The sequence below is a fragment of the Syngnathoides biaculeatus genome, chromosome 9, assembly GCF_019802595.1.
Source record: "Syngnathoides biaculeatus isolate LvHL_M chromosome 9, ASM1980259v1, whole genome shotgun sequence".
Lineage (NCBI taxonomy): Eukaryota > Metazoa > Chordata > Actinopteri > Syngnathiformes > Syngnathidae > Syngnathoides > Syngnathoides biaculeatus.
In genome coordinates, this window is record NC_084648.1 from 27,731,099 (window position 1) to 27,803,187 (window position 72,089).

The 72,089-nt window shown below is 44.0% G+C and overlaps 1 protein-coding gene and 1 long non-coding RNA gene across 5 annotated transcripts; one reads left to right on the forward strand and one right to left on the reverse strand.

Annotated features, from left to right (window-relative positions):
• Positions 1–2,021: 2,021 nt before the first annotated feature.
• On the reverse strand, positions 2,022–17,666 carry LOC133505746 (uncharacterized). Its single transcript, XR_009796328.1, has 3 exons — positions 17,529–17,666; positions 10,009–10,090; positions 2,022–2,387 (listed from the first exon to the last, which is right to left on the reverse strand). It is a non-coding gene; the product is annotated as an uncharacterized LOC133505746 (long non-coding RNA).
• On the forward strand, positions 17,298–48,959 carry ugt8 (UDP glycosyltransferase 8). Of its 4 annotated transcripts, XR_009796327.1 has the most exons (7): positions 17,298–17,819; positions 24,800–25,632; positions 30,309–30,451; positions 38,793–38,869; positions 40,075–40,294; positions 45,407–46,049; positions 47,498–48,959. XR_009796327.1 is itself a non-coding variant. In XM_061829167.1 (6 exons), exons 2-6 carry the CDS (start codon positions 24,802–24,804, stop codon positions 45,780–45,782), a joined length of 1,647 nt encoding a protein of 548 aa, XP_061685151.1. In that variant the 5' UTR covers positions 17,298–17,819; positions 24,800–24,801; the 3' UTR covers positions 45,783–46,537. The 4 variants fall into 4 exon arrangements, 3 of the variants coding, with proteins under 3 accessions (XP_061685151.1, XP_061685152.1, XP_061685153.1); XM_061829167.1 differs by lacking the exon at positions 47,498–48,959 and having other exon boundaries at positions 45,407–46,537; XM_061829168.1 differs by lacking the exons at positions 17,298–17,819; positions 47,498–48,959 and adding an exon at positions 17,827–17,990 and having other exon boundaries at positions 45,407–46,537.
• The last annotated feature ends 23,130 nt before the right edge of the window (positions 48,960–72,089 follow it).

A 72,089-nucleotide genomic window follows, 5' to 3' on the forward strand; every position in this document is an offset into this window, starting at 1 on the left:
AGCCACTCCACATGTAGTCGTCACCAATAATTATACAGTATAGTGAAGTTGAGTCTGAATTGATCAGAGGGTGATCATGCTCATGGCGGCAAGATAACGCTCGAGAGCAGGATTTTGATTTGATCGGATTTTCATTGTTGTTTTAATGCTGAATTTGAATCTGAAATCCGTGATGAAGGAAAATAAAAAAATATATAAGATTAATTTTACACACACACGCGTGTGTATATATATACATAAGGATTTTTTTGATAAATATAGCAATATTTGAAAACTCAAATTTTTCATGTTCAATATTTTCTCAATGGCACAAGATATTTCAAACGTTCTTTCCATTTGGGAATTAAGTACTTGAAATTAATTCCTACCTGAAATGAAATGATAATTACATTGGCGTATATTTCGTTGGGCACCATTTAGTTGCTGAAATACATTGATCTTTTCAGCTGGTGTTCTATAGAATGGTATCTTTGAAGAACTGTCTCGTCTATTGTAACAACCAACAGCACAACAGGTTTCACAACATTGTGAAAATCTGTTACGGTCCAGCCCGGACAACCGAGCAGCTTTGTTTGACTTGAAAAAAGGCATCGTAAACAAAAAGGAACGTCGTGTGCACCATCTCTATACTTTAGTATTTTCAAAAATGCCTCTTTTCTGTCAATGGTAGCATGTGCAAAAGTAGCAACACTGCTTGTTGGGTTGACCCTTAAAATTTAAAAACACTAACCTGCCACTGAAGTATTCAGCCGACTGCGAACGGTTGCAGTAGCGCCATGGCAAATTCATTTTCACCGGAGTCAGCTCTCCCACGTAAGAGGTTGAAAATTGTCAAATTCTCTGTCTTATCATTCAGTTTTCTTGACATTGTTGAAATATGTTCGGCCGACGTCATATGACTTCGCAACGCACCTTCTCCCATGTTAGGTAGGTTAATGAGTTTACCGCATGGAGAGCATTTCGCTGTATGAATGTTGCAAGGTGCAAGCCTCCCCCGGTACAACTCATTTTCATTTTAATTTTGACGTGTCGTCAAATCGGCACTTTCCCGGCATATCCGTAACTGGAAGCTTTGTTTATTTCGTCGAGCACAGGTGCGCACTACCTCCAAGCTTGGATGAACTGAACAAAATGATGTCACTTTGAGAAATTGAGAAACTTCATTGTGTAGCCCAGTGATTCTTAACCAGTGTGCCATTAGCGCACTTCAGGTATACTGTGGGAAATTGTAAAATTTTCCATAAATGGGACAAAATGTTATTCATTTACAAGAAATTTATTTTTTTTTTCTCATCAATTTATGCCAGTGTGGCATTGTGGCAGACAAATCAAATACTCTTCTATTAGATGGCAGTAAGTAGATAAAATAATAAATGTATCCACTTTTGTGAGATTTTTTGTAAATGTGTGTCTTGGCTCTATAAAGGTCAGAAATTACTGTAGCTTTTCAAATGTATTCTGATATAGTTCCCACAGCTCTGATCACCACTGTTGTTCTTAAGAATGGGCACAACACACTGTTCCCCAGGCGTATTCTCACTTGCTAGAATTCTATAATTAAACAACGGTCAAAAACTCCACAGCAAACCTCTCCAATATGCCTCCATACTCCCACAGGTATGTCATCAGCATCACTTACCTTTGCATTTTCATCCTCATAACTGCTTTATAACATCTCCTGTACAGATCATTCCTACTTCCTGGTCCACCAAACTTGCCTTTTCTACTGTTCCTTCGCTTTCATTTTCCTCATTCATCAACCCCTCAAAGTATTTGTTTTATCTATCCAGCAAACTACTGGGATGAGTCAATATGTTATCATCTCTAGTCTTAGTCATCCTAACGTGCGGCACATTCTAATTATCCCTATCCCTTTGTCTCCTCAATCCATGCAGACCTTTTTCCCCTCTTTTCGTATTCTGGTATAACGTTATTTCTTGAGTATAATGCATCCTGAAGTTGTCCTGGTCCCTGCAATTGTCAGAACATAATCCCTCAGCCAACTCATATAAATGCTCAACGATGGCACAACATTTTATTGATACTGTTGATAACACACATTAAAGTCTTAAATAAATAAACTATTTAACAGTGTTTAACTTGAATATTTTTTAAATAAAATATTTGTGCATAAAACGTTTGTGCATAGTACAGTATCCACTACATTAGACATCCTTGGCCAAGACTTCAAAAGAAGCATCTGATTGGCATCCTCTGTGCCATCCATGGCATTTGTGAGGAAACATCTTTTGAATCTCAAGAGTCTTGGTTCCCTTTGTTTCTTCATTATTGTCAGCGCTTTGAGGGGAAGGTCCACCGTGCTAATGGCGCAGACTCTTGCCTCCATTCGGGTACAATCTGTAGCAGCTCTTGATAGCTTCAGGTCGCTATCAAAATGAGAGGTCAAACTATGTACAAATGAGCGTAATGGGTACTTTTAAAAAGGCGAGCATTTTAATTGTGTGCGCTATCCTGTTTCTTTATATGATCGAACTGTGTAGTTTCAGCTCATGTTGTTTTGGTTCCAGTTTGGCCGCGTCATCGGCCCAAGTGATGACACATTTCTTTTAAATGCGGCTGCACAACTAGCCCTTGTCGTCGACATTTTTTGTCTTTAAGTTAAAACAAACTCACGGGCAAGAAGGTCTTGTAAATATGACAGAGAGCAGAGAAGGGTGTTGTTAACGTCAGCAAAATTTGAATTAATTTAAAAGAGCAAGTATTTGTCACCAGGCTTCAAAATGGTGAAGAAATTATGTATTGTCTCCATCCATCCATTTTCTACCACTTTTCCGGGTCAGGTCGCAGGGGAAGTAGCTTCTGTAGGGATACTCAGACTTCCCTTCCCCCAGCCACTTCTTACAGCTCTTCCTGAGGGATCCCGAGGCATTCCCAAGCCAGCCGAGAGACGTAGTGTCTCCAGCGTGTCCCGAATAGTCACCGGGGTCTCTTTCCGGTGGGACATGCCCGGAACACCTCACCAGGGAGGAGTACAGGAGGCATCCGAATCAGATGCCCCAGCCACCTCATCTGGTGCCTCTCAATACGGAGGAGCAGCAGCTTGACACAACCCCACCTTATCTCTAAGGGACAGCCTAGACACCCTGCGGAGGAAACTCATTTCGGCCGCTTGTATCCGGGATCTTGTTCTTTCGGTCACAACTGACAGCTTGTGCCCATAGGTGAGGGTAGGAACGTAGATCGACTGGTAATATGAGAGCTTTCTCTTTTTACCACAACAGACAGATACGTCTGTGCGCATCATTGCAGACGCTGTACCGATCCGTCTGTCAATCTCCCGCTCCATTCTTCCTTCACTCATGAACAAGACCCCAAGATAGGTTAACTCCTCCACCTGGGGCAGGATCTCATTCCTGACCTGGAGGTGCTGATTCTTATCCCAGTAGCTTCACACTTGGCTCCGAACTGCTCCCGTGAGAGTTGGAGATCATGGCTTGATGAAGCCAACAGAACCACATCATCTGCAAAGAGCAGAGATGCAATGCTAAGGCCACCAAACCGGACACACGCTACGCCTCAGGTGTGCCTCGATATTCTGTCGATAAAAGTTATGAACAAAATCGTGATAAAGGGCAACCTTGGCAGAGTCCATCTCTCACCGGAAACAAGTCCGACTTATTGCCGACAATGCGGACCAAACTCTTTCAACGGTCCTTCAGGGATCGAACAACTCATATCAGTTAGTTTGGTACCCCATACACCCGAAGAACCTCCCACAGGACTCCCCAAGGGACAGGGTCGAATGCCTTCTCCAAGTCCACAAAACACATGTAGACTGCTTGGGCGAACTCCCATGAACCCTCGAGAAATCCTGCCAAGGGTGTAGAGCTGGTCCACTGGTTCCACGGCCTGGACGAAAACCACATTGCTCCTCCTGAATCCGAGATTTGACTTCCTCCTCCCCAGTACTCCTGAAGAGACGTTACAAGGGAGGCTGAGGAGTGTGATCCCCCTATAGTTGGAACACACCCTCCGTTCCCCCTTCTTAAAAAGGTGGACCACCACCCCAGTCTGCCAATACAGAGGCACTGTCCCCGATGTTCACGCAATGTTGCAGAGGCGTGTCAACCAGGACAGCCCCAAAACATACAGAGCCTTTAAAAACTCCGGCTGAATCTCTTCCACCCACGAGGCCCTGCCAGCAAGGAGCTTTTTAACCACCTCAATCCCAGAGATAGAAGAGCCCACCTCAGATCACTCAGACTCAGCGTCTTCATGGGAAGGGATGTTGGTGGAATTAAGGAGGTCTTTGAAGTATTCTCCCCACCGACTCACAACATCCTGAATTGAGGTCAGCAGTGCCCCATTTCCACTGTACGGTGCACTGCTCCCCTTCCCAAGACGCCAGACGAGAATGTCCTTGAAGCCGTCTTGAAGTTATTCTCCATGGCCTCACTGAACTCTTCCCATCCCCGAGTGTTTGCCTCAGTGACCACCGAAGCTGCTTTCCTCTTAGCCAGCCGGTACCTATCAGCTGCCTCGGGAGTCCCACAGGCCAAAAATGCCCAATAGGACTCCTTCTTCAGCTTGACAGCATCCCTAGCTGTTGGTGTCCACCAACGAGTTCGCAGGCTGCCGCCACAACAGGCACCAACCACCTTACAGCCACAGCTCCGGTCGGCCGCCTCAGCAATGGAGGCGTGGAACGTTGTCCACTCGGACTCAATGTCCCCCTCTGGGACGTGAGCAAACTTCTTTCGGAGGTGGGAGTTGAAATTCCTTCTGACAGGGGAATCTGCCAGCCGACCCTTACAACGTTTGCCATGTCGGAATGGCATCTTCCCCCGCCATCGGAGACAACTCACCACCAGGTGGTGATCAGTTGACAGCTCTGCCCCTCTCTTCACCAGAGTGTCCAAGACATGTGGTCGCAAGTCCGATGACACGACCACAAAGTCGATCATCAAACTGCGACCTAGGGTGTGTCCTGGTTCCAGGTGCACATTGACACCTTTATGCCTGAACACGGTGTTCATTATGGACAATCCGTGATGAGCAAAGAAGTCCAGTAACAGAACACCACCCGGGTTCTAATCAGGGTGGCCGTATTTCCCAATCACGGCCTTCCAGATCTCACTGTCATTGCCCATATGGGTTTTGAAGTCCCCTAGAAGAATGATGGAATCCCCAGAGGGGGCGCTCTCCACCACTCCCTATAAGGACTCCAAAAAGGGTGGGTTGTCTGAAGCAAAAAACAGTCAGGTCCAGTCCCCCTACCTGAAGGTGGAAGGAGGCTACCCCTGAAGGCGGAAGAAGGCTACCCTCTCATTCACCGGGGTAAACCCCACTGTACAGGCCCTGAGCTGTGGGGCAATAAGTATACCCACACGTGATCAGAGTCTCTCACCGTGGGCAACTGCAGAGTGGAATAGAGTCCAACCCCTCTCAAGAGGAGTGGTGCCAGAGCCCAAGCGGTGCGTAGAAGCAACTTCTCGACCTCGGACACAAACCCAAGCTCCTTCCCTGTCAAAGAGGTAACATTTCATGTCCCTAGAGCTAGTTTCTGTTGCCGGGGGTCGGCTCACCTTTGGCCACTACCCATCTCACATCGCACCCAACCCCTATGGCCCCTCTCACAGATGGTGAGCCCATGGGAGGGGGAACCATGTTACCCTTTTGGTCTGTGCCTGGTCGAGCCCCATGGGTGCAGGTCCGGCCACAAGGGGATCGCCTTTGAGCCCCACCTACAGGCCTGGCTCCAGGAGGTGGGCCCTGGTGACCCACGTCATCATCACAGGGAAACGAAGATCCAATTTTTGTACTCATCATAGGGGTTTTGGAGTTGTACTTTGTCTGGTCCCACATCTAGGAGCTTTTTGCATGGGCGACCCTACCAAGCGCATGAACCCAAAGAAATCTTAGCCCTTAGGATCATTGGGACACACAAACCCCTCGACCACGATAAGGTGACTGCTCAAGGAGGGGATTTATTGTCTCAGATTTAGGAAAACTCTTTATCGGTTACCCTTCCTTGAGCCGTCACCTTATCGTGGTCGAGGGGTTTGTGTGTTCCTATGATCCTAGGAGCTAAGTTGTCTGGGGATTCATACCCTGGTAGGGTCACCCATGGCACAAAAGTCCTAGGTGAGGGACCAGACAAAGTATGACTCCAAAACCCCTATGACGAATACAAAAATTGGATCATGGTTTCCCTTGCCCAGACACGGGTCACCGGGGCCCCCCTCTGGAGCCAGGCCTGGAGGTGGGGCTCGAAGGAGAGCACCCTGCACCCATGGGGCTTGGCGGGACACAGTCCGAAAGGGTAACATGGTTCCTCCTCCCATGGGCTCACCACCTGTGAGAGGGGCTATACGGGTTGGGTGCGATGTGAGCTGGGCGATGGCGAAAGGCGGGGACCTTGGCGATCCAATCCTCCAAACTAGGTCTATGGACATGGAATGTCACCTCTTTGGCAGGGAAGGAGCCCGAGTTGGTGCGTGTGTGGCAAATTGTGTTTGGAGTGGAATTGTTACAACATTAATAACATGTACAGTTAGAAACATTATTATTTTTGGCCCACCCAATACACAACACACACATTTTTAAAAATACTTTACCCCTCAAATTCAACTCTTGTGTGACTGGACATGTATAACATTTGCTTCGTTTAAGTGTGTTCGTTTATATAGTAACAGCAATTCGCCAGATGAGAGGGCGCTGTGTTGCAGCCGCCGGCCGACGCTGCCCAGCTCATTCGCAGAAGCTGCTGCAGTATATTGAAATCTATCGCGTGTGAGAACTGTTAGCGGATGCTGATTTATGTGCTGTGAGCTAAACGTGTATTCTGTGCTCTTTACAGGTAAGATACACAGGAGTGGGTGGGGTCATTGCTGCGTTTGAGATGCATTGCTGTCGAACTTGTATAGCATTTCTAAGTTTCGACACGTTAATTGAACATGATAAAGCCCAGTTAAAAAGAACTGATGAACAGGAAAAGAGTGTGCAACTTCCTGTTCCTTCACAATAACAGCGACAGATCGTCATGAGTGTTTGAGTGATTTTGATTGAGTCTAATCCGGCTGTATTATTGTCAATGTTTAATGTGTCATATTTGATTTCCCAATGTTTTGAACATTGAAATTTGGACAGAACTCACTTATTTAAAAAATCGTCTCAAAGCGTTTTGTTCAATACATTCGTTAGCTTACATGCTGTCTGATTCAGATTCTCAGAAGAAGCTGCAGTCCAGTGAAAAGTATCGTGTTTGAGAACTGTTAGCGGATGCTATTTTTTGACCTGTGAGCTAAACGTGTATTCTGTGTGGTTTACAGAAATAAAATAAACAACTTTAATATGCTGCACAAAGAATTGGGTGACTCCATTCTTTAAAGTCTAACACGTGAGGTCGAGAAGTTCCAACTAGATATAGTCGGACTCACCTCTATGCACCGCTTGGGCTCTGGTACCACTCCTCTTGAGAGGGGTTGGACTCTATTTCACTCTGGATTTGCCCACGGTGAGAGACGCAGAGCAGGTGTGGGTATACTCATTGCTCTCTGGCTCGGGGCCTGTACATTAGGGTTTACCCCGGTGGATGAGAGGGTAGCCTCCCTCTGCCTTCAGGTGGGGGATGGGTCCTGACTGTTGTTTGTGCTGATGCACCAAACAGTAGTTCAGAGTACCCACCCTTTTGGAGTCCTTAAAGAAAGTGCTAGAGAGCGCTCCCTCTGGGGAAACCATCATTCTGCTGGGGGACTTCAATGCTCACATGGGAAATTACAGTGAGACCTGGAAGGGCATTATTTGGAACAACGGCCCCCCCAATCAGAACCTGAGTGGTGTTCTGTTATTGGACTTCTGTACTCATCACAGATTGTCCATAATGACCACCATATTCAGGCATAGGGATGTCCAGATGTGCACCTGGCACCAGGACACCTTAGGCTGCAGTCCGATTATCGACTCTATTAGTGTCATCGGACTTGCGACCGCATGTCTTGGACACTCGGATGACGAGAGGGACGAAGCTGTCAACTAATCGCCACCTGGTAGTGGGGGACGATGCCGGAGTTCCTGAAGGCTCTGGAAGTTGTGGGGCTGTCGTGGTTGACGTCTCTGCAACATTGCATGGACATCGGAGACAGTGCCTCTGGATTGTCAGACTGGTGTGGTGGTCCAACTTTTTAAGAAGGGGGACAGGAGGATGTGTTCCAACAAAAGGGGAAATCACACTCCACAGCCTCCCCGATAAGGTCAATTCAGGGGTGGTGGGGAGGAGGGTCCATCGGGAAGTCGAATCTTAGATTCAGGACGAGCAATGTGGTTTTCGTCCTGGCCGTGGAACAGTGGACCAGCTCTACACCCACGGCAGGATCTGCAAGGGTGCATGGGAGTTCACCCAAGCAGTCTACATGTGTTTTGTGGACTTGGAGAATGCATTTGACCGCGTCCTTCGAGGAGGCTTGTGGGGAGTTCTCCGGGAGTATGGGGTACCGAGCTCCCTGATACGGGCTGTTCGGTCCCTGTATGACCACTGTCAGAGTTTAGTCTGCTTTGCCAGCAATAAGTCAGACTTGTTTCCGGTGCGAGTTGGACTCCGCCAAGACTGCCTGTTGTCACTGATTTTGTTCAAAACCTTTCTGGACAGAATTTCTAGGTGCAGCCGAAGCATAGAGGGTGTCCGGTTTGGTGGCCTCAGCATCACATCTCTCACCACAGATGCTGTGGTTCTGTTGGCTTCATCAAGCAGTGCTCTCCAACGCTCACTGGAGAGGTTTGCATCAGAGTGTGAAGTGGCTGGGATGAGAATCAGCACCTCCTAATCTGATACCTCAGTCGGAAAAGGGTCGCGTGCACTCTCTGGGGGCGGGGGATGACATCCTGCCCCAAGTGGAGGAGTTCAAGTATCTTGGGGTATTGTTCACGAGTGAGGGAAGAATGGAGCGGGAGATCGACAGACGGATCGGTGCAGCGTCTGCAGTGATGCGGACTTTGTATTGGTCTGTTGTGGGAAAGAAGGAGGTCACTCGAAAGGCAAGCTCTTATCAGTCAATCTACGTTCCTACCCTGACCTATGGGCATGAGCTGTGGGTCGTGACCGAAAGAACAAGATCCCAAATACAAGCGGCCAAAATGAGTTTCCTCCGCAGGGTGTCCAGGCTCTCCCTTAGATATAGGGTAAGAAGCTCAGTCATCCGGGAAGGGCTCAATGTCAAGGCACTGCTCCTCTGCATTGAGAGGAGCCAGATGAGGTGGCTGGTGCATCTGATCCAGATACTCCTGGAAGCCTCCCTGGTGAGGTGTTCTGGGCATGTCCCACCGGAAAGAGACCCAGAGGTCGACCCAGGACACGCTGGAGAGACTATGTCACTCAGCTGGCCTGGGAACGCCTCGGGATCCATCTGGAAGAGCTGAAAGAAGTGGCCAGGGAAAGAGAAGTCTGGGTATTCCTGTAGAAGCTACTTCCCCCGAGACCGGTAGAAGAATGGATGGATGGATTTTATCGGTTAGTCAAATGCCTGTCTTCTTTCCCAGATGCGCTCAGGCAGCAGAGGGGCGCTTTGTGGCAGCCAAACACCCTCTTAGCCCCGATGCAGCTGCTGGTGTTTGCTTCAGGGGTCAGAGCCCATTTTCCTCTCCTTTGGCCCAGTTATGATTTAACAGGTCATTGGATGATTTGTGGCTGCCCATGGTACACTCTGAAGCAGCCACAAACTGGTCACATACACATTCTGGACTATTATTTTTTTTAACTCTTCCTTGCCACGTGACATTGTAGATGCACTCTGAGGCTGACGACCCATACGCTGGGTGATGATCCGCAGCCATTCTGGCAGCTACTGTCTGCTTGGGCTGGTGGGCAGGCGTGTGGTTGAGGAAGCAAATGTCAGCGAGCCCAAATATAAAAAAAAACATCACTTCAGGGAAGATGTTTTTTGGGGGGCAGAGGGGTAGGCATAGCTTGTTGTCTTCATTGCACACTGCCGTGGTACAGATGGATCTACTTATATTATCAATAAGGATTTAGCAATTTCGCTGAATACTCACTGAAGGTGCTTCATGCTTATATAGTGGGGGAGGGCCAACTCATGCTCTGTACTGGTTGTGTCATGGTGTCCTCGTTTTAGCCCTGCACCCAAAATTGGGACAATTTTAGAAGGTGAAAGAGTTTTACGCTATGTCTTAGCAAGTTAGCTCTGAATTGCTCTCAGACTTTGCAAGTTTATAACACTTATCTTCCAACATGGAAAACATATTGTGGAAAAACAAAAACAAACAAAAAAAAAACACCAATATGATTTTAGGATCATCTTCGTAGCAATGTGACAATAATTGAAAAAAAATGGAAGGCCATTTCAAATTGACAATGCACCAAGAATAAACATAAAAAAAAAAAAAAAGGCCTGGGGCTGATTTGTCTAAAATGGAATGATTTATGAATTTTTGTTTGGGTAATTTTTTGTGTGATATCCCTTATAGGAAATCTGATCAAAAACACATTCACATCAGAGTAATACAGTATAACTTCATGATTTCACAACATATCTCAACTGTTTTGTTTCATCTGCTTGTCAGGGAACCCGTTCTCTACTTGGCTGACAATTTTCCTACAGCCTGGAATTCTACGAGGTTCTCCAAGTTGATGTGTTAAATTTACCCCACTGATTCAACTGGTGTCTCTTGCCCTAAAAAAGTTGATTTGGTCACAAAAGGAACATTATTTGCGACAAGAGCAGCGTGGGCTATAGAATATGATGGTCACATACTTTTAGTAAGCAATTTTTGGGGATGTTGAATTTATTTGTTTGTTAAGTAGGATTTTGATGATAGCCCCAAACGTAATAACAGGTTGGGCCACCCTTAACAGCAACAATTGCAGTTAAGGTTTTGCAATACTTGCAATGAGTCCCTTACAATGCTGTGAAGGAATTTAGACCCATTCATCTTTGCAGAATTGTTGTAACTCTGACACATTACAGGGGTTTTGAGTATAATCTACATTTTTAAGGTCATTCAAAAGTATCTTAAAAGGACTCAGGTCAGAACTTTGAATAGGCCACTCTAAAATCTTATATTGTTTTTCTTCAGCGATCCAGAGGTGGACTTGCAGGTGTGTTTTGTCAAAACAGGAGACCTTCAGGATGTATGGAAGAATGAAGGAAGTTCCTGTGATGTGGCCTGAGTGCATACAGAAATGGATGACTGCGATCAAAGAAACATCCATTTGTGCTTAAGAACACGCACACAATAAGGGCCCCAACTCACTAGATATTCTCAAGCCCCTCAGTGTGAATGCCTGGGTGTGTACTATGCCAACAGATGTGTTTTTTTGTGTGTTGTGACTCTCGAGTCCCGGTGTCAGCATAAAAACAATGAACTGAAGTTCTTCACTCTTTTCTGTCCGATAAGCATCTGTTTACAGGGCTGGAGGTCTTGAGGACCTACCCTGAGATTTCTGCTCATAAACTGCAAAGTGTTGTAATTACAGTGTACATTTACTGGCCACAAGATAAGCTATAACTGCACAATCTAATTTGACAAGAATTAATCTAAAACAGGGTTGGGAGCTTTTTGGGCTAAGAAGCTATGAAAGCCACATACAGTGGTACCTCTACTTCCAAAAGTCTCTACTAACGAAAGATTCAGGTTTGATCCATCCATCTGTTTGCTTTGCTGCTTATCCTCATGAGGGTCACAGGGAGTGCTGGAACTTGTCCCAGCTGTCAACGGGCAGGAGGCAGGGGACACACTGAAATAGTTGCTAGCCAATCTCAAGGCACATGGAGAGAAACAGCCGCACTCACAATCACACCTATGGACAATTTAGAGTGTCCAATTCATATTGCATGTTTTTGGGATGTTGGAGGAAACCGAAGTTCCCGGAGAAAACCCACGCAGGCACGGGGAGAACATGAAAACTCCACACAGGCAGGGATGGGATTGAACCTGGGCCCTCAGAACTGTGAGGCCAACACTTTACCAGCGGCTCCACCTTGCCGCCAGATTCAAGTTTCCTCCCCGGAAAATTTTTGTCTGTAGCTACAAAAGAAATTCGATACGAAAGGAAAAAAAAATGCGCTGGATTCAACCGAACGTAAACATCCTGTACTGTATCTTGGTTTGAAAGCAGCGTGATAGAGCTGCTCTCCCATTTATCACTGCTGTAGGATTTTCCTGGCATCACATTGGCTAGAAGAGATGTCAGTCTTTAGACATGATGCACTTCCTGTCTCTTGACATGTGTGGCACAATAGAGCAGCTCTTCCTATTGGCTTTCAGATAGCATCTTCCTGGCATCACATCCCGTCATTGACGCACTTCCTGTAACTTCGTCATTGAAGTCATTGTCATACACTCATGTGCACTCGTACTGTACAACATCTTCACAGACTTATTCACCTTTTTTCAACATGGGCCCCAAGAAATCGATGGCCACTGCCAGTGAGGAGAAGACTAGAGTTGTTTTCTCTATCAAAACAAAACAAGAAATTGTTGAGAAATATGAAAAAGACATGCGTGCGTGTGGCCTCATGCTGCTGCTTGACGGGATTTTGAGAGGTTCGAAATGGAGGTTGAACATGAAGTTGGCCGGAGGAACCAGTGGAAATGGACGGGTCGGACGCAGTCTGCTGATGTGGAAAGTCGGGTGCACCCTCATCGACATAGGTAATTTGAGCGACACGGCAACAGGGTTAACAATCTTGGTGATCGGAAACGGACCGACGAATCTGCGAGCGAGTTTGCACGATTATATCTGCAGCGGTAGGTCCTTGGTGGAGAGCCCCACCCACTGTCCCACCTTGAGTTCTATTGCAACTCTCCTCTTGTGGTCCGCTGCGGACTTGTAGACGCTGAGCTGCCTCCCAGGTCTGTTTGGAGCGTCGTACCACCGCGAGGGCCGACGGCCACGGAGTCCGTGGCCAATGAAGGGAACAGAGAGGGAGGGTATCCGTGTACGACGTGGAGTGGAGCCATACCTGTTGAAGCGGAGGGTAGAGAATTGTGGGCGAACTCTGCCCACTTGAGGTACCGGCTCCACGTGCTGTGGTCCCTGGATGCCAAGCATTGAAGTCCGGTTTCCAAGTCTTGATTGACCCTCTCTGTCTGGCCGTTGGACTCCGGGTGATGGCCCAATGGTAGACTTGCCGAGGTGCCAATGAGGGTGCAAAATTCCTTCAAAAAACGGGCGACAAATTGCGGACCTCTGTCCGAGACTATGTCCCGGGGGAACCCGTGGTAGCGAACCACCTCATCTAATAACAGTTGGCCTGTCTGCTTGGCCGAAGGGATCTTTGGGACCGGCACGAAGTGGACCATCTTAGAGAAACGGTCCACTATAGACAGCACCACAGTGTTCCCTTGTGAGGGTGGTAGGCCGGTGACGAAGTCCAGTGCTATGTGCGACCACGGGCGGGACGGGATGGACAGATGGCACAACTCTCCAACCGGCCGTAGGAGAGACCTTTTATTGGCCGCATATGCCGGGCAGGCGTTGATGAATTCCCTCACGTCCTTGCTAAGGTTGGGCCACCAGAACCTCTGTTCGACTACCGAACGAGTCTTTGCCATGCCCGGGTGGCAAACTGTTTTGTTGGTATGGGCCCAGGTGATGACGTCCCCCCCCGCAGCGACGGTGCGACGAAGAGGCGGTCAGACGGACAACCCGCGGGAGGCGGCTTCTCCCTCAGACCCTCCTTGACCCACGACTCAACCGCCCAGGTGAAGCCAAACATGAAGCACGCCTCTGGTAGGATGGAGGCGGCTGCCGATTTCGTGTGCTCCCCCTTGTGGATCCATGAGAGGGCGTCCAGCTTGGCGTTCTTGGAGCCTGGGCGGAAGGACAGAGTGGAATGGAGAATGGAAGCGGGTGAAGAATAAGGCCCACCTGGCCTGGCGGGCGTTCATCTGCTTCGCGGTCCTCAGGCACTTGAGGTTCTTGAAGCCCTCCAGCCAGTGACGCCACTCCTCCATTGCCGTCTTGACCAACAACAGCTCTCGGACTCCAATGTCGTAGTTTCGTTCGGCTGAGGACAACTTCTTTGACAAGAAGGTGCACGGGTGGATCCTTCCATCCTTGGGACTCCTCTGTGATAGGATGGCTCCGATCCCCGAGTCTGACACGTCGACCTCCACCATAAACTGGCGCTCTGGGTCCGGCACGAGGAGGATGGTTGCGTAGGTGAAACTAGCCTTGAGTCTGTTAAAAGCCTCCTGGCAGGTCCTCGACCACTCAAAGGTGCTGTGCGGGGACGTAAGAGCATGCAGAGGGGCGGCAACAGAGCTAAAGTTTCAAATAAACTTTGCGAAGCAGATGAACCTCTGCACGTCCTTCCTACAGGTGGGAGTGGGCCACCGCAGCACTGCGTCGACCTTCCCGGGATCCATATGTAACCCCCCCTCTGCCAGGATGAAGCCCAGGTCACGGATGATCGGTGAAATTCACATTTCTCCATTTTTACAAACAGTTGATGTTGTAAGAAACGCTTGAGTACCGCTCTGACCTGACAGACGTGGGAGGCCAGGTCTGACGAGAAAATCAGAATGTCATCCAAATACACAAAAATATTCTTATTCAGAAATTCCGGGAGAACCTCATTAATCAAGTTCTGAAAAACTGCCTTTGTCAGCCCGAACGGCATCACCAAGTATTCATAGTGTCCCGTCGGGGTGTTGAACGCCGTCTTTCATTAGTCGCCCTCCCGGATCCGCACCAGGTGGTAGGCACTGCGCAGGTCCAACGTGGTGAAGATCCGGGCTCCCTGGAGAAGTTCAAAGGCCATGGCGATCAGTGGCAGAGGATACCTGTTCTTTACTGTGACCTTGTTGAGTCCTCGGTAGTTGATGCAGGGTCGTAGCGTGGTGTCCTTCTTCTTGGCAAAGAAGAACCCTGCACCGGCTGGTGAGGACAACGGACAGATGAGGCCGGGGACTCCTCCACGTATTTCCTCATGGCCTGGTACTCTGGTCCTGTTAAGGAAAACAATTTCCCTAAGGAGGTGAGGTGCCGGGGAGGAGTTCAATGGCACAGTCATACGTCCAATGCGGAGGCAGAGATGTCACTTTTGTCACTGAAAACACCTCCTTTAGGTCGTGATAGCAGGAGGGCACCGCGGTCAGCTCCGAAGCGGTACTCGATTCCTCAAGTCGTACCAGCGCGACTTGAACCCTCCCGTCTTCCTGAACAGCGAAACAACTTTTACAGCAGTCCTCACCCCATGCCTTGATCTGACCCATGGCCCAATCTACGTGTGGATTGTGCTCCTTGAGCCATGGGCTCCCCAAGATAACGTCGCTGCTACGTGCGTCGAAAACGTGGAAGCTAATGCGCTCCGCGTGAGTCAAGAAAGACCATACGAAAAGTCTGAGCGTGGTGCGTTACCCGGCAGAGGAACGTGCTGTTAGCGGCGTAGGCGTTACGAATCCGCTGGGTAGGGAAGGTCGCTGCACCCAACGCCTCGACCACGCGGGGATTTATCAGGTTAGCATCCGACCCGGAGTTGACGAACACAGTCACAGTACATGAACGAGAGTCCGTTCCCAGGGTGAGGTACAGAAGCGCCCGTCCTGACTCTGCTGCGGTATACCGCACACTCACCGGATTTCTTGATGTCGGAGCGCTTTGGTCGAACCGGGTAGAGTGCGATCAAGTGTCCCAGACGAACGCAGTAGAAACAGCGCCCCTCCCGTCGACGGCGCAGGCGCTCCTCCGCAGATCTCCCGAGAACCTCCACCTGCATGGGTTCGACCGTGGAAGGCAGCGTGGACGGGCGGGCAGCAACCGGACTCGACACCTCCGTCTCCCCCTCGGGCATAGCGTCTATTTGCCCCTGCATGACCAATCGCTGGTCGACCTTGAGGGCCAATGCTATGAGAGCGTCCAGCGAAGGAGGGAGATCCACGGCGATGAGAAGACCGCGGATCTGCGGAGAGAGCCCCTGGAAAAATGAGTCATGCAGGGCGTCCTCGTTCCAACGACTCTCGGCGGCGCGGATCCGGAACTCGATGGCGTATTCCGAGACGCGGCGACGACCCTGGCGGAGCATCATGAGTGAAACCACCGCCCTACGTTCCGGCGCCGCATACTGGAAGACCTGGGTGAGTGCGCAGACGAATGACGTCCAGGAATGGCAGGTCTCTGAGTTGCGACTCCATTCCGCCGTGGCCCATGCCTCCGCCCTTCCCGTCATGTAGGAAATGACGAAGGGGATTCTGGAGCGGTCTGTGGGGAAGGCGGACGCCTGCTATTCGAAATGGAGGTTGCACTGGGCTGAGGAAACGCTTGATGTTCCCTGAGTCGCCTGAGAATCGTTCCGGTCGGGAGAGCGGGGTTATATAGGCAAGGTGAAGCTCCGTGGCGAGTGGTACGGACGGAGTTGATTCTACAGGCGGAGTGGCCACCGCCAGCGTGGCAGCCGTGCTAGCCTGGGAGGCAAACCACGGCTCCAGCCGGGAGCATATCTCATGCAGGCTCTGATTGGTTACCTGGAGAGCAGCCTCCTGCTCAACCAGGCGTGTGCCTTGGACTTGTGGTGAATGACGGATGGCTTCTGAGTCGGCTGAGTCCATATTGGGGCCAGATTGTTCCGTCATGAACTAGTCGTCCCCCGGGTCCTATATATACAGAGAGTCATTAGGGTTCATGAGGTGCAGGTTTGTGAGTGCTGATTGCCTGGCCTGCCCAGCTTGGCTTTTAACCAATAAAAAACACATACTTGTACAAAAGTGATTTTGTTGAAGTCTCGAGCCGTGCCTCTGCTCGATGTGGTGCACGACCTTTGAAAACCAAATTGGTTGCCAAAAAAAAAAAATGGCAGCTTTGAGATAGGGAATGTTTTTGGTTAAAAAAAACTGTAAAGCGCCATTGACAAAACTTAAAATCTTTTTTAGGGTCTAAATCTGATGATACTTTCCACGTAGTGACCTACTCAGTTGCCCAACTCAAGCAACTTAATTGTAATAAACAATAATCATTAAAAAAAACTGTTAACATCATATTGGCAAATACACGAAATAGGATACATGACATTAATGCTAATATAATATTAACACTAAGCAGACCAGTGTACTAGATGCGTAATAATATTTTTCTGCAAATGTATGGTGCATTCAACCATTTTATTTCTTGTGATGCAAATAGCATTAAATCGGTGGAATTGCATAAGAGCTTTTACATCGTATGGGCATTGCTCGAAACGCATTGTACGCAAAACAACATAGTTATTTGTTAGTTTAAATCTCTTATTGACGTTTTTTTTTTTTTTTTTTTTTTTTTAAAGGCTGATGCATGATCCCGAATATCGGTGCCGGTAATTGGGATATCCCTCCAACAAATATTAAAAAATAGGACGTGGATATATGATCAGTAGAGAAGGCCTTCCTGGCCTTGAACTTAACCACGGTGTAGCCATGTTGTAGCCAGTGAGATTGCAAGTTGATCGAACGCTTCAGGTCATGTTTATCATCCGTTTTCACGGACTTTCGCACCCAACACAGGCTCTCTTCCCAAATGCTGACACCGTCGACACCAATGGAGTGGCCATGAAACACAAACCAAGAGGCTGACTCACCTCATTGTTGTTCTCTTCCCTCAACTGAGCACCGCGGGCGGTGTTCAGCCACTCCCCGTCTTTCCATCTTTCCCTGCCTGGGTTGTTGCTCGTGCTTGTGTCCCGCCTCCCGAGTCGCAGTTAGTTGAATGCGTCGTCCTCCAAACGCCGGGCAACCATTTGTCAATATACATGCGCTGTACTCCGGCTGTCACTTTTCTACCACAGTTCAGTTTCGAAGTTGAAGTTTTGCTCAAGTTAACACAAGAAGAGGTTTCTTCCTCTACCTCGGAACCAATTTGAAGTCACAAGGTAGGTAAGGCCTGAAACAACCTAGCTAATTGCCAACAGGTGTCGTGCTCTATCTTGTACAGTACATTGTCCGGCAAACTGTTAAACGACATTGTACATTTAAAACTGAAACGTTATTTATTGCGTCTGGAATTTTTAGCGAAGACAGTCGTCAGTCTCAATCCTCTCGAGGTACGTGTAACCAGGTGACTGTTGGGTTCAGGGCCACTCCTGTACAAGGGGACATTAAAATGATGCGTGAAATCCCACAAGGGGGTCTCGTTTCATATTGTTGTACCTCGGTATGTGATGTTATATTATGTGTCTACTAAACGCACATTATTGTAACCATTCCCAATACATCATCTTTGTTTTAAACACTCCAAAACGTCGTTATGAAACTGTGAATGGACTCGAGTCTTGTTTTTTCCAGCGTCAGTACAATTTGACTTGACGTGCCTTTATGAGCATAAAAAAAAGATTAACTGTTAAAATGTTATCAACTCCATTCCATTTTTAATGTTTTAATTTCTTCATTATTCTGAGCCCATTTGTAATGCAGTTTTTTTCAAAGTACTATATTTTAATTGGTTATGAAACGTCTGCATTGACTCTTAGTTCATGATTTATGTAACAGATGTGTGAAGTCACCAACCATAAAACTTTTTTGCATATATATTTGTTTGTGGATTAACAATGTCACTCCCATTCTACAAATAGTTGCATTCTCTCATGGGTAAACTTTTTTTTACAGGCCCTTGTTCCTACCTGGTCTCCTCAGGTGTATGTTTAGCATTTTGGTTAATGTCATAGAGCTGCTTCTTGTAGATATTGTGAGCTGATTTCTGTTTTGTTGGTGTGGTTGGCATTTACTAATGGAGCAAGACAGCTTGTCGGACCAGTTTAATGTGACTGTTGATGGTTAGAGAGATAGTATGAGAGCTGGTAGTCATGAATTACCGTGTTAAGTGAAACAAAATTAATTCAATACACTTTTGGCTCAAGTTATTTTTAAGTAGTATCCAGTACATATGCTGTCATTGGGTTAGTATATGGGAATGTTGGTGATGATCGGTTGAAGTGATGAGGGTGTGCATGTTGCTTCTATAAACAGGTTTGCATGTGACTCAACAAAAGAACGGCAACAGTTTTTTTCCCTCTTTCAGGCTCCACCCCAATAATTTTGTTCTACTTTTTCCTTCCATAGAATTTGAGTTCATCTGACCTTTGATTTATGTAAGCACCCAAATACTTTAACACAACAAATCGCCCACATTGAGGTTTCTTATCAGTTTCACTTGTGATACGGTGAAACTTCCATGCAATTGAATGTGGGCCATAGTTATTCATTCATGAGCTTTGGAATGACTTGTTGTCTTGCTCAAAGAAGTTCAAACCTCTCAATGGAGCTCATTAAAGGGGAAATCCACTGGTTTGCATTAACAATGTATTCACTAGATCATGTAATATGTACTCTATTTTGACAATGTGATGTTAAATCCTCTCACATTTAGTCATGTTTTGAGAAGATTTTTATCGACAATTACGAATTTTCAGGGGGGGGGGGCCTCCCATTTTCGCGAGTCATATGACCTACGTGCGCAGATGTGATGTGTACCGTGCCGCAACAAAGGCTCGATTACATGGGACACCATTTATGCCAAGCTCTGATTTCTCTGATTTATCGTGATCTGCTGAAGAAATAGCAGTATCAGTTGATGGGGAAGAAGGAGGAATACTTTGATACACTGACGTCTTTTTTTTTTTTTTTTTTTTTTTTTACGGAAGCACATGGTCTTTAACAAGCTTCTGCTCAGCCTACTTCTACTTCCTAGTTTACCTGTCACTGCCCCGGTCCTCTCTTAAAGGGGTACACTCATAATTACAACCAAAACACACACCCGCAACTTTATATCTACGGGCATGACTGGTGGACCACACCTGTAACTTTATATCTGCGGGCATGACTGACCACACTTGTACATTTTTTAAATGTGAGTGACTGAGATATACTTACATATACATTATAAAGGCAGTTGATGATGTTCTTAGTCAATGAAAAAAATAGTTGAGTGGTATTAGGGCACGTGAAACGATGTGGTTAGAGTGTCTGTCTCACAGTTCTGAGGACGAGGGTTTAAATTCTGGCACCGCCTGTGTAGAGTTTGCATGTTCCTCCCTTTGCCTGCATGGGTTTTCTGTGGGCACTCCAGTTTCCTCCCACATCCCAAAAACATGTATTCATTGGAGACTCTAAATTGCCCTAAGGTGTGATTGTGAGTTGGAATGGTTGTTTGTTTCTATCTGCCCTGCGATTGGCTGGTGACCAGTTTAGGGTGTAGCCCGCCTCCTGCTCGATGACAGCTGGGATAGGCTCCAGCACTCTTGCGACCCTTATGAGGATAAACGGCTCAGATGATGGCTGGATAGATGTGTTTAGGGTATGACCATGTAATTGGAATTGAGTGACAATGCAATTGACAGCATAACGTGACGACGATTGTAATATTTTTGTCAGTATGCAGTGTATATATATATATGTGTGTGTGTGTGTGTGTGTGTATATATATATATATATATATATATATATATATATTACTACATTTACTTTCTAGGATATACCCCAGGAGAATCAAAAACTGGTTGACTTTCACAACACTGTTGTATGCATCCTAGCTCTTTTGTTTTTTTCTTACAGTTGCAGATTGTAAAACACAACTCGTGTCTCTGCACCAATGAAATATTGTATTGTGAGGCTAATGTTCAAAAATAACTGCCACAGAATTGAATAATCATTAAAAGTCATGTTGCCCATGAGTAGACAATGACCTCTGCTAAATCAATTATGTTTTGTCAACTCCCATTCAAAATCAATAATATGATATTCAAAATTTGAAACCTGAAACGATATTGTAGTTGAGTTAGTTATTGTAGTTGAAAATGTCTCTTGCCAGGAAGAATAAAGCAGGACTAAAAACAAAACCAAATCATCCATCCATCCGTTTTTGTCACCACTTATCCTCACGAGGGTCGCGGGCAGTGCTGGAGCCTATCCCAGCTGTCAACGGGCAGGAGGCGGGGTACACGCTGAACTGGTTGCCAGCCAATTGCACGGCACATTGAGACAAGCAGCCGCACTCTCAATCACACCTAGGGGCAATTTAGAGTGTCCAATTAATGTCGCATGTTTCTGGAATGTGGGAGGAAACCGCAGCGCTCGGACTAAATCCACGCGGCCATGGGGAGAACATGCAAACTCCACACAGGTGGGTCTGGGATTGAACCTGGGACCTCAGAACTCTGAGGCCAACGCTTTACCAGCTGATCCACTGTGCTCCCCAAAACAAATCATAATAACGCAAATTTAAAACAAATTTATAAATATCAAAAGTCAAACAAATTTAAATAGACAAATATTGTCTAACCCAAGTGAATCACCCTAGCTAACCTACAAACGATAGCTATCATGGCCAAATATGATGCCCTACCATGGACGAAAACATGACTAAATACAATGCAAATCTCCAGAGGGAAACATCTGCATCGGATCCATTGTCAGTGTGTGATAAGTAACTACTCATCACCTCCATGTAAGTCACTAAACATTTTCAGAACTGTCATTGTCACGGAGGCAGGCTAACATGGGAGACAGACACCAGGGTGGCCATTTGCAAACCTATCGTAACATGAAGTCGTAAAATGCCAAAATAAGTGACTGGGTATTCAGTCCACTTGTCACATAGGTTTGTCTAGAACTGCATTAAAATGGTGATTAGCCAACTCTGAAGGGTAAAATATCAGGCAAATCTGTACGTTTGAATAGAAAACAAAATATATAGTATAAAGCAAGAAACCGACTTAAACATGGGGACCGGAAAATAGAAATTAAGTAATAACCTATACATTTGAAAGTACATTATTATGATAAAGGTGGCACGGTAGCGCTGCTGGAAAGCATTGGCCACACAGTTCTGAGGACCCGGATTCAATGACAGCCCTACCTGTGTGGAGTTTGCATGTTCTCCCCGTGCCTGCGTGGGTTTTCTCCAGGCGCTACGGTTTCCTCCCACACCCCAAAAACATGCAACATAAATTGATAAATTGTCCCGAGGTGTGATTGTAAGTGCAGCTGTTTGTCTCTATGTGCCTTGCGATTGGCTGGCAACCACTTCAGGGTGTACCCCGCCTCCTACCTGTTGACAGCTGGGATAGGCTCCAGGACTCCCGCGACCCTTGTGAGGATAAGCAGACAAGAAAATGGATGGATGGATAATATAAAAAAATACATTACAGAAAAAGAAAATGTTTGTTCGTCTGACAATGGGGAATTTGTTTAAATATTTTTTTACTTTTTTCTTTAATTTTTTCGTGCCTTTAATGTTTGCATGTCAGTTTTATATGATGATTAATGTTAAATCCTTTGTGTTGGGGCAGGACGGTGGGTCAACTGGCTAGAGCATTTCCCTCACAGTTCTGAGGACTGGGGTTCAAATCCTAGTTTGCATGTTCTCACTGTGCTTCCGTGGGTTTTTTCCGGGCACTCCAGTTTCCCCCCACATCCCAAAAACATGCATGAATTGGAGACTTTAGATTGCCCTTAGGTGTGATTGTGAGTGTGACTGTTGTCCGTCTCTATGTCCCCTGCAATTAGCTGGGATCCAATTCAAGGATGTACCCTGCCTCCTGCCCGATGATATGTGGGATAGGCGGCAGCACTCACATGACCCTTATGAGGATAAGTGGCTCAGAAGATGGATGGATTAATGTTTTGTGTTGCTTTTTTTGTAAGAAAAGCACTTAGAAATTCAGTTTGATTGCTAATCACCTGGCAGCGCAGTGCACATCTGGTTAGAACATGGACCTCACAGTTTTGAGGATCAGGGTTAAAATCCCAGGCCTCGCCTGTGTAGTTTGCATGTTCTCCTTGTGCCTGCGTGGGTTTTTCTCTGGGCACGCCGGTTTCCTCCCACATCCCAAAAACATGCATTCATTGGAGGCTGTGAATTGCCCCGAGGTGCGATTTTGAGTGTGACGATTTTCTATCTCCATGTGCCCCGCGATTGGCTGGTAACCAGTCCAGAGTGTATCCTGCCTCCTGCCTGATGATAGCAGGGATAGGCTCTAGCACTCCAGTGACCTTTGTGAGGATAGGCGGCTCAGAATACGAATGGATTGATTGTTGATAATCATTTTCAGATTTTCGCCTTTCAGTTTTCTGATTTTTCAAAGGTTTAGAAAATGACCACCTGGACAGGATACAGGACATCCGCAACACTGGTAAGGATAAGTGGTATAGAACGGGAATGGTTGGCTTGCTCTACACGTGCCCAGCAACTGACTGGTAACTAGTTCAGGATGTAGTCTGCCTTTTGCCTGAAGTCAGCTGGGATAGCTTTGGACTTCTTGAGAACCCTAACAGGATAAGCGGTATAGTAAATGGATGGCTAGATGGAAGGTGCAAATGGTAAAAATGTTTCACTGCAGCGCCCTCTGATGAATCTGATGAATCTTTACCATATACTGTACAACAAAGGTGTGATAGTGAAATGTTGCAAGAAATTCCTCAATCCACACATCTGGATGTGGACAATAAAATGTAATGGGTTATTTTGTGGCCAATTTGTCACCATTTTAAAAGTTCAATGGAAATAGTGACATGGTCTTTGTGCAAACTTACCAACTACCAAACTCCCCAATGAATAGACATCGATAAAAAAAAAAAAAACCTTTGTCTCACACTTTCATGCTTGAAAGACCGATTTTAAACAGAACATGAGCTGATGCATCGCAATGAAGCAACACTGTGTGATACAGGGATGAGAATTTTCCGCCGATCGGCGGATTTCCGACTTTTTCAGACCCAAATGACCATTCTCGAGATAAGCGCAAATCTGTTGAGAAAATTTCAGGGGGTAGGGTATTGTTCACCTGCCTCTCGGTGGTGGGGTCCGAGCTGCTAGTTCAGCTTAGTGCTAGCACAAGCACGACTATCATATGCCGTTCTAACTTGCTCGGTTGTGTAAATATTTGCATTTTGCGACGTAAACATTAAAACTTGTTAGTGGTTAATCGAGTTTGACCATTGCCATTTACATGTGTTCTCGGTTCTCAGAAATCGCAGTGTAACTTGTCAGTTAGCCACGTAATGCCGCGTGGGACTTAGATAGCGCGAACTGAGCCACGGTATGTTCAAAGTTTTACGATAGTGAAAGTGTTAGAAAAAAAAAAAAAGGATGAAGATCGAGCGAGGGCAATTGACAAGGATGCAGGAAACAAAAACTGTTTCAGATGGGCATGGCTTGAAAAAAGTGTAACCGTGCAGATAGGATCAAAAACGGTATCAACATGTCTAACCGAACACATACAAAAAGTGGACATTCCCGGCAAAGTGCTGTGCACTCTGTGTTCCGATAGGAGCAAAAAATATCCATGAGGAAACTCAACACCCCCCCCCATCCACCCCTATCGACAGACATTTTCAGTGTTTTTCCAAATTGGTCATTCTCATCCCTGGTGATATTAATTCATCTATCTGTAAGGGCAGTGTGTTCACATGCTACTTTTTATATCTAGGAAGCACATTCAAATTCATAGTTGTTTCTGATGAAAATTTCCTCTATTTTTTTTTTTTAAGGATGGTATGGGCTCGGGGTGTGATTTTACAATACTTGAGAATAGTTCCTTGTGTTTGTGCACATAGAGAGCGACTTTTTTTTTTGGGGGGGGAGAATGATGATGGTGCTACCCACAACATAATAGTGATGGTTGTGAAAAGTGAATAGTTGAATAAGTCAAATCAGTGAAAAATGCTCAATTTAAATCGAGCAGCACATAGTCGTGTCTGCTAAGTGTGCAGCAAAATCCAAACAGCAACCATTTTCTTGAAATTAGCGTGATTTACCTGTGAGCTAAAACACAAATTTTGCACTCCAGTATTAAATGTGTAATGCAAGTATGATAATGATGAGTTGTGTTTAATATAAATGTCTTTGTCATTTTAGCCATGCTCCTGCCCTCATCTTCACTCCTCATCCTTGGCCTCCTTACGTTGCATCCCAGTGCATCACGGGCTGCTAAAATCATTGTGGTCCCACCAACCCTGTTTGAATCACATATGTACATCTTCAAGACATTGGCCACCTCTCTGCACCGGGCTGGGCATGAAACCCATTTCCTCGTTTCAGAGGGTCGTGAGGTACTCCCTTCCCCTCACTACAAACTACAGCGCTATCCAGGTGTTTTCAACAGCAGCACAGCTGAGAGTTTCCTGCAGTCTAAAGTCAGCAACATCTTTTCAGGCCGCCTTACATTTCTTGAGCTTTTTGACATTCTTGAACACTACAGTCAAAATTGTGATGCTATCGTAGGCAATACGGATGTTATGGCTCGCCTCAAAGGGCAAAAGTTTGACCTGTTGCTGGTGGACCCCAATGAAATGTGCGGATTTGTACTTGCACATATTCTGGGTTTGAAATATGCTGTGTTCAGCACAGGTTTGTGGTACCCTACGGAGGTGGGTGCCCCGACCCCGCTCTCGTACGTACCCGTTTTCAACTCACTCCTGACTGACCGCATGTCACTGTTCCAAAGGATTTCCAACACTGCTGTCTACCTCGTGGAGAATTTTGGAGTCCATTTTATTCTGATCCCCAAGTACGACCGTATCATGAGAAAATATGGAATAAAGCCGCAAGTGGCTATGACTGAACTGGTGCGAGGCAGCCAAATGTGGATGCTGTGCACAGATTTGGCACTGGAGTTCCCCAGGCCCACCCTACCGCATGTGGTGTACATCGGAGGGATCCTCACCAGACCAGCAAATCCTCTGCCACAGGTGAGTGCTGTGAGGTGTGCGTACACCAAATGATAAGTCCATTCATCCATTTTCCACATAGCTTATCCGCACTTGGGTCACGGTCGTGCTGGGGCCTGTCCCAGCTGACTCTGGGCGAGAGGTGGTTCCCACCCTGAACTGTTCGCCAAACAATAGCAGGGCACATTCACAATCACATTCAGATGGATGGCCAATTTGGAGTCTTCAATTAACCTCCCATGCGTGTTTTTTGGGATGTGGGAGGAAACCAGAGTACCCGGAGATAAGTCACACAGGATCAGGGATTTCAAACTTGGTCCTCAGAACCGTGAAGCAATGTGCTAACCAGTCATCTACTGTCCTGACCCACAAATGATACATAAGCGCTTGATTAAATGGGAAGACACTTGTGCTAATACTTTTACACTGAGAACTTCACCCTCGCTTGCATTTTATAGTACACGGATTAACCAATTAATTGTCATTTCAACAGAAAAGCTAATTTTATTAGTGATTTTTAGCATGGACGTATGTATAATAATTGTAGTACATCTTGCCGTTGGGAAGTTTGACTGCAATGTACCACCACAGCTCTGCTTTCTATTGATGCGACTCCATACTAGTACCCAGGTCTCAAAGTGTGAAGAGCCAACACAACATGGGTGATTTAAACCACTTCTCATTGTTTGTACTGACACGTCCTCATTGTCATGTTGTAACATTTGAGGATACCTAGAAAATAATTATCATTAAACTAATTACTATAATTCGTTTACCCATTTAGTGTACCTTTATTTTTTTTTTAGTGCAGTTAATTTCCCAGCTAATCTCCTTTCGAATAAAATGTGTCCTTATTGTAATAATATATCAGTGGTCCCCAACCTTTTTATCACTGCGGACTGGTCAATGCTTGACAATTTTGATGGGGGGGGCGTTACGTAGTTAGTTTGTTTTGAAAATCATTTGCATTGAATATCGAATACAATAAACATGATAATTAGTAATAAAATAAGAATATAATAATGAAATAAATAAACAAATCTTCAAAATAAGATACAGATACGCCACAAAAATGAATTTAAAGTGCATGAAAATTTTAACTCACCATAACGTTAAATCAATGGGAGCCCTAAGCTTGTTTCTCTCCAACGAGATGGGAATGTAATGGGAGACAATGACACCCGAGATGGGAACGTAATGGGAGACAATGACACCCGAAGTGTGTTGTTTATATCCAGTCTATTACATTGTTTTGTTTTGGTTGCTGTCACTCCTGAAAACCCCACTCCACAGATATGTCGGAAATGAGTTAAATCTTTGCAGCAGCTCTCGTAATTTAAACTTTCATGTGAGCGATTGGATTGATAAGGGATGTTTTTTTTTTTTTTATTATTAACTATCTTATTTCCGTGTGTAAGAGAAGCATCTGCCTCTATCTCTTCACAAAGCTCCTCAAATGCGTGAGTTAAAGGAGTGTTTTGATGTGGTTAATAACTTTATTTTTCTTGGAAGTAGTAGGCTCTTCTTCGATCTCATCACTGGGCCTTTTCCCCATCGAAAAGAAATTTTCCAAAGACGTGGTTTTTCTCGCTTTTCGCTTTTCTCGGGGGTAAATTTGGTGCTCAAGTGATCGAGATGTAACCCAGAGAATCTGGTCATTTTTCAAAATAAAAGATTTTTAAGACTCAGAAAAGAAATACAACAAAACTAATTATTAGTTCGACTGCCCAGTACCAATTGATTCAGAGACCGGTACCGGTCTGCGGCCCGGTGGTTGGGGACCACTGAAATAGATAATTATCGTGTCATTCCTTTTTCTGTTATTAGAGCTGCAGCTGTTGGAATATTATCATAATCTTAGTCTATTGATTAGTCCCTCAATTAAGCGAATAACAGGAAAAAGGTTTGTTTGATATTAAATTGGTTATATATATGTTGAATTTTTTTCTCATGATTATTTATCAACTCATATTGTTCAATAATTAATGAAGATCAAATAATTAATCAGTTATTAAATGAGAGTGTAATGTACTTTTTTTTTTTTTTAGAGATCAACTTCTTTGGCATTATTTGCAAAGGGTTAGTAGTTTGTCGACCACTTCTAAAGGTGTTTCAGGTTCAACAATGTAAATTATACGTTAATCAAACTTTTCATAATTATTCCACTTGGCAACGTGGTGGTTAATTGGTTTCTACTTCTGCCTGCCAATTCTGAGCTTGTGGCGTCAAATCCAAACTCTGCCATTCCAGGTGGAGTTTGCATTTTTTCTGGTAGTCTGGTTTCCTCCCAAATCCCCCCAAAACATGCATGGAATGTTAATTGAAAACTGTTTAGTTCTTTGTTTATTCTCTGTGTCCTGCACTTGGCTAGAAACCAGTTCAGGATTTACCCCCAGCTCCCACCCAAAAGTGAGTTAGGATAGGCTCCAGCACAAACGCGACCCCAGTTAAAAGAAGCGGGACATTGGGTGTATGGATGAATTATTCACTTCCTGGTTTGGTCCTTGTTAAATGGGCAAACATTTTGATTTATTTTTTTCAAAGCAAAAGATGTTTGTAAATTTAAATTAAACACAAAAATAATCAGACTGCTTTTTGGAGGACCACAGATACAGACACAGTATACAGCAGTGGTGGCCAATCAGTCAGAGGCTAAGAGCCACAGTTTTTAATGTGTTCTTGTAAAGAGCCACATCATTCGCAGTTACGCACACACAATTCAAGTAACTTTATTGACAGATGTTTTCATACATGACATACACCATACCTGAAATAGCTTTCCTCTCAGATCTGTGATCTTTGATCCACAGGTTCTCATTTTGGGGGGTTCTAGTGTAGTCCGTTCCGAGTGTTTCGCGACATTTTCACATGGCGCGAACGTAGGTGCCGCACAGTTCTGGTTGAAGAGATGCATGCGGCACCCGAGCCACAGATGTGAGACCAGCGAGCAACTGGTCAAAGACCCAAGGTTTGGCCAGGGCTGCTGTACGGTATTTACTGTTGATAAGCTGAAAACGGTAGATTTGGGTAATTTTGAGGTAAACATTGCCTCTAAATAATGAAATGATTATCACAAACTTTGTTGATTAATTTGATAATTAATTAGTTGCTTATTGATTACATAATTGTTGCACCTCTATTTGTGACCTTTTAGTACTGCTGGCTTGTCTCAACAAACTTTTATACAGGGCACCCTGAGGATGGCGTTGGTTTGAATGAATGTATTAAATACCTCCCCGAGAGGGAAGAGACTCATAGAGTTGAGGTTGATGGGGGTCAGTTAGCTGATGGTTTGGACAAAGAAAGCGCGGGTCGTTGGTATCTTGTGCGTGGCAGTTTTGGAATGCATCTCTCACCAACAGGGAGTATTGTGCCCTAATGTGTGAGGGTGTTAGAATGTAAGCGCAGGGAGAATGAGGCCATTGTTCTGTCAGAAGCCAGGGGACACTGAGACTTTTTTGTAGCGTCACTGTGGCTTCCTTGTAGGGACAGTCAGACTCCACGTCTGGGACACAGAGCCCAGTGTGCTGCTGCAGTTTCTCCGTGCCAGGGCCTGTTTTAGCTGCCGCAGCTGTACTATTTACCTATGTCAGTTGGACGTGGACCACACAAACATGGTGCCTCTCTTGTCACTCAGATTAGTGTCACTCCATCCTGCTCACATACTTACTGAAAAATGACCAAAAAAAAAAAAATTCTCTCACCTCATTTCTGTGTCGTTAAATTTTAATACTGCTGTAGCCTGTAATGCAAAAATGAATTCTTATACTCGGCCATTTTGCTGTGGTAGCATTGTTGATTGGAAGCAGATCTCGTTTTGACCGTTGTATTCAGTGGGCTATGTATTTTGGCTTGTTCTTTGGTAATTTTTTGAAGTTGAAAAACTGACCACCCTGAGCTGTAGAAATTAAAGTTTAACTGCATAAGGGGTACGGCTGTGATACTTTCAGCTTTTCAGCATTTTTTCTTTTAACAAAAGTATGGCAGATACCATCCAATGTGGTGAGAAGCTGTTGTTCTTTTTCACTTAAACTTAGTAACCACATTAAAGAACCTGTGCTCAGGAATCTTAGTCTGCATAGCTAAATCTCACCAAGTTTACGAAAGACAAAGACATTCAAATATTAGTATAGTGTGGGCACATGAGTTCAGTGTGTGTTACTGCATCCTGTAAATGTTTGATTATTATTGGCTTTTGAGAATTTAATGCAATTTTCTACATTTTTGTGATTACTGATGAGTTGTGACACATTTGACAGTCTTTTGGAGCTAACTCACAGTTAACAATAAAAGCAAATTCCTTACCTGAAACGGTCAAGATGAAAATTATATATTAGGTCTTTAAAACGGCAGCCTACAAACCAGTGGCTGACATCTCATTTTCACAACAGTTTATACCTGGTAAAGGCTTGTTAAGGGATTCATTTTATGGACTTATTTCCCATCTTTATCACCAAGACATTTTTAAAACATTTTGTAATTGTTTTATGACATCAGATCTCGTAAAATCATATATGTGAGCTGAATATTTTCTTAGATCAACACACTAATCTTTATTGGTGTTGACACAATCACTCTCTAAAGCAATAAACAGGGACTGCAAAATTGATTGCAGGAGTCTGAAGCAGTGCATACTTATACTAGCTTGTTTGTGTACAATTTAGTTACCTTTTCTAAATGTTTACGTATTCCCACAGGACTTTGAGCAATGGGTTAATGATACAACGGAGAACGGCTTTGTTGTGGTGTCCTTTGGCGCTGGGGTTAAGTATCTTTCCAATGACATTGCACACAAACTGGCTGGAGCACTTGCCAGGCTACCCCAGGAAGTCATCTGGAGGTAAAGTCTTTGTCCTTAATCATATATCACATCTATCACAGTGACAGAAGTAAATATTCTGAGCTTTAATGTTGTGATATTTTCCCCACTTGACTCTTACAAGTGGGTGCCATCTTGCTGGAATTTACAAACACTTGGAAAATCCTCCACAAGAATTTCATTGAAAAAACAATTTAGGATAAAAGTACATGATCTATTCCATTGCTCTTCTGATGAATAATGTTCACTTTGAGCTATTTTAGTGAAATTTGTTTTTTTCGGGCAAGCAGTGACAGAGAAACGTCACAGTACTTTTTGAGGGGTCAGTTTAGAGATCGTTTTGGAATTTTGGCTTGCATGAGATTAATAGTGGATATTTTTGACAGAAATTTGTCAGCTCAGTGGACAGGGTTTACCGAGTAGCATACGAAAGCTCTTGGTAAATCTACAATAATAACAAAGAAGATGTAAATTGTGGTTTTTCTGTCCGAGTATTGGGATTTTGTTTTGAGTTAGTAAATTGTGTTAAACTCATCAATTTATAATTTCCAAAAAGTTATCCATCATCAAGTTTATAGGTCGTAATTGGTCATAGAAATTAGTGCATTCAGAAGCAGATCTACAGTATGTACAGTAAATACTTGTAGGCTACATTCACATTGCTGCTCACATACATCCTTAGGTTGTGTTAAATTTTTAATAAGAAAAGCATCCTTTAAAATAACAGCGTGATTGATTTATTTTCTGTACCGCAGTAATATTTTTATTTGTCTCTTCCACTAACAAGCTCAAAAGCCTCTTTTGAATATGGAAAATAACATACGATCCATGCCACGGCTCGCTACTTGAAGTCAACGCAAATGGAAAAAAAAACTTGGTCCCGATGTATTATTTGCTTTGTTGTTATTAGTACACTTCCGATGGTGGTGGGACAATGTGTTAAACACAAAAACCGACCACATTGATTTGCAAATCATGTTCACACCACGTTTAATTAAATACACTAAAATATTTCATGTTCAAATTGATCAACTTTGTTTTTAGCAAATAATTATTAACTCAGAAATGTACGGCTGCAACACATTCCCAAAAAACCTGGGATAAGTGGCAAAAAAGAAAGAGAAAGTTGAGAAATGCTCATCAAACACCTGTTTGGAACATCCCACAGATGAACAAGCCAATTGGGAACAGGTGAGTGCCATAATTGTGTATAAAAGGAGCTTATCCGAATTGCTCAATCAATCATAAGCAAAGATGGGGTGAGATTCACCTCTTTGTGAACAAATGCACAAGAAAATAGTTTTAACAGTTTTAAGGACAATCTTCTTCAACGTACAATTGCAAGGAATATAGGGATTTCATCATCTACGTTCCATAATATCATCAAAAAAATCAGAGTCATAGAATCTGGTGAAATCATTACATCTAAGCGGCAAAGCCGAAAACCAACATTGATGGCCTGTGACCGTCGATCTCGGGTCACTGCATCAAAAACTGTCTTCTATGTGTAAAGGATATCACCACATGGGCTCAGGAATACTTCAGAAAACCACTGTCAGTAAATACAGATCACTGGTACATCTGGAAGCTCAACTTAAAATTTTACTATTCAAAGCAAAAGCCATTTATCAACAACACCCAGAAAAGCTGCAGGCTTTTTGATGCAAAGTGGTAAAGTGTTCTTTTGTCTGATGAGTACACATTTCATTTTGTTTTGGGAAATTGTGGACGGCGTGTCCTCTGGGCCAAAGAGGTAAAGAACCATCCGGACTGTTGTGGAGACAAAGTTCAAAAGCCAGCGTCTTTGATTGTATGAGGCTGTTCGTGCCAATTGCATGGGTAACTTACACATCTATGAAGGCATCATCCATCCAACCATTTTCTACCGCTTCTCCGGTCGGTTTGCGGGGGAAGTAGCTTGAGCAGGGATATCCAGACTTCCCTTTCCCCAGCCACTCCCAGCTCTTCCCAAGGTGTTCCCGGGCCAGCCGAGAGACATAGACACTCCAGCGTGTCCTGGGTCATCCCCTTGAGTCTCTTTCCAGTGGGACCCCCAGCTTGGAGACTTTAATTGTCAGGTTTACCAGTTAGATATTTATTCAACATGACACAAAAATGAGAGAAGACAGTTCAAGTTTGACAGCTCATGAGGAAAGAGAAGAGGAACTGTCTCATAAAATTCACTACTGGACTCTCTGGTTATCCTTTCCTCAACACCTCTATTTATTTAGTTTCAACCATATTACCAAATATTTTATATTATCGAGTTTTATATTACAAAACTAAAAAAAATATATACTGTATTTTGTGATCGTAGAATGTTTTAACTAAAACTTTCTGATATCGATCCTGTGAGGGAGGACATGAAGACCATGGGTGTTAGAGAGGAAGATGCACGAGATAGGCTTAGATGGAAAAAGATGACATGCTGTGGCGAACCCTAATCAGGACAAGCCCAAAGGAAAAGAAAAAGAAGAAGAACACCTTCTTACCCATTTACGTAGTGTCTCTGAATGCACCTCTCACATGTAAACATGAATGGTGGCTGCATTGAATAGGTTGCTATGTACGTTTATCCCCTGACATATGAAGGCTCAACTTAGAATGGTCAATTGGGTTTTGCCACGGAAGTCCTGAAAAAATACATTTTGCATTTTTTTGCTGATTGGTTTTTATGTCATAATTCACTGATCCGATAAGTGATGTTATTAATCAACTCTGAGAAAGACATTTATTCTACGTTGCTGTCATGCACAGTATATCTGAATCTAAATCCTAGTTTATTTTTATATAGTATTTACTGGATAGATTTTTCTGTGCTTGATGTAGTCCTCTAAATATCTTACTGCCAATAAAGCTATTAAAAATAAAAACTGTGCAATGGCAGAGACAAGGCAGCTGAGAGATGACAGGTAATGCGGGGATCAGACGACAAGACAAATTTGCTCTTTCACGATTGCACTATATCAGACTACTGCAATAAAATCTCGTCTTTTTTTTTTTTTTAAACAATCACCGGGCTTTATCTGGTCAAATCAAATGTGATTGAATGCACTTGTTACTGTGGGGATGACAATGCGAGTGGATCATGGTGACTGTATTTTAAGAAGAAAATGGGGGGAAAATGAGTGTTTGTGGTCACTGGTGCTCAGGACATGAGAGATCTTTGTGTATGTTTGCTGAAGGTATGTACACATACTTTTCATGGGAGATGGCTCACAAGCCATCAAAATTTTCCGTAGCCTAGCAAGCTAATGCTACCGCTTGTGGTTGTTTCCAAACATACTGCCGTTTTGTTGACCAAATGATATTGACTAGAGCAGGAAACATTTTATATTGAAAAATCTCTCGGCACACAAACAAAAATGTCACAAAACGTAGGTAATTGCTTGATGTACTAACTGCTATCTAGTAAAAGACCATTACTTTGTTGTCTGTCACTATGCCTCACTGGCATAAATACATTTGTGAGCAAGTATACAAGTATATACAGTAAATCAGGGGTGCTCAATGGCGGTCGATTGCGAGGCAGTTTTGGTCAAAAATAAAGAAAGACATCAGCCTATCATCCATCTCGATGTTTGATTCAGGTGTGGCCAATACATCAATTGAACGCACATAAAGGCGCGTTCTAGCAAGCTGGCGTCCTATTTACGGTCTCTCTTTTACTTTCTTCACGGCAGTCACGGCAATGCTACCCCATCCTCACCCCCATCTGTAGATCGCGAGAGGCTGGCTGTTGAAAAGTAGATCTTGAGGTAAAAAAAAATCTTGGAACCCGTGCAGTAAATGAACAGATCATTTAAATGGACTCATTCCTCCATCTGGTGATCAGAACAGTTATAGGTTATCATTTTTTTTAACTTCCTGATCAGTAATCAGCTCCAAAAATCCTGACCGTGTGAAGCATACGATTATCTTGGCCCGTACTAATTGCTGTGTGGTAACAGGATGTGTGGGAAAATAATCGCCGCAAAAGCCTGCAATGCAGCAATAAATCTCCAAAATACGTATCAAAAATTCTGCAATGCAGAGAACCTATAACAGATGAACCAGATAGTGTGGCAGTCAACACAGAGCACATGAAATTACATATTTCTTTGCATTCCAGCAGTTGTAAAAAATATTGCTGTCATTTGTTGGCCTGTATTTCTGATATATGAAGCGCCACGATCCGGCTGTGATCTTCCAAAATGAGTGAACAAGAAAAGAAATGGGGGCTGAGGAGAATGCGGGGGGGATTAAGCCCAATGAATCGTGTCATTGATAATTGGCCTGGATGAATGTAGGCTTTGATTGGCAGCACACTGACTTAGTGTTTTGTTGTAGAAAGGGAGATAAGGATGTGTATGACATTATGACAAGTGACCACCATCTTTGTGGAATTTTGTCAAACAGATGGAATGAGCCTATAATCTGTGTGTGTGTGTGTGTGTGTGTATGTATATATATATATATATATATATATATATATTCTGCTATTCCTTTCGGCTTGTCCCGTTAGGGGTCACCACAGCGTGTCATCTTTTTCCATCTTAGCCTATCTCCTGCATCTTCCTCTCTCACGCCAACTGCCCTCATGTCTTCCCTCACAATATCCTTCAACCTTCTCTTTGGTCTTCCTCTCCTCTTTGCCTGGCAGCTCCATCCTCAGCACCCTTCTACCAATATGCTCACTCTCTCGCCTTTGGACATGTCCAACCCATCGAAGTTCTGCTCTCTCAAACCTTGCATTCCAAATGGTTCTCTGCTCTACCTTTGTCTTTATAATCTTCTTACCCACCACCAGAGTCATCCTACACACCACCACCCTACACTGTCTAGCTACACTCTCCCCTACCACTACTTTACAGTCAGTAACCTTCAGATTACATCGTCTGCACGAAATTTAATACATGCGTACTTCTACCTCCGCTCTTGTTGGTAACACATTGGTCCTGCCTCTTCTGGAAAAAAGTGTTCACAACTGCGATTTCCATCCTTTTGGCAAAGTCCACCATGATCTGTCCCTAAAAGTTCCTTTCCTGGATGCCGTACTTACCCATCACTTCTTTGTTGCCCTTGTTTCCTTCACCAACAGGTTCATTACAATCTGCACCAGTCACAACTCTTTGTCTGTCTGGGATGCTCAGAACTACTTCATCTAGTTCCTTTCAGAATTTGACTTTCAACTCTCGGTCACATCCTACCTGTAGGGCATAGCCGCTAATCACATTATAGATAACATCTCAATTCAAATTTCAGCCTCATCACTCTATCCTTTAAAATAACCCCTACTCCATTTCTCTTCCCATCTACTCCATGGTAAAATAAATTAAACCCTGCTCCTAAACTTATAGCCTTACTACCTTTCCACCTGCTCTCTTGGATGCACAATATGTCAACCTTTCTCATAATCATCATATCAACCAACTCCTGAGCATTTCCTGTCATAGTCCTAACATTCAACACTCAGTTGTAGGCTCTGCGCATTCCTCTTCTTCTTCTGCTGATGAATCCACTTTCCTCCTCTTCTTTGTCTTCGATCCACAGTAGCTGAATTTCCACAAACACCCTGCAGGTTAACAGTGCTGGGCGCGGGTGTTCTTAACCCAGACCACGACCAATCTGGTATGGTATTCTTTAAATGAACGCTCATATTTGTTTGGCACAGTTTTATGCCGGGTGTCCTTCCTGACGCAACCCTCTGCATTTATCTGGGCTTGGAACCGGCCTAAAGATTGCACTGTTCTTGTGCCTCTATAGGGGTGCATATAGGCAGAAGAGTGGGATCAGCTGGAAAGCATTGGCATCACAGTTTCTGAGGTCCTGGGTTCAATCTCGGACACGCCTTTGTGGAGTTTGCATGTTCTCTCCGTGCCTGCGTGGGTTTTCTCCGGGGACTCCGGTTTCCTCCCAAATCCCCAGAACATGCAACATTAATTGGACACTCAAAATTGCCCCGAGGTGTGATTGAGAGTGCGGCTGTTTGTCTCAACGTGCCCTGCGATTGGCTGGCAACCAGTTCAGGGTGTACCCCGCCTCCTGCCCGTTGACAGCTGGCTCCAGCACTCCCTGCGACCCTTGTGAAGATAAGTAGCTAAGATAATGGATGGATGGCTGAATATATATTACTAAAGTACATGAACTCTCTGACTGCTCACACAGCTTTTCTCACAAATAATGTTCCATTTGTGCTGTTTAAAGGTCAACTGACTCCATATATACTTTTTAAAATAGATATTGTAATGAAAATACATATAATATTATTCACTTCAATGTCTATGAAAAAAAAAAGAGCGTAGAGCGTGTCATTCATGCGCAAAGTTGCAGAAGTCTCACTAAATATCCCAGTGGCAACCATATTACCTGCGATGTCATTTACAGATGTCACACTGGGACAGTTGCCATTGAGAAGTGTGGCATCTGCTATGGCAGATGAACAAGAGATTTTTGTTTTTTTCTGACACCCCTTCTGAGACTGAAGCTCGTTTCGAAGAAGAAGACATCTCAGAATCAAGTGAAGTGACCAGGGTAATATTACCCTACCATTTCGAGCCATTTTTAGATGATTCGCGGAGCACTTCTAACTAACAACAGACTCCCCGACAGACGGACGAGGAACCCGATGAAATATTCAAATTGACAGGCCTATAATTATTAAATTTCCCAACTCTTTGACAAGTCTTGTGTATGTAGCGTACTGAGGCGGACCCATGCCGGGCAAAGTAACGACTTCAGGGGTGGCTAGACACCAGTGACTGGTGGGCAGGGAGAGCTCCTTTTTCCTCCCCGCACACGGCCAAACCACCTCACCCGATCCACTTCCGCGTCAAAGCTAATGCCGGGGCATCCGCCGGCGGGCGACAACAACGCTGGTGTACTTTATGAAGTTATGACACGGATCTTTTATTACATTCTGAGAGAAGAATTACGTCGTTGGACGCGATTGGCGCTTTTTATTATTGCTGCTTTCAGAGAAGTTTTTCGAGTTTGGTGACTATATGTCTAGTTAGCTAGTGAGCTCGTGTTACATGCTACTAAACTCTCTTTGTACTTCTATTTTGTTATTGTTTTGTGTTTTATTGTATTGTGTTACTTGTCTTAAACGCAATACTAATGCTTTGTTAAATTTTGCCGGTTTGATCAAGGGGATTTTTTCTAAATTCACAGGTAACATCTGCTACAAACTGTGAGACAAATTAGTCCCCCACAACTATTATTTTTTTAATAGCTTTATACACACCTGCCTGTCATTTAGAACCCACAAAGCTCTCGTCCTTTGCACTTGTGCAATCCATTTTTCACGACGAACCGGGTGTTTTGGAAAAGTGTGAAGAGTGAATTCCTCCTCCCGAGTGTTCAATCAAAATCCATCAATACAACAAGCATTTTGGCTAAATACAAGTAATTGTTCGCCGGTACAATAGCTATAAACCAATATCAACACTCGACCCCACTATTGCAAAAAACGTCACTTCCTGGTTCTTCTCCAACATGGCGGGAGATGCAAAAATCCATGTACAACAACATCCTGATGTGTGGTGAAAAAACAGATGGGTCCATTCCGGCTGACTTTTCAAATTAAAAACATACTAAAAATTGTGCTTTACGTGTCAGTTAACCTTTAAATTAAATTTGAGCTTACATGACACCGTTTGAAGTGTTGGAGAATCCTTCATAATTTCAACCAGTACAGGATTTTAGGTGGATATTTCCAAATTAAATATTTCAGGATATCAAAGAAGGGATTCTCTGAGTAGTAGAAGAAATTATTTAAGAAATAATAAAGTTTTACCATTTTACTTATTTAAGGTGCTTTTTTGACATTTGACATATATTGACTATATCACAAAAAAGGTTTCCCATAAAGGTATTTTTTTTCCTCATACAAAAAAATACCTCCATTGTTCCAGAACCCATCATCCGATTTTCTAAATTCATGGTGTGTTGAACCATGTCAAGTGGACATTCCAACCAGACTCCGCATTTTAATAGCCATTTTTTGGCATTTTTGAGAAATCCTGTCACTTTGTCTGCTGCTTGTCTTATAATGTGAAATGAAACTCATACAACACCAACTGCAAGTTATAACAGAGTCCAGTATGTCAGTAATATGAGTCCCTAAGTACGAGATGAATTAGCAGGAGCTAGTTTCCTGTGTTCCCGATGTTGCTATGTTAGGGGTTAATGTGGACATGTTGTGTGTTGATGTCATTGTGTTCTGGCATTTGCATTGGCATTCTGTTGCATTTCCTTTGGGTTATTTTTTCTGTTTTGTGGTGTTGGCATTTGTTGTGGGGTTATAACTGTCTTGGTGTAAAATGTCATTATATTATTAATTAGCAAATGGTTTCCCACTATTTTTTTTTTTTTTTTTTAGGTTTTCTGGTATCCCACCAAGCAACATTGGAAACAACACCAAGCTTGTTGATTGGATGCCTCAAAATGACCTACTGGGTGAGTTCACGAGCACTGCATGACTGCTCTACTCTGCTTTTAGAATGTATTTTATTGCACTCACTAGATAAAGTATCACGTTCTTCGCAAGTCCTTCCCGTCTTACCTTCATAAGTACTGTGTTATGTGTGTGAGGAAGTCGGAATGTGCAATATTTATTGACTCTGTTTGACTTTGTTTGGTATCAGTCGTACTACTTAGTTTTATCTGTTAACATTGTACATACAACAAAAAAAAAATCACATTCCAATTGCAACGTGATACAAACAGTTTTACCAATGAAAAGACAGAACCACTAAGGCACAGGTCTTTCAGGTAAATGAATGTAGTATTGGTCAAGTGCTACCTTGCACTCACCATGTCTTTCCTCCTGTAACAATACTACAGTACAGTGGTACCTCTACTTATGAAATTAATCCATTCTGAAAGTCGTTTCGTAATGTGAAGTAGAAGCACATTTTACATGTAAATAGCGTAATCCGTTCTAAGCACCCAACCCCTCCCAAAAATAAGCATTCAAAGTACATAATGTAAAGAATAATAAAAATTGTTTAATTGCCTTTGGCGTTGATTAACTGAATAATTAAACGTGAAGAGAAGGGTCAGTGACAAGCAAAAGAGGCAAACGTTTGACATGTGGCCGAAAACATACGTACGATTATACGTACGCACACTACTTTCGCACTAAAATTTTTTTGGGGTCCATGGTTAATAAAGATGAATAAACTTTAAAAAAACAAACAAAAAACTCACGAAAAAGTTGTACTTTACCAATGTGTGCTAGTGTGACAGCACTAGTGTGATTCGGTAACAGTCAAGTGTCCAAGGGAAAAGAAAAGCATCTTGGATAAAAATTGGCGTCTGTCCTACCAATGTCTTAACCTCTATCATGCCACAAAAACCATGATACAGGATGTTTACATTCGGTGGAATTTGGGGGCTGCAAATCCAGCGCCCATTTTTTCCTTTCATATCTTGAATTTTCCTTTGTAACTAGACAATATTTTTCCGAGGAGGCATTTCGTAACCTGAATTTTTCTTTACTAAAGATGTTTGTAAATAGAGGTACCACTGTATTCTGATGTTTCTACCTCTTTTACTTTTACACTATTGAGTTATTTGTGTCAAATTGACAAAAAAGTTTGTGTTTTATCTGCACATATTGCAAAATAACCATAAAACAACTCCTTTCTCTTATTGTTAAGGCCACCCCAACATAAGGGCTTTCTTGAGTCACGGTGGGCTTAACAGTATCTTTGAGGCCATGTACCATGGGGTGCCAGTAGTGGGTGTGCCCCTGTTTGGAGACCACTATGACACAATGACCCGTGTGACTGCCAAAGGTATGGGCATTATGTTGCACTGGAAAAGCATGAGCGAAGATGACCTTTACAGTGCTCTCGTCACTGTCATAAATGACACAAGGTGAGATGCCTTTTATATACTATGCAATTTTTACTGTCAGAAAACTTATTGTTTCATTATGGAGTGTAATTCACAGATGTACACTATTTAATATAAAAGATACCAATTTTAGCAACTACAATCAGTATCCAAGTTATGACGTAGGCAAGTTACGACCACCCGTGCTAATTGCCACGTCTAGCAGATGCCTATTAGGTAGCATTTTACTCGCAGTACGCAAGATATTTGTGGCAGCCTGGCATTGTGTATGACAGTTATTGCAGCATAGCATCCCAGCATCTCACACTCCGGTCTGGATAATCTGGCATTTTCTGGTGAATATGTTGACTCTCATGGCAACTAAAACTTTCTTTTGTTTCCGTGGGTATGCAGCATCTACATGCACACCAGTGGGTATAATTTCCAAAAAAAAAAATATCTGTTCACATTCACAAACTTCTATAGCTCGAAGACCCATATCAGTCCAGTACACCGAACCATCCCCTCCATTTACATTTCTATTTAAGCATTCAGTGCCCAAAAAAAACCTCAAGACAGCGATTTACAACTTTCAGTCTAAAGTTTAGTGGTTTTGCTCATAACATCTTGGGAAAATTGTGACTAAAATGGGGATGGACGGGTCTGGGTGCTGTCTGGTTATGGCATCAGTTTACCACGTGAAATTATTCACATGGTGAAGCAAGTTATGACCAACTATTGCTCTCAAATTAACGAGACAACTTTTTAAACGGATTTCGTTCATTAAAATTCTTATTTGTGAAAATATACCAACTTAGACTAAATACACGGCCTTTGCATTATTTTAAAACAAGACCGAAAACTTTAGATATTCATTCAGGATAGTGAAGCCATTTATATTTATCGGTTTATGGCTAAGTAAAAAAAAAAAAAAAAAAAAACAAACTTCACAAATGCTTACCAGTCAGTGTTAACAAAACGAGCATGTCATACTCCCTGGGTCTGACTGCTGGCTCGGCACCTTCTACGCCAGCTATTCCATCTGCATTTCAACATGTGTTCTGTCTAACTGGGTCAAAGTGATAATCTTAATGCCTTTATAAAGCTTGTATTCGTCACCGTCTCCATGGGACCTTTCAGAATCATGTTCATCACTCCAATTATCGGAAAATTCATCGTCGTTCTCACATTGGTGTTGAACGGTACCCATGTTTATGTGTCTCGTTCTGACTTCACGTCCCTTCTCGGGATTTTCCGCTGTGTGCTCGGGATGTTCCTGCGAATTCAGTTATGTGCGATCAATTTTTGCCGATAATCCAAAACTACAAATGTTTCCTTCATAACTGATTTCAGATTTGAATTCAGCATAAACAGTACAATATAACTAAAAGGTGCTTTGAAGACTTTCCATACGCTTTAACATTAAAATGGGGAAAAAATTGTGGAAACTATGCAAAAATATAAGAATTTGAGAAGGGAGCTAATACTGTTTTCACAGTGTTGTATACCATATATTTCAATGTGTGGGGTAGTAAAGCAAAACATTGATTTGTCAAGATTTTGGGGTGGCCCTATTATCCATGAAAATAGATCCACCCCTTATACTGTCGTGTTAAAAATGATCACACTCCAATGCGGTTAACCAGATTAATCTACATTTTTAGGATATATTTTTCATTGCTCAATGTCAAACAAGTCCCCAGTCAGTGCAGTAGATTCTTATAAAATCAACAAGACCCAACATTCATGATAGACACACCCTTAAGGCTGTGCAATTGGGAAAGTTATTGAAAGAGGAGTGTTAAAAAATAGCAGTTTTCCGTTGACTTTACAAACTCAAAACTATTTTGTACAAACTTTTTTGTTTCTAGGATTTACCAGTCCTTTGAATCACTAAACCAATATTTAGTTTTATGACCGCAGTTTTTTTTAACCACTTTATATCTCTGTGTCACAGAGTCAACCAACTTGTGACACCTTTCACCTGTCATTCCACTCCAAGATTCCTTAACAACATTCTACAATTCATAAATATTTCTTGGTTTTGTTTCAGAAACAGCATTTTTTTATGTCAACCCACAAATTCTTGATTGAATTAAGGTCCAGGGATTGGGCTAGCCACTCCATGACTAAATTGTTGGTTTAGAGCCAAGACTTTGCATGTTTACTAGTGTGTTTGGGGTCATTTTCTTGTTGAAGCACCCATTTTAAGGGCATGTCCTCCAGGATAAGACAACATGACTTCAAGTATTTTGACATATGCAAACCAATCCATCATCCCTGATATATGATAAATACGCCCAACAACATGCCCATGTTTGATGCTTACATCAACATACTTTACCGTCTTCATTGTGTGTTGTTGCTTGAAGTCAGAGTTCAGGGGTCGTCTCACAAATTGTCGACAGTCCCTGGACCCAAAACAAACTATTTTACTGTCGTCAGTCCACAAAATGTTCCTCCATTTTTCTTTAGCCCAGTTGATGTGTTCTTGGGCAAATTGTAGCCCTTTCTGTATATGGCTTTTTTTTAAACAGACGGACTTTGAGGGGATTCTTGTAAATAGATTAGCTTCACACAGGCGTCTTCACACTGTCACAGTAATTAGAGGTAACTCCGGACTGTTTAGTTTAGTTGGTTTAGTCTTTGCCATTCTGGTTAATCTAGGATACGTTTTGATGGTTGTTTTCCATTTCCTGCCACGTGTTTCTGGTTTTGCTCTCCATTATAAGGCATTAGAGATTTACATTTTACCTGCACAAACTGTATTTTTTTGCACCACTATATAAGGTTTCCCCTCTCCAATCAAACTGGGAATCAAAGTATCCTGTTCTGTCAAGAACCAGCAGTGCAGGGGCGGACCCAAATGCAGGACTCCCGCAATATGCGGTAAAGCATACTCAACGAACTGGCCAATGGCAGTGACAAAACTCAAACTGAAATACTTTGCCTAATCACAGTGGTTCTTGCAAAACAGCTGTGACGGTTGACAGGTGTCAGAGATGAGACCGCCCAAAGCGGTGGCCAGGCCTCGCCCCTCTTGGCCGTAGTCCATTCTTGCTCATGACAGAACCCTCCCGTTAAGGCGCGGATCCCAAACACAACAAAACAAAAAACATGACCAGGGGAGGGTAAAAGGGGGCCCAGCAAAGGGCACAATCTTCCCAACCCCTGTCTGTCTGGTGGCCATCCAGGCCACCCAAAGCGAGGCATCTGGCCAAGCAGGTCAGACATACAGCCAGGACGCCAAGCACCAGGGTCCCGACGGGGCGATTCGGGTAGATGTCCTCGAGGATGAACCCAAAGGCGAAGCAGGAACCAGACAGGAGCCATCAATGGCTCCGGACGAAGACCTCCCAGGACGTGGTTGAGAGGCGGCCCTGGATCGGCTGCCGCTGAGGCTTGGTCGTGAGACTGCCGAGGATCGGTTGCCGCCGAGGCTAGGTCGGGAGGCGGCCGGGGATTGGTCGCTCTTGAATCATGGTCATTAGGTGGTCGAGGATCAATCGCCATCGAACCAGGAGAGGGAGGCGGCCGCCGTCGAGACAGGGGCGTGAGGAGGGCACATGCCGGTCGTCGTCGAGACAGGAGCGTGAGCGTCAGGTGGCTGAGGATCAATCGCCATCAAAGCTGGAGAGGGAGCCGACTGCCGTAGAGAGGGGCGTGAGGAGGGCACGTGCTGGTTGTCGTTGAGACAGAAGCGTGAGCATCAGGTGACCGAGGATCGGTCGCTGTTGAGGCATGGACGTGGATCGGCAGCAGCTCGGTCTCCTTCGAGACATGAGTGGAAGGCGAGCACGGGCCGGTCGCCGTCGAGACAGGAGCGTTAGGCGGCCACAGGCTCATCGCCATTGAGCTAGGAGCGGTAGGTGGTTATATACCTGCCGCCCTCGAGACAGGAACGTGAGATTGTAGTATACGTGTCGCCGCCAAGACAGGAATGGAGGTGGACATGGACGGGTCACAGGAACCTGAGGCAGCCAACGAGCCTTCACTGCCGCCTGTATGGGAACGTGAGGAGGCCGACAAGCCTTTGCCACCGCCTGGACAGGAACGTGAGACGGTCGACAACCCTTTGCCGCTGCCTGGACAGGAATGTGAGACAGCTGACAAGCCTTTGCCGCCACCTGGACAGGAACGTGAGGCGGACAACGAGCCTTCACGGCTGCCTGGACAGGAACGTGAGTGAGGCGGATGACGAGCCTCCGCCACCGCCTGGACAGGGAACGTGAGGCGGACGACAAGCCTTCGCGGCTGCCTAGACAGGAACGTGAGGCAGCCAACAAGCCTTCACTGCCATCTGGACAGGAGCATGGTTCATCTGGAAGTCTGTCGCCACCGCGACGTGGGTGTAGTGCAGCAGCGGGTCAGTTGCCACTGCAACGTGGACTTGGCTCTCCAGCAGATCGGTGGATACCACGCCGTTGGCAGTCTGTCGCCACTGCGATGTGGATGTGGAGCCTCATGCGACCGTTGACAAGTGTCAGAGATGAGACCGCCCAAAGCGGTGGCCGGGCCATGCCACTCTTGGCCGTGTTCCATTCTTGCTCATGACATGTTCTTCTGAACAATGAGTTGAACAATCCATTTTCCTCAGGCTTTCAAAGAGAAATGCATATTCAGCAGGTACTGGGTTCATCCTAAAATAGGAGGCACCTGATTCACACCTGTTTTCACAAAATTTAGGACATCAACAATTAAATCCCACACTGCTATTTTTTTAACACACCACTTTCAACAAATTGTTCATTTGCACAGCGTAAGAGTGTGTATAAAATGAATGCTAGATCTTGTTGGTTTTCTGACAATTTACTGCACCGACTAGTAACATGACATGTAGCAGTCACATTGGACTGATATTATCTTGAAGACAACGGCAGTATTCTTTTTAAAAACAATTAGCATATATTGTTGCTTTACATTTACATTTAAATGTAAATGATTCCAGGAGAATCGTAACATTACTCACACTTTCAATCAATTCTTGGTACCCAATCTCCAACCCTACATATTTGTCCAATTTCTTGAATTTGAAAAATTTTTTCCCTCAGAAAATTTTGCATGTGGCTTTATTGCATTGTTCTGTCTTCTGGATGCCTTTGGCATTACATTATTTTGTAGTACAGTACCTAAAATAAAGCTACATCTCTGCAGGTACCGACAGCGGGCTATCCTTCTCTCTACTATCCACAAAGACCAGCCAGACCACCCAGTGGCCCGAGCCGTCTACTGGATCAACTACACCCTCCGTCACAATGGCACAGACCACTTGCGCTCTGCTGTATATGATATATCCCTCTACCAGTACTTCTTGCTGGATGTCATTTTCACTGTAGGGGCGGCCTTGCTTGTCTTTGGCTTTGCCTTGCGACATTTAGGACAGTTACTGAGGGCAAAGTTTGGTGGCAAGAGCCAAGTAGGGAGCGTTTCCAGGGAGGAGGGCAACATGGTCAATGGACACTGCCACTCCATGTCCAACGGTAAACACAAATGCAATGGCTCCTTCAACAACGAGAAAAAGGTGAATTAATACTGTCACATATCCCAGGGGGATAAGGAGGCAGTTGCCCAAGTGGTTTGGGTTGTGTTTTTATAAAAAGGTTGGGGAAGGTACGCCGCAAGAGACAACTGCCCCTTGGAATACGAATATGAAGTGTGTTTGTGAGCGTATGTGTAGAGGTGTGTCCACTGATGACAATTTAAAGTCTGATAACAGAAACTGCTACGGCACATTACGAATTGGAACACCAAGGATGAAACACGTCTCTCCATCACATCTTCCTGACCATTTAAGAGGGTAAGGGTCCATCACGAGGTGACATGACTAACCACAGACAAACTCTTGAAATATTTTGACTATTTAGTTAATCACTGCAAAGCTTACCGAGTGTGTGCATCAACTTGAGGGAACATCTATTTATTACTGTAAAAACAACTTTTAATGATGCATGTTTTCTCATCTTTTAATTTATTTAATGGACTTATTTTGTGGTGTGATAGAATGATGGTGGATGTAGAGCCCCTCCACTATCCACAATGGACATGATTACATTTTCAATTGCTTCCCACCTCTGCATTCCTTCTTTGATTGAACTCGAACTGTCTGATAATTCCCCTGTATGTCAGGTTCAATAGACCCTTGTCACATGATGCAAGTCCATTTCCGCTAGACTAAATTTTAGGGTGTATGTTTACTTTGGCTTCCTGTATTTGCCAATAGAGTATGTTGCACAAAGTAATATAATAATTAGAGAATAAGGATGAATAATTTTTTTTTTATTATTACCTTGGTTAGCTGCCTGCTCCTGTCTGTTTTCCTCTATCAGAATAAGTGGAATGCTGAATCTATATCTATCACAAAAGTATCTTTATTTTAGATCAGGTGGATTACTGGTCAGATATCTCATTTTAGGAAAAAGAGTGTTTCTTCAATATCTGAGACACTAATTTGGTGTAATGTGACCAAGATTGCTAATACTCGGCTTTTATATTGCTAAATCCTAAAGTAAGATGTCATTAATGTCACTATTATTTCCGAATTAGTCTTGATCAGGTGGTGAATACAGAAGTAAATCTACACCCTAGAAGTTATAGTGAAATAATCTGACGTCACAGTGAAATGGGTTGCTTTAAGGAACTTATTTTCAAACTATGCAGTCCTGATTTATTGTTAAAACCCTAACCCAAGACACTTTTAAATGTTTCCCTGTGGGTTATCTAAAATTAATGAATATTGATTGTAAAGATAACACGATTTCTATAGTGCCCTTGAAGGAACCCGTGGATGAATTACTTGAATCCTTCCTGTGGCCTGCATAATCAACATTCATGATACCCACTTAAGTGGGGATGTGCATATGGACTTGGTGTGAGGTGATGTGCAATTGCACCTGTGTAGATAAAAAACTCAAGGAACATTCAAGGCAAATCACTGTTTAGCTTTCGCCTAAAAACCTGTATGTTACGAAAACCCTTTTTGCCATTAATCACCGCGAGTGTAAAAGAGTTTCACAATATTTTTATGGTAGTAGCTGTGGTCTCAAACTACTCCCAATGGTGTTTTTAAATTTACAAGGCAAATAAATAGGCTGTTGTCAGTTCCATGTGCAAATGCAGGACAGACATGAAGTATGACGAGACTTAAGCTTGTCATATGTACTGACTAGGGCTGGGAATTCTAATGAGTTGAGCGTTTCCAATTCCGTAATTTCAATTGATTGTGCATTAATTTTGTCTGGAATTGAGGCAAAAGGCACTGCTGGGCTGCTTCAAGCTGAGGCGATGTCTGAAGAAAAAAACAACGTGATGACATCAGGCTATGGGAAACCATTGTACATCCATACCGGCACAAGAGAAGACTTCTGGACAGCATTACTTTGCCCCATGTGACACAGGCACTGAATGACAGTTTAGAGCATCTGATACACACACAAAAAAAAAAAAGCTTTGACCTGGGTTTTCTCCGGGCACTCCGGTTTCCTCCAACATTCCAAAAATATGCAACACAAATTGGAGATGCCTGTGTGGAGTTTGCATGTTCTCCCCGTGCCTGCGTGGGTTTTCTCCAGGGACTCCGGTTTCCTCCAAAATCCCCAGAACATGCAACATTAATTAGACACTAAAAATTGCCCCTAGGTGTGATTGTGAGTACGGCTGTTTGTCTCGATGTGCCCTGCGATTGGCTGGCAACCAGTTTAGGGCGTACCCTGCATCCTGCCCGTTGACAGCTAGGACAGGCTCCAGCATTGCCCGCGACCCTCGTGAGGATAAGTGGAAAAGAAAATGGATGGATCGATTTATATGTATGTGTGTATCTTCACAGTATCTCATTGGACATTTCACAAGCTGTAGCTTGTTGACAGGTTAAAATGAAATAAATATCAGACTAGTTTTCAATTTTGTATAATTTTTTTTGTAGCGCCTCCAGATGATTATTTTTAAAATGTGACACAAACCACATGTCCGCAAGATCCAAAGAGATTTATTGAGAAATGATCCAAAAGAGGAACACAGTATGTCTTTTATTTTCCATCAACATGATTGAAAATTTGCTGGTGTCCGTTGAGCAAACATCTTAGGTAGCACACACAAACCTACATTTTTTTGTGGTTCCAAGATTTTAATTAATAACAGTTTAAAAATCACATTGATTACACCATAAAAATACAATTTTCTCACGACGCATTTTTTAGATCCAGAATTGCATTCTCTTGAGAAGAGAATGAATGAATTTGAACCAATTGTATGTTCAAGTTTTCTTGTCGTCCTTTCTCCTGTGAGCTGCAATGACACAAACCTGTACCTCCCACGAAGATACTTTAAATATTTTCATCAGTAATACATTCAGCTGTCAGTTTTGTGGGACATCGGGTGCTGCCTTAGCTATGAACGGTGTCAGGAGGGACATATAAGCAAATGTATTATGGTGCAATGTTATTGTTTTTTTTTTTCAGTGTTAAACTTGTAATGGATCACCTATCTTATTTTTAAATTCTCATTTCTGTAGGCTAAACATTTGTTCCATTTTATTTTATTATATGATGGAGTTGTGAATTCCAGTGTTTTCTCTGTAGCCTTTTGTATCTCTTACCAACATTTCACACTATATATTGGAACCTAAACTGTTTCACTGCAATTTCAATTTTGCTTCCCATGTGTTTTAACTACAACAATGTAAACAAAAATACGATAATTGAATAAAACTCTTTACAGAAATCAGGGTCAATGGGTTCAATTCATGGAGACAAGCAAGATAAAAACATGAAGTACAGATTTCCAAGCTGACAGTGCTTTTGGTCTCTGTTTTTAATAGGACATGTGCAGGCAGCCCTTTGGAATCATTACAACGCTGCAAGAGGCTTGGGTAGGTATCAAATGGTTTAATCAACTCAAGTAGCTGCACATAAGCCATGAAGATAGAAGGGGTTATCTAACGCTGAATACCCATGCTGAGGGAAGCTGGGGTAACAAAACACCCCAGCCTAGTACCGGCTTCTCTCACTGGGCCCGTTAATTATTCACATAGGCCGAGGGGGCTTGCTGACCTCTTTTGCTCACACTAGCAATCTTCTGCAGCTATGTTTAATTTACACCTTTCAAGCTGTTTTCCTTTGTGGCCACTGCTGGTGCAAACTGGCACGTAATGTGTTTGCTGGAACACGAGAGGGGGAAGGCCAAAGATGAGGGGCAGCTTTGACAACCTCCTGTGTTCAGAAGCAAGATGTCTTAACCTCCTCTCACTGATTTCTGAATCCAGGATGCAGCGAGTGATCCAGATCAAAGGTGGAGTAATGGAGAACAATATCTCCCTTCATGTCAGGAGGTCCCTGGGTTCCAATCTCTGCTTAGACCTTCCTGTATGGAGTTTACAGTCATCAGGTGCTTTGGATTCCTCCCAACATTCCTCATAGTTCTGAGGACCCGGGTTCGATCCCGGCCACGCCTTTGTGGAATTTGCATGTTCTCCCGGTGCCTGCCTTGGTTTTCTCCGGGCACTCCGGTTTCCTCCCACATCATAAAAATATGCAACATTAATTGGACACTAAATTGCCCCTAGGTGTGATTGTGAGTGCGACTGTTGTCTGTCTCAATGTGCTCTGCGATTGGCTGGCAACAAGTTCAGGGTGTATCCCGCCTTCTGCCCATTGACAGCTCGGATATGGTCCAGCACTCCCCAAAAGAAAATGGATGGATGGGTTTATGTAAAAGAATCATACGTCTTGTGAACTACAATGTAAGCACATATGCATGCTGTTTTGGTGGAACAGAATTTAGCACGTTTGCTTCCCAATCATGAGGTCCAGGTTCAAATATTTGAGTTCTTGTGACCACTGGGCTGCCCCCTAAACAAATACAATAATAAAACTCTTAGTTGGATACATTTGAGTGCATTTGTATGAAACCTCAATAGAGGGCAGTGTTGTTCCATAACATAAAAATGGCTGCTCCCTTTCCACTTGAGTTTTGTGTTGCTATCATCAGATGAAGGACCTGTTGGCCAAAAGCTGCATATCTGTGGCGATCTGATGCAAACCTCTTGCAACACTTGCTCTGTGACACTCAAATTGAACATGAGGGGAAAATGTAGCCGCTGAGGTATTTCTGGCCTATTGTCCTTGCCACATTGTTGAACTCCAATTCAAGATTTGTGTGCGTTGATAATCCTGGGGGCCAACTCATATGATAAAAGTGCCAAAGCTTGTTAAACTTTAAATTTAAATCACTGTGAATTTATATATATATATATAAAAAAAAAAATATATATATATATATATATATATATATATATATATATGGGATGTTATTCACCACCATTCAGCTTCACTGTTATTATAGTTTTTTCACTACATTAGTTTTTATTTTGTTTTCACTTTTTCTAATAGTTTGTTTTAATTACTTTCTAAAGCTATTTTTCTTATTTTTCAAAAATCTCTGTTTTAGATTTGTTTTGGTAGATGGTGGAATGGTGGATTTCTGGTTACTACATCAGCCTCACAGTTCTGAGGACTGTGCCTATGTGGGTTTTCTCCAGACACTCGGGTTTCCTCCCACATCCCCAAAACATTAACTGGAGACTCAAAATTGCCCTTAGGTGTGTTTGTGAGTTTGAATTGTGGTTTGTTCAGATGTGCCCTGCAATTGGTTGCTTGGCCAGTTCAGGGTCTACCCTGCCTCTCACCCAAAGATCTCTGGGATAGGCTTTCCCATGCCCCCAATCCTAATGAGGATAAGCAGAATGGTTAATGTATGGATGGAGTTTTCTAACAGATGACCAGCCATCCACAAATGAAATACAGGTATATTACTGTAAAGATTTAACAGAATTTGAAGTGTGATAAGTGCAGTAATACAACTTTTACGGTGAGATTAGATGCATTGCAATATAAAGTAAAACCATTCATGAGACACGCTGTAGCATGACCTTTTTAGCTTGCTTTTACCTGCCATATCTCCAGTGAAGGTACATTGTTGTGCATTTTGTTGTTGTCATCCATGTGTCCATGCTTAAAGTGACAAAGCTTTTTCAGTTCTCCTATTGTTACTAAAGTAGTGCTGTGAAAATGTCCCATTGTTGCAGTAGTTCAATCATCCACTATAGGGAAACAAACATCTTGCCAACTTTCAGATCTGCCTTTTGTGGCCGGGAAACAGGCGGTTTTGAGACTCCCAGCAGTTGTCCATTTTTCTGAGTTTTCCCCAAAAGACAAATAACTGACATGCAGATTCCATGGAGGTGCTAGATAGCGTTTTCCATAAGCAACACGAAGCAACAAAAACAGCTTGAATGTAATGGTCACGTATGTAGCAACATACAAGGAATATATCTCCACTGCAGCTCTGGTACGACAGTAAAAAAAATCATCCATCCATCAATTTTCCAAACCACTTATCCTCACAAGGGTTGCAGGAGTGTTGTAGCCTATCCCAACTAACCTCAGGCAAAAGATGGACTACAAGATGAACCAGTCCAATCAGCATCTCCAAATCTGAGGCCAAGGTCTTCAGTCATAAAATGGGAGAAGCGCCCTCTCCAAGTCAGGAATGAGATTGTTCCCTCAGTGGAGGAGTTCAAATACAGTCCCTTGTGAAAGTATTCTTTCACAACATTTCAGGCTTCAAACATAAAGATATAAAATTATTTTTTTTTGTCAAGAATCAACAACAAGTGGGACACAATCGTGAAGTGGAATGAAATTTATTGGATATTTTAAACTTTAAAAAAAATAAAAACCTGAAAAGCGGGGTGTGTAATATTATTCAGCCCCTTTACTTTCACTGCATCAAACTCACTCTAGAAGTTCAGTGAGGATCTCTGAATGATCCAATGTTGACTGATGATAATAAATACAATCCACCTGTGTGTAATCAAGTCTTCGTATAAATGCATCGGCTCTGTGATAGTATCAGGGTTCTGTTTAAAGTGCAGAGAGCATCATGAAGACCAACACACACCAGGCAGGTGCAAGATATTGTGGAGAAGTTTAAGGCCGGATTTGGATATAAAAAAAATTCCCAAGCTTTAAACATCTCAAGGAGCACTGTGCAAGCAAACATATTGAAATGGAAGGAGTATCAGACCACTGCAAATCTACGAAGCCCCTTCCGTCCCTATAAACCTTCACCTCAAACAAGAAGAAGACTGATCAGAAATGCATCCAAGAGGCCCATGGTCACTCTGGATGAACTGCAGAGATCTACAGCTGAGGTGGGCGAGTCTGTCCAGTGGACAACAATCAGTTGTACACTGCACAAATTGGGCCGTTACGGGAGAGTGGCAAGAATAAAGCCATTTCTAAAAGATATCCGCAAAAGGTCTGGTTTCAAGTGTTCCACAAGCCACCTGGAAGACACACCAAATATGTGGAAGAAGGTGCACTGGTCCGATGAAACCAAAATCGAACTTTTTGGCCACAATGCAAAACAATATGTTTGGCTTAAAAGCAACATATCATCACCCCGAACACACCATCTCCACTGACAAACATGGTGGTGGCAGCCTCATGGTTCTGGCCTGCTTTTCTTCATCAGGGACAGGGAAGATGGTTAAAATTGATGGGAAGATGAATGGAGCCAAATACAGGACCATTCTGGAAGAAAACCTGTTGGAGTCTCCAAAAGATCAGAGACTGTCACAGAGCTTTATCTTCCAACAGAACAATGATCCAAAACATAAAGCTAAATCTACAATGGAAGGCTTCACAAATAAATGTATCCAGGTGTTAGAATGGCCAAGTCAAAGTCCAGACCTGAATCCAATCGAGAATCTGTGGGCAGGACTGAAGACTGCTGTTCATAAATGCTCTCCATCCAACCTCTTTGAGCTCGAGTTGTTCTTCAAGGAAGAATGGGCAAGAATTTCAGTCTCTTGATGTGCAAAACTGATAGAGACATACCCCAAGTGATCTGCAGCTGTAATTGCAGCAAAAGGTGGTGCTACAAAGTATTACTGCAAGGGAGCCCAATAATATTGCACGCCCCACTTTTCAGGTTTTTATTTGTTAAAACAGTTTGAAATATCCGGTAAATTTCATTCCACTTCACAATTGTGTCCCACTTATTGTTGATTCTTGACAAAAAAAAATAGAATTTTATATCTTTGTTTGAAGCCTGAAATGTGGCGAAAGGTTGAAAAGTTCAAGGGGGCCAAATAATTTCACAAGCCACTGTATCTTGAGTGAGGGAAGAATGGAGCGAGAAATCAACAGGCGGATCAGTGCAGCGTCTGCAGTGATCCGGAATTTGCATTGGTCCATTGTGGTGAAGAAGGAGCTAAGTCAATTGGAAATGTTCTGCATTGACCAGTTGATTGACGTTCCTACCCTCACCGATGGTCATGAGCTGTGGGTGGCTTAGTCATCTGTGAGGGGCTTAGAGTAGAGCTGCTGCTCCTCAGCATCGATGAGGAGGCTTGGTCATCTGATTAGGATATGCCCAGGACACTTCCTTGGTGAGGTGTTCCTGACACGTTCTGCTGGGAGGAGTCCCTGGGGACAACCCAGGAAACGTTGGAGAGACTATGACTCTCCCTTTCCCTGGGAACGCCTCAGGATCCCCTACGAAGACCTGGAGGAAGTGGCTGTGGAGAGCGAAGTCTGGGCTTCCTTGCTAAAGCTTCTGCTCCTGCGACCCGACCTCAGATAAGCAGAAGAAAATGGATGGCTAGAGGTAAATGTTAGGTTCGTGGTAAAACTTCCGCTTTTTCTGGTGAATTGTGACTCTGTCAAAGCTGCTCATTGGTGTCACTGGTAGGCGACACAAAGTATGTGAACTACAAATCCTAAAAGACTTTCCTTCCTGATCCAATGTGGCTCTGTATCTGTATATGTATTTATCTGAAAATAAATAATTTCAAAATCAATACCAAAATCTCATGTATTAAACTATATTACAAAAATAAAACAATGTTATTATTATAGTTAAATGGGTTTAGTTTGGGAAGAATAAAATGTTATGTCATTTTTTAAAAGAATTTGTAATTTCTTACACATTTATGAATATTGATTAATTCATTTATCATTTTTATTTTACTTTTGTTTTCTTCAATTTTTGTTGTAGTTACTTTTCTCGTTTTAATTTACTGTAATAAACCTGTTCAACATGTGAATAATCTTCCCCTCCCAAAAAACTAAAGTTTAAAAAAACAACAGAATCAAATCAAGGTGAGACTGGTGATGCAGCCTGTCTCCAGCATGTCAGAGAGGAGCAGCCCAAGTCCATTCAAGCCAGGGCTGAATATGTTGGAAAGGTCCACTTCCTTCATGAGCAGACACCATGTTTTAATGGTTTGCTGAATAAAGTTCTGACTTGGACCAACCTGTTTCCTCCCCAATGAGGCATTATGTATGCATGAACATGGAAATGCACAAAATACTGTTGTGCAGAATTGTGGTTTGAATGGTTCTTGCTTCTGCAAAAAAAGGTTTTGCATTTTCTGTCAGCCAAATCCAGCTCTCACACCTACCTGGGTGAATCGAGTGTTCACATTGGGAATATTCCAGATTGTCAGGGCATCATCCACTGGAGGACGTTTAGATTTTTAGATAGCGTGTAAGGTAAGAACAAGACCAGAATATTCAGGTTTCTCATCAAGCAGCCCTCTAGTAGCCACCCTTTTTCTATACCAAGTTCAGGGTTGTAGGAGGTTGGATCTGATTTACGGCAAAAGGCAGATTACACCCTGGTCTGGTTGCCATTTCAGTCATAGGGCAGACTGTCACTGATTGGGAATTGAACCTACATTGCTGGCACAGAAGTTAGAACAGTGAACCACAATGCCATGAGTCAGAGCTGGAAGTCCTCTGCCTAAAAACATTTATTTCACATCTCCAGTCTGGCCACACAGTGGAATAAAGGTCCACATTCTTCTTCTTTTTCTTTCGGCTTGTCCTGTTAGGGGTCACCACAGCGTGTCATCTTTTTCCATCCAAGCCTATCTCGTGCATCCTCCCCTCTAACACCCACTGTCCTCATATCCACCTTCACAACATCCATCAACCTTTTCTTTGGTCTTCCTCTCGCTCTTTTGCCTGGCAGCTCCATCCTCAGCACCCTTATACCAATATACTCACTCTCTCGCCTCTGGACATGTTCAAACCATCGAAGTCTGCTCTCTCTCAACTCGTCTCCAAAACATTAAACTTTCGCTGTCCCTAGAATGAGCTCATTTCTAATCCTATCCAACCTGCTCACACCAAGCGAGAACCTCAGTATCTTCATTTCTGCTACCTCAAGTTCTGCTTTCTGTTGTTTCTGTTGTCTCTCATCCGTACATCATGGCCGGCCTTTCCACTGTTCTAATAATTTTGCCCTTCATCCTGGCGGATACTCTTCTGTCACATAGAACACCAGACACATTCCGCCGACTGTTCTACTACATTAATGACATTATTTTATTTTTCTCTGTGCATGTGTGTGTGTGTGTTCACTGGATTGGTCTCAGGTGGACCCTTGCACCCGGTCCTGTCCTCGATTGATTGGGTAGTGTCCTTTGCTGTACCTCGCCCCGTTGCGGGCAGCAATCATAGGACATTTCTGTTAGTCTTGGTGCATGTACAATGGTGTGAATTCATTTGCATGTGCCTGGAGGCACACATCCCTCAGGCTCTTTCACTGAGTGAGGGACCACACACTTATTGCGACAAATAACTTGTGTATATGTGAATTGCTTGTGTACCCTCACTTATATTCTCGTTGTATAGACTTCTACCATTCGCTTAGTCACTCCCACCACACTTCACTTTTATAGCTTGGTTCTCAACATGTGTCCCACATGCTTCTTCTCCTTTCTTCGTCCTGTTTTATCGTATCCTGTCCTTCCCTCACAGGATACAGTGCTACAGTCTAATGCAACATTCATTCATATTTAATGGTTCCTTGTTGTAGATATGTAATGATTTACTCTTCTCATTTTGTTTACAATTAGTGCTTTTATCTTTGTCCCCCCAGCCTTTCGACAAATTCTCTGTACAAATAAGCGTACAAATGTTGTTCAATTTATAGTCGGACTGTTTGCTGTTGAAAGCTTACAAATTTGAACATTTTTTTAAAAATCAGAACAAACAGGGAGAAAAAAATGGGAAGTAACATGAAGTACATAATTTGCTTTAGTGGGCTACATAAAATGAGGGGACGGCCATAATATGGCACCCTGGCCTGAGTTTGTCACCTGTTTTTTTACACATCTAATGTCAGAGATACTTCATGGGGACTAAATATCCCATAAATATTTTGCATTGGCCCATTTTGTGTCTGCATGTGTGTATGTTTGTGTCAGTGTTTATGGATGGTTGAAGTCCTGTCTGTGAGTCGAGGAGGAGATGGAAGATGCCTGACAGAAAGTAGGAGCGACTGACACCTTTTATATCAATCAGCTGCACCCAAACTGTGCGTGTGTACATACGTGTACATGTGTATTTTTGTGTATTAAGGGGTTATAAAAGGATATTAGGCTGAAATCAGAAATAAATCAAGTTGTGTGGATGTCAACACTTGTCAGTTTGGCTCACCTCGTACTGTAATCGCTAAACTCCAGTGACCATGTCTCTGTCTTTCTTTTTCTTTCTCTCTCTCACGCTCTACACAAACACACACACACACATACACACTTTTAAATGGACAGATGCATGTGTGTGTCACCCACAAGGAGAAAGTTGGTCAAATGTTCTCCTGGCACGAAAATCATTGAGCCTCTCTGCTTTGAATTAATTTCATCACTCCTAACTCAACCTCTTATTTTGAACTCTTCTTTTAATTTCATCCCAAAGCATTCCACCCATCACTCCTTATATTATCACTTTTGTTCCAAATGTCACCCAAAGTGAAGCATGCTATGATGCTCAACATTTGTGATAACTTGAGAATCGAATTGGAGAGAGTCTTGACTTTCCAAGTCAGGCGGTTAACAATGTGATTGATTCTGATTCTTATTCTGATGTTGTGATTCCACAACCATATGCAATTGACCTAAAAAAGCTACTCAAATTACTGACTAGACACTGCTCTTAAGACACAATACAAATAATAATCGATAGTGTCAATCAAAATGTAGCAATATTATCTTTATAATGACAGGATTTAAGGTGATTTTGTTTTAAACATAATTATATTTTGGAGTTTTGCTTCTTAAAATGAGTTGTGAATGTCCAGGTGTTATTTTTTTTAACCTGCGCTGGAAACATTTAGGAGGTATGATTTGAATTGTGCAGCCCTCACAGATCTCAGACAGCCGCAGCAACAAAGAGGTAATTGGAGACGTGCGGACTCAGAAGATAGAACGATAAAAATATCACCTCTGCTGTGATTAGGTACTGACCTCATTGGTGAGGTGTTTACAGAAACACACATTCACATCGTGCCTTTATTTGAACTCAATGTTCCATTTGATGTTAATCGAATATTTCTCTTTGTTTCATCACCACTGGGTTTTCATAGTTCTGATTAAGGACAAAGGCACTGCTCTCGGAAACTGTTTGCTTTACTTGATGCACATGGAGTAATTTTTAAATGTTGAAACAGCCAGGCTACAATGGCTGTAACAACACAAATGCATTTTAACTGTCCATGAGAAGCTGAAATGAATTTACTTCGACACTAAAAATTATGCATCCTCTCGGAAAGAACAGAAATGGAATTAATTCTTTCGATGATCAAAATACATTACAAAACTGAAAAAAAAAAGAATTGCATTTTTCACATTCTTAACTGTTATTTTAACAGTGGAGGCCGTACCTGTCATCCTCCTGGCTTCCAGCCCGGGCTGGGCATGGCCTGGCAATCAGTAGACACACACCTGCGCCTCATGAACTCTAATGACACCCAGTATACATAGGACCCTGGGGACGACTGGTCCTTCGCCAGATCGTTACAACTCATGCCCCGCTCCTGCACTCCCAAATCTCTGATTGTGAACCCGTGTGTGCCGACCTCCGCCTGTTCTCCGACTGACCCCATAAACCTGACTCCTTTGACACTTCTGCCTTCTTTGATTGATCTCCCGTGTACCGACTCCCACGCCCACGGACCTGCTCTCTATGCCCGACGTCCTGACTACCGCTGCTGCACCTGACTGCCTGCCCGATCCCCGACCTTGGAACAATAAACATTTTTCCCGAATTACCTCTGCGTCTCGCGAGTCCTGTGTTTGAGTCCTCCCTCCGTATCAATGGGTCGTGACAGTACCAAGCCATTAAATTAAACTTGTCTGTCAGTGTGGAAACCCTTGTGTGCGGTGCATGCAGCAAACATTGTCAAACTAATACCTTGCCCGCCCCCACCACATTAACGCGAACACTGTTAGCTAATCCTAATCTGTGCAACCAACAAAACTAAATGCAGCTCCGCTTACCTATTGTCTTTGACAGTCTGATGGACTGCCTCTGGCCGTGGTTTGAAAGGGGCACTGGATCTTCAACTACAGTAACTTCCAAGTCACAGGCAGATAAACTGTGTAGGCACAGTTATTATGTAAATGAGCGGCACAGTTTTGTAACAATGGGGCCATTGAGTAATTTAGTCAAGTTTATGGTTGTTAAATGGGTAATGTAACATTTATTCATGTTGGAAATGTGGTATTTTATCACATTGTCATTCTAGTGTAAAATGTCAACTATCTGTAACATCAGTAAAACTTAATAAAAACAAAGTTCATCCCAAAAGGAGAATTTGGAACCAGCTATCTTAACAGCAACACAACAGTGACATAGCAGGTTTGAGGATTTCATTTTCTGACAGTTATTTGGCACAATAATTACTTGTACGGCTCAGAGGCTATCATGTAACATCGCTGATGATTTAAATTTTTTTTCATTGATTTTTTAAACAGGGCTCATTCAATGGCACCTATTTTCTTTATTTTTAACAGAGTGATTCAATTTCAAAATATATTTGTCATATTCAATGTAGAACTGTTTTTCTCATAATTTCCTGTATGACGTTCCATTTACTGTTCAAACAGCCTGGCAGGCGTGAATGGCGCATGGCAATGTGTTGATTGGCCGACGGCACACAGATGATTGTGCTCTCGTGATGATGCCGAGCAACATTGGCTGTCTGACTGAGCGCAATTCCACTTCACTGGCTACACTATATTTAAACTTTGAGTTATGACGTCCTTTGAACCAATGATTGTGTTGTATTTGTGACTTCTAACATAACCGTTCTAGGAGAAAACAGACATTAGAAAAACAGTCAACTGGGAGAGAGTAGTGCGGGAGTGGTTGCTGCCTCAATGAAGTCATCGTCTACCTTCAAAACACTGTGTAAACACTTGTCAGATATCAAATGTGGTTATCTTAAAGAGGGGATAGCCACACACCTATCTCAGCTCGTGCACTAGTTTTCAAGCAAACACACGTTCTCTTAGGAGCCCGTCAGCAAGCTCTCCATTTTTGCAAGCGGCAGCCTGGCGCTCTGTGCGTGATGGATGAGTCTCCCTTGAGCAGCTCTGTTAGTGCGCCTCTCTATCGGTCTGCAGCCGCGTGGGTCCTCCACATTTGATTAGATCCCAACGGAAGCTAGTTGCTGGCTGTCATCACTCATACGGCACTCATATGGCGCAGGCCCGATAAGCAGCACGGCCTGCCATTGGAGCGCAGAGCTTGACGCCCCGACTGAAACGGGTGCCGTGCGTGTTTCAGTGATCTTGAGCCTCATCAAAGAATCTGCCAATCTCAATACCCTCAGATTCATTTCAATTAGAGCTGAATGACAATGAGGACGATTGCAGCACTTCAAACCTCAAAAGCTTTTCTGTCACTTTGATTCCCCCCCCCCCGTTTTTCTCGCTTCACTCCATCTTCTTTCCATCTGCCATCTCCCTCCATTAGAATTTACATGTCAATGATGGCTGCGTGTCTCATCTCTGTTTTTTTAGTCTAAAATTTGTATCTCAGTTTGATGGCCGTATTTTTTTTTTTTTTTTTACCTGTACATGGTTTGGCCATTTTACCAGCAATTACACTCAGATGGTCTGGTTAGTGAAAATGCATTCATACTCTTTCCTGAGAAAGGTAGCGATAATGGGGATGTGTGGCCTTGTTCCATTCACTTCAAATTTTGTTGTTTTTAATCATCTTTGGTTTCAGGAACAGCTGAGACCTTCAAAGAATTTCAAAGAAATCAAGCACTGCCTCACTTGTTGGACGTTCGAATTTAGGCTCTAACCTTCTTTTGTGGAATTTGGATGTTCTTCCATTATTTGCATGGTTTTTTTTTTTGTGTGTGTGGGTACTCTAGATTTCTCCAACACTCCCAAAAACATGCATGTTATAATTATGAAATCCTCTCAATTATACATAGATATGAATGTTGGTTTGTCTTTATACCCTGGGATTGACGGGCGTCCAGTACAGGGTGGCAGAATATGGTGAACACATGTTTCACAATTGAGAGGCCTCAGGTTTGAATCTTAGCCCTCTTAGGCACTCCTACTGGAGTCTGCATGTACAGTAGTTTTCAAAATAATAGCAGTCCAATGTGACTAACCAAATTAAGCCACGTTTTCAGGGTTATATTTGTTATTGCTACATGTCAAAGTAGTCCCCAGTAAATGCACTAGATTATCAGAAAACTAACAAGATCCAGTAGTCATGATAGACACACTCTCAAGACTGTACCATTTGGCAAGTTGTTGAAAGGGGTGTGTTAAATAAATAGCATTTTGCCGTTGATTTTACAAACTCAAACTATTTTGTAAAAACATTTTTTGTTTCTAGGATTTACCAAACGTAGTATTTAGTTGTAGGACTACATTTTTTTATAATTGCTTCACATTTGTGTGCCATGGAGTCAACCAACTTTTGCCGCTTTTTAGCTGTTATTCTGCTCCAAGATTCCTGATTAAGTCCACCATTCATTTACATTTCTTAGTTTTGCTTCAGAAACATATTTTTTTTATGTCACCCCATGAATTGTCGATTGGATTAAATTCTGGGGATTGGGCTGCCCACTCCATGACATAAACTTTGTTGGTTTGGAACCAGTGCAGCACAGTGGGCCAGCTAGAAAGCCTTAGCCTCACAGTTCTGAGGTCCCAGGTTCAATACCGAACCCACCTGTGTGGATTTTGCATGTTCTCCTCGTGCCTTCGTGGGTTTCCTCCGGGCACTCCGGTTTCCGCCCACATCCCAAAAACTTGCAACATTAATTGGACACTCTAAATTGCCCCTAGGTGTGATTGTGAGAGCGACTGTTTGTCTTGATGTGCCCTGCGATTGGCCTGCAACCAGTTCAGGGTCTACCCTGCCTCCTGCTCGTTGACAGCTGAGATAGGCTCCAGAACTCCCACAACCCCCGTGAGGATAAGCGGCTAAGAAAATGGATGGGTTTGGAACCAAGTCTTTACATGTTTACTCGTGTGTTTGGGGTCATTGTCTTGTTGAAACACCCATTTTCGTTTGGGGGTCATGTCACAAACTGTCTGCGGCTCCTGAGAGAAAGAAAGAGAACTTTTACTCTCGTCACTCCACAAAATGTTCCTCCATTTTTCTTTAGGCCAGTTGATGTGTTCTTTGACAAATTGTAGCCTCTTCTCCACATGCCTTTTTTTTTTTTTAACAGAGGGACTTTGCGGGGGATTCTTGTAAATAGATCACTTTCATACAGATGTCTTCTCACTGTCACAGTACTTACAGGTAACTCCAGACTGTCTTTGACCATCCTGGAGCTGATCGTTGGCTGAGCCTTTGCCATTCTGGTTATTCTGCGATCCATTTTGATGGCTGTCTTCCGTTTCCTGCCATGTGTCTCTGGTTTTGCTCTACGTTTTAAGACATAAGAGATCATTTGAATAGCCTATAATTTTTTGCAGCTCTTCATAAGGTTTCCCCTCTCTAATGCAACTTTTATTCACAGTGTGCTGTTCAAAGTACGCTTTTGAACACACCCCTTTCAACAAATTTTCCATTTGCATAGCCTTAAGAGTGTGTATATCATGAATGCTGGGTCTTGTTGGTTTTCTGAGAATCTACTGCACCTACTGGTAACTTTTTTTTGACATGAAGCAATAAAAAAATATACTGAAAACGTGGCTTAATCTGGTTAGTCACATTGGACTGCTATTACTTTGAACACTACTGCCTGGTTGGAGTTTTCTGCCGTTAGTCTGGTTTCCTCTCTATGTACCACCTTTGGACACTTAGGAGAGTCCAAGGGTGTGAATCAAAGTGTGATTATTATTATTATTTTTTTGTCTATATGAGCCTAGCGATTGGGAGATGACCAGTCCAGGTGCACCCAACTCTCACCCAAAGTAAGCTGGAATGGGTCCGAGCTCCCCTGTGGGCCTGATGGAAAGATCAATGGTTGGATAGTCGAATGGATGAGCAAAGCAAACATTTAAATGTCATTTGTCAAGAAGAAACATTGTCTAATCATTTATGTGTGCCCTTAACAACACTGAGGCTTGCTCCAATTTCACTTTTTGAGCATTTTCTACTTTCAGGGTACTCAAAATGCTCTCCTCATTCACCCACCGATGAGGCAGCATCAATAACGATGATGGGTTTCACTATATTGCTGTAAACTCCACAAAGAAGGACTCATAGAGACAAGAATAAAACCCGGGACCTCTTGATTGGGAGATAGAACCTCTACCTCACCATTGATTTTATGCATTGAGTAATTGTAATCTCCCTGTGTATGTTCACAAAAAAGTTCAGTGATTGTTGCCACAGCACTTTAATAAATAAAATAGTTAACACTGGTTATAGGTCAGCGGCATGGTGAACGACTGGTTAGCACATCTGCCTCACATCTTCAAATCCCGGGATTCTGTGTCCAGTTTACTTGTTCTCCTGGCTTATGCCTGGGATTTCTATGGATACTCCGGTGTCCTCCCATATTCTGAAAAAGATGCATGGTAGGTTAATTGAAGATTTGAAATTTTCCATAGCAGTGAATGTGCGTGGTTGTTTGTTTATATGCGCCCTGCGATTGGATGGAGACCAGATATAGGCTGTACCCCGCCTCTCGCCCCAAGATAGCTGGGATAACCTCCAGCACTCCTGCCACCCTTGCGAATACAGCGGTATGGAAATTGAATGAATGAATGAATGGTTATAGCTCTTAGCAATGTCAACCATGTCAAAGCTTTCCCACCTTCTGTAAATCACTTTGTAAACTTGATTAATCCACAAAACCGACATTGCAACATTAATTCACAGCACTTCCCAAAGAGGGAGAGATAAGTCACTCTCAACTGATGAGGCAGTTTAAAAACAAGGACTAATATCCCCCTTTAATCAGCAGCTAGCCTAGAGCAGTGTATAGCTGCTGATGTTATTTAAGGACTGTAGCTCATGCAAACTCTAAAGACCAACATGCTTGATATGAAAGGATGGTCAGCAGTTTGTATGAGCCAAGAATGGACGAGCACAAGCTCAAGCATGGACCCATGGACCCATGGACACAAACATACGCACAGCCTTCACCTCTCTGATGTTGTTTTTAAGACCTCCATTGACGATTAAAGATTTAGTCTTACAGGCATGACAGAAATAAGGCTTGTTTTGATTGAAATATTCATGAAGCCATGTAAATTATTAAGAGACCTGATTTCTTGAATAAAGATGCTGTTGACCTACTGAAGTGAGAGGTGAGAGGAGCAGTATTTTTTTTCTTTTCCCTTCCCTCAATGATGCTACACACTAGCACAGTGTGCTGTCCCAAAAACAATTTATCCTGAGGTTTCCATATATGAATGACAGCGCGATGACGTTGCTGCTTTTATTCTCTAAACAGCCACGCCTCATCTCACTCTGTTGGACTGGAGTAGCAGCCTGCTACACTGCACGCTTTTAAGTGTCTTTCAAGTTAATGTAATTTGGCCCTGCACAATGGGAGTAGTTAGTGCAACTGCTAACATCATGGAGAGGGCAGCACATTGCACATTAGTCCTGCAGCGTGCGTGAATAATGGAGGTAATGCTTGATTTATTTTGTTTACAGATGCATTCTTTGCACGGGGCCTCCTACAATCACATTCTCTCGGTCGCTTAAAGATTCACGAGGCTTCAGATCATTTTTCAATATTTACAGCCACCTGCTGTCCACTCATTTCTGTGCAGCTAGTAAACCCTCACTATGGGTTTCAGTGGCCAGAGCTTAACTCCCTCAATCACTTCTCACAAGTTAGCGAAGGATTGCTTTTCAACTTCTTTCATGTTTCATTCTTTAACATTGCAGTGTAAACAGGCCTTTCGAAAGACAATTAATTTGGTTCTTTTTAAAGTATTCCCCCATGCCAGATTTCAAATTCAAATTTCAGTCTTGTTATACTGCATCACCCTCTGAAACAATTTTAACTTAAAAACAAGATTTCAAGTCACCACAAGTGAAATTCTTTAACCAAATCCAATATACTATAGTGGATTAGTGGATTCATTTAAACAATCTTCGTTGCTATAGTGACTATAGCAATTAGGATTTGTCTGTTCTCAACATTTTTCTTGATTACTATCACGACCCATCGGAACGAGAGGTAGAACCCAAATGCAGGAACTCGGAAGACGCAAGGTAGTTCAAGAAGAGACACGTTTATTGTACGCAGAGGTCGGGGATCGAGCAGGCAGTCCGGTGCAGCAGCGGTAGTTGTGACGTCAAGCGACGAGAACAGATGAGCGGACAGGCAGGAGTCGGTACACGGGGAAACAAACAACGCAGGAAAGTATCGAAGGAGTCAGGCTTACGGGGTTGGTCGGAGAACGGACGAAGGTCGGTACACACAGGTTCAATCAGGGAAACGAGAGTGCTGGAACGGGGCATGAAGCTCAACGAACTGGCCGAGGACCAGTCGTCACCGGGTCCTATCTATACAGGGGATGATCAGCCCGCATGAGGAGCAGGTGTGCGCCTCCCAGTCAGCGCAGCCGCGCGGGCACCCGCACAGCTCATGGATCATGACAATTACTGAGGTATGACTTGCCTTCAGACTATTCACGAATTCATATGACACCGCAAAACTTTGATACTGCTCCCCTCTCTTTCTCATGATCATCTTTACTCCACAAGCAGAGATGAGGTTTAGAACGAGGTAAAATTATGGCCATTTTGTGTCTTCCTGCCACTGTGGTGTTTACATAATTCACCCGCGGGTCCTCTTGGGGTGCGGGATTCCGCACGGACTGTTTTTGTTGTTGCGCTTCCGGAGTAAAGGTTAACAGAGTTCCCGCCGTTATGCGAGTAGTGTTTTGATGTCAAACAATAAAGCAAGTTCTGTTCCTGTGTCCCACACTCCGCCTCCGACTCCTTTTCTCTGGCGCTACACTGGTGACCCTGACGTCAGTCCCGGCGTTTTCGAGACTGAAACGAACACGGCAACCGCCATCCTCAAATTGCCGGAGTTTCGGGAGAGGCCCGCGGCAGCGTGGTTCACAAAGACGGAGGCTCAGTTCGCCCTCCGCGGGATCTCAGATGATTCCACGCGTTACTACCACGTTGTGTCAGCACTCGGGAGCTCAACGGCGCCCAGAGCAGTGAACTTCATCACCTCTCCCCCGGCCCGAGATAAGTATGCTGGGATCAAGGCTCACCTTCTCAAGGTTTTTGAGCTTTCACGGCCGGAGTGTGCCCGACGTCTGTTAGCTATTAATGGACTGGGGGACAGCAAACCTTCCGAACTCATGGAAATGATGCTAAACCTGCTGGGGACGGAAGAGCCCAATTTCATTTTCATGGAAGTGTTTCTCAGGCATATGCCACCGCATGTTCAGACGGCGCTCGCTAACAGTGAACACTCAGTGAACACTGAGCCCCGGGCCCTGGCCGAGGAGGCCGATCGTTTCTTCCTGGCAACCCAGCGCTTCTCCCCTGAGAAGGTGGCCGCGACGCGCAGTTACTCGCCTCCGGGCACGGGGATGGCATCCAGCAGGGGCCCCATCACCACCGACGGCCGTGCTGGCACAGGCTAGTACTACTTCCATCCCCGTTTCGGTGCGAAAGCGAAGAGGTGCCGCGCCCCTTGCAACTACGACGCGTCGGGAAACGCCAAAGCCCACGCTTCGCAGCGGCCGTGAGCGTGGGCGCGAAGAGCCGGCTGCTGTTCGTCAAGGACAACCTTTCCGGGCGCAAATTCCTTTGTGACACCGGCGCCCAGAGGAGCTTCCTGACGGCCACTGCGGAGGACGCCGCTGGCGGGACTCATGGGCCACCCCTACTGTCCGCTAATGGCTCCCCCATCCGCTCTTATGGCATGAGGACTGTGGACTTGTGTTTCGGGAGTCAGCGCTTCACATGGGACTTTGTCACTGCCGATGTCTCATTCCCTCTCCTCGGCGCTGATTTTTTTTGTGCCTACGGGCTTCTGGTGGATGGACTGACTTTTTCCACGTTCACCTGCGTCCGCAATGAGGCGACTTATGGCGGTCTCTCCAGTTCGCTCTCGGACGGCAGCAAGTACCAACTCCTGCTTGGTGAGTTCCCTGGCTTGACACGGCCCACTTTATCCTCTGCCACGACTAAACATGGGGTCGAGCACCACATTGAGACCAAGGGCCCCCCGATTCATGCGAGGGCCCGAAAGCTTGACCCCAAGAAGCTAGCAGTCGCTAAGTCCGAGTTTGCCAACATGGAGCGCCTGGGCATCGTCCGCCGCTCGGATAGCTTGTGGGCCTCGCCACATCGTCCCTAAAGCAAGTGGTGGGTGGCAACCGTGTGGTGACTACCGCCGCCTTAACGACGCCACTACGCCCGACCGCTACCCTGTTCCACACATTCAGGACTTCTCAGCCCACCTGGCGGGCAAAATCCTGTCCTCCAAGGTCGACCTGTTGCGCGGGTATCACCAGGTTCCCGTGCACTCCTCAGACGTTCCCAAGACAGCTGTAATCACTCCGTTTGGACTGTTCGAGTTTCTGAGGATGCCGTTTGGTCTTAAAAACGCGGCACAATCTTTCCAGCATTTAATGGATTCTGTGCTCAGGGACTTGCCATTTGTGTTCGTCTATTTGGATGACATCCTCGTCGTCAGCTCCTCGGAGGATGAACATCTGATGCACCTCCGCAACCTCTTCGCAAGACTTGAGCAGCATGGCCTGATCATCAACCCGGTGAAGTATGTTTTCGGGGTGCCCTCTATCCAGTTCCTCGGGCACCTCATAAACAAGAACGGCGCCGCCCCCCTTCCGGCAAAGATGGAGGCCGTCTCCGCTTTTCCCCGACCTCGCTCGGCTCGGGGCCTCCGGGAGTTCCTGGGGATGGTGACTTTCTACCACCGGTTCATCCGCCGGGCGGCCCACATCATGCGCCCGCTCTATGAGGCTCTTAAAGACAAGGCCCCCAACCGGGACGTTGAATGGACGACCGAGAGGATGGAAGCCTTCGTTCGTCTCGGAGTACACTATGGACATCCAACACATCGCCGGCAAATCCAATGTGGTCGCGGACTGCCTCTCCAGGGCGATCGTCAGCACTGTGCATCTGGGTCTCGACTACTCCTGCATGAGCGCAGACCAGGCCTCAGACCACGGGGTGCAGGCCCTCAAGACCTCTGACACGGGTTTGCGCCATGAGGAAGTCGCGGTTGGTGACTCGGGCGTCAGGTTGCTGTGCGACCTCTCGGCTGACCAGCCTCGGCCGCTGGTCCCTGCAAACTGGCGACGAGCTGTTTTCGAGGAGATCCACAACCTCTCCCACCTCGGAAGGAAACCGTCCGTGAGGCTGGTGGCCCAGAAGTTCGTGTGGGGCGGTCTCAAGAAAGATGTGCAGGCCTGGGTCGACTCGTGCGTGGCCTCTCAGCAGGCTAAGGTGCATCGCCACACGAAAGCCCCTTTGGAGCCCTTCGCTGTCCCCGAGAGGAGGTTTGACCACGTCAACGTCGACTTGGTAGGTCCACTTCCTCCCTCGCACGGTTTCACCTACCATGGTGGAGAGGACGACACGCTGGCCCGAAGCCGTTCCCCTCTCCTCGACAACGTCGTCAGACGTGGCCCAGGTGTTCATCGGCACGTGGGTTGCGCGCTTCGGGACCCCGTGCGACCTTTCCTCAGATCGTGGCCCTCAGTTTACCTCTGAACTCTGGAACGCAGTCACTGAGAGTTTGGGGGTCAAGCTGCACCGCACTACCGCCTATCACCCCCAGGCGAACGGTCTTTGCGAGCGGTTCCACCGCTCCATGAAAGCAGCCCTGTGTACCGGCTTGACGGACGGCAACTGGTTGGATAAGCTCCCGTGGGTCATGTTCGGCCTCAGGTGCACCCCCAAGGAGGACCTGTTGTCCTCATCCGCCGAACTCGTTTACGGCCAGCCACTGCGGGTCCCCGGCGAATTCATCCCGGACGCCACAGCGCCCTGGTCCGCAGCCAGGCAACGGTCCTCCCTGCTGGAGGCCTCAAAAGGGTTCGCGTTCGTCATGACGCCCACCATGGACCTCTCCGCCCCCCATACGACGGGCCATTCAGGGTCCTGGAGCACGGGGATAAGAGCCTGCTCGTGGACATTGGCGGCAGACCCGAGACTGTTTCCGTGGACAGGGTCAAACCCGTGCACCTGGACATTGCCCAGCCTTTGGGGTTGGCCCTCCCCCCGCGCCGGGGTCGTCCCCCTTTGCCCTGTGCCCCTGCGCCTGCCGGGGTGCCCTTGACCCCGCCTGGGCCCTTGTCCCGTGACTCAATGGACAGTGCGGCCCCGCCCCCCTCGGCCCCTACAGTCCACACCCGCCGGGGTCGGGTCGTCATCCCTCCACGGCACAAGGATTTTGACTATGGGTGAATTCTGGGGGGGCTTGTGTGGTATTTACATAATTCACCGCGGGACCTTGAGTTGGAGTGCGGGGTTCCGCACGGAGTGTTTATGTTGTTGCGCTTCCGGAGTAAAGGTTCACAGAGTTCCCGCCGTTATGCGAGTAGGTTTTTGATGTCGAACAATAAAGCAAGTTCTGTTCCTGTGTCTGACACTCCGCCTCCAACTCCTTTTCTCCGGCGCTACACCACTTTCATATACTGTAATATTGCCAATAGTTGTCACCTTTTCACCAAGCTTTTTTTTTTTGATGAATTTGCAACCCATTCCAGCTTTGTGGGGGTCAACAATTTTATCGCTAACATCTTTTAACAGATCTTTAGTATTAGCCGTTGTAGTATGGCATTTGGAAGGTAAGAAATGGATTCCTGGAACAGGTTTTAGTTTACACACACAATGAGTTGAGATCAAGGGTATTGGTAATTAGTTGATTGTGCACAGCTGTGCCACATGGGCACCAGCCAATATGTGCGAGCGAGAAATCTGGTAGAGTTGGAAGCAATCAAATGCTTATTTCATTCAATCTATTGCACTCCACTTATGTGTTATGTTTGTTCTGGACTTCTATAATCAATAAACAACCATACACATTTCTTTGTCTGTGATCAACCAAACAGATCTTAAAAGAGAATCAACAATCAATAATCTAATGATGGCTAGCTAGGTATGTAGGTAAGAGATAGATAGATAGATAGATAGATAGATAGATAGATAGATAGATAGATAGATAGATAGATAGATAGATAGATAGATAGATAGATAGATAGATATAGATAGATAGATAGATAGATAGATAGATAGATAGATAGATAGATAGATAGATAGATAGATAGATAGATAGATAGATAGATAGATAGATAGATAGATAGATAGATAGATAGATAGATAGAGATAGATAGATAGATAGATAGATAGATAGATAGATAGATCAAGTTGCTGCTTTGAGCAGCTTTGTCCTTCACAGAGGTCAAGAGGACAGGCAGGGATGGAAGGGGAGATGAGAGGCGACAGGAGGGGAACAGATAGCATCCCTCCCCTCAAGGGATAGAGGGAGGCAGAGAGGGGATAAAGAGGTAAGCACATTGGCAAAATGAAAAGGTAGAGGGATGGTGACAGGAGTTAGTGGTGGAAGTGAGGTCATCGTATCTGTGTGTGTTTGTGTCTGTGTATGTGGTTTGGCTGTCTTAAATAAATTGAACAAATAACTTGAAGCAATACGATAATTAATCTCAAGGAGACTCCCAAAAACTTTTTGACAAATGGAAAAATACTGTGAAGACATTACATCATGGTTGTTCCGTTTTTCAGATGTACAGTAATTGATGATCATCATACACACACAGTTATAGAACGTCAAGCTTCAGGTATTAGGCTGGATTGTGCACCACAGGACAAATCTCTGGGTTTAGATGGCTGGTGTAGATAAAAAAAAGTGTTAATAGTATGAAGAGATTAGCTCAAATCACTGGAAGCCTGAGGCTTTCAGAAACACGGAGCACAATGGAATGCTGCAGAATTTGGAGTATCCTGCACGATGTGTAAGTCTGAGTGTGTGTGAATGTGTTTCTAAATGATAAGATGGGATCCCAGGACAGTAGCTAGTAGTTTCCATCGATTTATTGGTTCCACCAGACGCTACATTGTAAACCCACGGTACCAGAGACAATATGTCACCCAATCTACCAGCTGACATATGTCACAAGGAACAGCAGATTTACCTGGAAGGATGCTGGAATGCACAGGCGCACGTTTGTTTGGAAGGGGATCTATCTATCTATCTATCTATCTATCTATCTATCTATCTATCTATCTATCTATCTATATCTATCTATCTATCTATCTATCTATCTATCTATCTATCTATCTATCTATCTATCTATCTATCTATCTATCTATCTATCTATCTATCTATCTATCTATCTCTCTCTCTCTCTCTCTCTCTCCTCTCTCTCTCTCTCTTCTCTCTCTCTCTCTCTCTCTCTCTCTCTCTCTCTCTCTCTATCTATCTATTTATCTATCTATCTGTCCTACCATTGGCACGCGTCGATGAATCCCCTTAGATTTAGAAATTATAAATGCCTCAAGTCAGCATAATACTTGTCTCTGTTTTCACAAGCTGCCAAATATGCAAGTGTCTAAAAAGAGAGTAAGAGTGCAAATCAATAGCAGAGGGAGGGTCATTGAGAAAACCAACAAGCCATTATGCCTGACGTGCACATTCAAGGACCCTTTTAGATACAAAAATCAAGAGAGGCATAAACAGAACACATTTGGAAAAATACAGTAAAATACATTCTTCATTCATATGCACCAGTATTTCACCAGGTTTCTTTGGCCCAAAGACTCTGACTGCACAACACTGGGGGATTTTTTTGGATGCCTTCTGGCAAGGTGTCACCTCTCTGTAAGGAAAAAGCAGACCACATGCAGCCTGATTGGCTTTCTAATCCACCAAGGACTCTTTTAATCAAGGGTCCTGTCATATTTGTTGCGTTAATTGCTTGGGTAAAATGTATTCGTTCATGTTTTATTTTTCCTTTATTTATCTCATTAAGTAATTGTTTAAGTGATTTAAGCCAAAGTCAGCTGGACTAGACTCCAGCACACCTGTGACTCAAAGGCAGAACAAGTATACAGATGGACAAACAAACACTAGTAGAAGATCATAAAGTACAATAATATAACCCCATAACATAATTAGCCACTACGGTCATAACTGATGATGTTATTGCCTGATTTTTACATTGTCGGAATGGTGAAAAAAGTCCTTTACCTATAACCAGTAACAGACTAGAGGGGGCAGTGGTCCGGGAGTCATGGACAAGCCAGACCAGTTCATGTCCACCCTGGGGACCCAGTCAGCCGGCAACACAGATTTCATATTCAATGATTTAAAAAAAAAAACTCGATTTGATGCTCTTTTGGACCTTAATTCATGGATTAGGTAAAACCTCAAAAAACTAAAATTAAAAATACAAACAAAGACAAAAGTAAAGAGGGAGGACAGAGTAAGGACAGAGTAAGGACTACCATCTCCGCAACCAGGCGAATTAAGTAATAATGTATGTGTACAAACCTGAAATGCAATATAAAGCGAAGAGCTACAA

What these genes read in the sequence shown, in the direction of transcription:
- ugt8 (XM_061829167.1), top strand. Translation starts at nt 24,802, where the DNA reads ATGCTCCTGCCCTCATCTTCACTCCTCATCCTTGGCCTCCTTACGTTG. An exon ending in CCCCAGGAAGTCATCTGGAG is followed by an intron (nt 30,452 to 38,792) that starts GTAAAGTCTTTG and finishes TTTTTTTTTTAG; the next exon opens with GTTTTCTGGTATCCCACCAA. An exon ending in GCCTCAAAATGACCTACTGG is followed by an intron (nt 38,870 to 40,074) that starts GTGAGTTCACGA and finishes CTTATTGTTAAG; the next exon opens with GCCACCCCAACATAAGGGCT.